At 45.1% G+C, this 72089-nt stretch overlaps 2 protein-coding genes across 2 annotated transcripts; both read right to left on the reverse strand.

The window, feature by feature from the left end:
* Nucleotides 1-13660: 13660 nt before the first annotated feature.
* Nucleotides 13661-47688, reverse strand: LOC108922612 (5-hydroxytryptamine receptor 7). Its single transcript, XM_018732836.1, has 2 exons — nt 47225-47688; nt 13661-14390 (listed from the first exon to the last, which is right to left on the reverse strand). Exons 1-2 carry the CDS (start codon nt 47686-47688, stop codon nt 13661-13663), a joined length of 1194 nt encoding a protein of 397 aa, XP_018588352.1.
* Nucleotides 47689-51423: 3735 nt separating this feature from the next.
* Nucleotides 51424-57539, reverse strand: LOC108922689 (tubulin beta chain-like). Its single transcript, XM_029252864.1, has 4 exons — nt 57422-57539; nt 53804-53912; nt 53582-53692; nt 51424-53447 (listed from the first exon to the last, which is right to left on the reverse strand). Exons 1-4 carry the CDS (start codon nt 57476-57478, stop codon nt 52387-52389), a joined length of 1338 nt encoding a protein of 445 aa, XP_029108697.1. The 5' UTR covers nt 57479-57539; the 3' UTR covers nt 51424-52386.
* Nucleotides 57540-72089: the final 14550 nt, after the last annotated feature.

Below are 72089 nucleotides of genomic sequence, written 5' to 3' on the forward strand. Positions count from 1 at the left end.
AAAAGCAACAGTGCTAAATTATCCACTGTCCCTAGCTTGTTAATCCTTGTCATACTGCAAAGTGAACAGTAGACGGTAGTGTTGTGTTGCAATAGTATGTAATAGCATGTCAATAAACCTCAAAGTGTCCCATAATTGTGCACATTCCAGGGACACACTCAATGTCACCAGTATTTGGGTATCTTTCCAACTCTGCAAAAGGCCTTTTCCTTCTGATGACATGAAGAAGGCGAGTATGTGTCTGACCCGATTTCCCCATATTTACATAAGCTGATGGGAGAGGTAGACACGTCTCACCAACTTCCCCACCCTTTCCCCATCTTCTCATTATTATCATTAGTAGTTTCAGTGAGGACCTGCACCACAGCAAGTGTCAGCACCACAACGGCCCAAGGTGATGGGTGTGGCCACAAATGTAAGAGGGTGTGGTCACAAAGACAGTTGAGTGTGGTCACAGAGGCAGTTGGACATGGTCATAAAGGCAAGAGATAAGTGTGAGTTGGATGTTGCTGCAGCTGCACTATGACCAATGTTATGGTGAGGTTCAGATGTGAACCTGTGGTTAGTATGTGCATGCATGCACACAGACATACACAGAGGAAAAGGATGATTGGATAATGGAAACTAAATAGCCTTGAAGAGCGGTATGCTAATCGAATTGCTCTGCTGTCTCTGGGAGACAGGAGAATGACTCACCCAGCACACTCGTCTCCAGGGCACCACCGAATCATTCTCATCCTTTTACCACACAGGTGTTAGTCCCTCTCTCGGCCAATGTTCAGATTCCCACTGAGGCCAGCGCTGCTTTTGGCGTGCCCAGTATTCATTCATACATTTATGCCTCTTTTTAATTTAATAAGCACTATTAAATGTGAAGGGGCAGCACGATGGCACAGCAAGTAGCGGTGCTGTCTCACAGCCCCTGGGTGGTGTAAGAGGACGTGGGTTCCATCCCCGCCGAGTCACACAGTGGAGTTTGCACGTTCACCTTGTGTCTGCATGGATTTCTTCTAGGTGCTCTGGTTTCTTCCCACAGTCCAAATACATTCTTTTCAGGTTCACCCATAGTGTGTGAGCGACAGGGAGTGTGTTCTGTTGTATGGATAAGTGACCCTTTGTAAGTAGTGTACAGTACTAGTATTGTAAGTCACCTTGGTGAATAAGGTGTGAGGGCTGATAACATTACATAGTTTGCTGGAAATCGCTTTGGAGAAAAGCATCTACTAAATGAATAAATGTAAATGAATGTAATGTAATGTCCTGCCTTCCTGCTGGAAAAATTGTGACAGATCTATCCATCTATATAACAAGGCTAGTAAGTGGCATAGTGGTTGAAGCTGTTGCCTTGTGAACAAAGGCATGGGGTTCAAATTGCACCTTGGAATGTAGCACCCTTTGATTGAGGTGTTTAATAATTTATAGAGTAAAAAACTAGTTTTGCATAAATTGGTAAATGAGTGTGAACATGTTTGCACGTAAAATAATGTAACTTGCAAGCTGAAAAGCATTAAAAAAATGAATACATGAAAATTAATATTTCTTGATAAGAAAACTTTACTGTAAAACTATACCATCCTCAGAGAGTCAGATTAGAATTTGAACCTATGTAGTCGGCAAAGAGGCCTCTTCCCTCTATCATGGTGACATGTCCTCTGGACCGACGTTATAGACGCATGGACTGTGTCTCTCACAAGGAGTCTTGCAGGACTCTGACCTGCATCACGCTGACAGGTTCCCATGTGACAGCAATTCAGAGTGGCGCGTTACATAACACAGAGCCTTTACTGTGCTGAAGGTGAAAAGTTCAGCATCATGATAGAGCACCTTGTATTCCCTTTTTTTTGGGTTACTGTAATAATCTTAGATTAATTTACCAAAATCAATTGACTTAGATTGACCAAACTAACCGAATGCTTTTGCTAAGCTAATTGGACAGGCGGTGCTGATTCAAGTTTTGATGTGACGGGGCGGTCAAAGTACCCTTGGATGCTGGCATTCTTGTGAATGATGTCATTCAGATCACACAGTGTGTGGAAAGGGTTCGAGGGTGGTGGGGAGTGCTTGGACAATTACCATCTCTCAAATTCCATTTCCAGGTCCTTGCTGTTGTTTGTGACCATAGCCACATAGGGGTCTGAGAAGCAGGTTGAGGCGCCTGTTCAGAGGTTGCTCTTCTCTCTAAATGCACAGTGCCCTTGAGAAGAGCATGACGGGAAAGATATACAATAGCACTCAGGACTGGGAACAAATAAACACACAACTCTTCTTTTAAGACACAAATGCTCACACGGATAAGCTCGTCTTTGTCCTTCAATGTTTTTTGCCCCAGGGGGTGTGGTGGCACAGTGGTGCAGTGGGTTGGACCAGGTCCTGCTCTCCAGTGGGTCTGGGGTTTGAGTCCTGCTTGGGGTGCCTTGCGACGGACTGGTGTCCTGTCCTAGGTGTGTCCCCTCCCCTTCCGGCCTTGCGCCCTCAGTTGCCGGGTTAGGCTCCGGTTCCCTGTGACCCCGTATGGGATGAACGGTTCAGAAAGTGTGTGTGTGTGTGTGTGTGTGTGTGTGTGTGTGTGTGTTTTGCCCCAATTATCTCAGTGAAGAACATAGATGTGCGGTATCCTAGCTGAAAGACAAGCCAAAGCAATAAATTACAGCCTAGGAGAAACAAGGAGCTTTGACTATGGGGAAATTGGGTCCTCAAACCCTCTCCAGAGCCTCCCAAAGCACAGCAGGCTCCCTAATTAATGTATTTAGGAGGGAATGGCCACTGGTTTTACTGTGGCGGGTGGTAGAGGTAGGGGTCGTCATGGGGATCAGCATTGGTATGGAAACATTAGATCCACCAACTGGGAGGTCCTGTTGACAAGTTGCCTGCAGCTCTTCACCTGAGGGGGTCCAGTCTGTGTATAGGAGAAGAGGAGAGCTTTCATCTGTTACCACGATGTCTGCTCTGGTAGGGGCACTGTGAGAAAAGGGCTGTGACGCAGCGGGGTGCGCCTGGACTAGGAGTGATGAGGTACAGAATGTGTAGCTTCTATATTTACCGCAATTAACCACCAAAATAAAAAATGTCCTTCGGGTGCACAAAGCCAACCCAGTTTTCATGTGAAAACAGATTAAGCAATTGTGTGTGTTTCTCTTTTCATCTTCCACATGTCCTTACATGTCAGGTGTTCTCACCTCACCAAGTTCTGGCACAGTCATCAAGGAAACAGGAAAGGCACAGGTGGACATTTTTAATTGTTTTACATTTATTCATTTAGCAACACTTTTCCTTAAAGTGATGTTCAACTCAGAGTAAACAAAAGGACATCAACAACAGACAAAGAGTTACAGATGTAGACATGTTTAACATCTGTCTTGAATGGTGGGAGGGATTCAACAGCTTTGAAGGAGAGCGGAAGTTTGTTTGTTTGTTCTTCCACAAAACCAAGAACCTACAGACTTAAATTTTGCAACCCATGTGGGTGGGATCACCAAGTGGCAGATGTGGAGGATTACAGCAGTCTTGTTGGGGTGTTGAGTCAGAACAGGTCCTGTAGGTATCAGGGTGGGGTCTTCAAGGTATGTCACCTGTGACAGAAGAGAGACTGCTTTGAGGGCTCAGGCTCAAGATGGAAATGGTCTGAGAAGGAGGACACCAAGAAGGAGAACACCTTGAGTCCACCCTCCCCACCCCGATGGAGAATAGCGTGATTCAGGATTAGTACTGTGGCCCAGCAATCAGCAAGCGATCTAGGGCATGAACTAAACACCATAACAACCCTGTCCTCCTTCAAGAGAATGTTTGAATTAATAACAGGTAGAGTAGCCCACTGTGAAAAGATCCCGTCTCGCTGCCGCCATGACAATTTATTTGATGGAGGAGTTCACCGGGGGGCTGCAGTGGTGCTGCCTTCACTAATTCTCTTTGACTGAGCAGGTCCTGGAAGGGGGAGCTTAGATGAACTGACAGAGAGAGAGGGGAGTCTGAAAATTACCAGCTCCTTCTACCGCTACCGCCTCAGGACCTGCGGCCAATCATTACAAACTCCTCTTTAAATTAAGCCGTTGTAAAAATGTTCAAACAAGTTAGGAAAACAAATCAAATCACAATCCCCTGGGCAAGCGAGAAGCGAACGAATATAAACGTATAATTCTGAGGTGTACTGAAATGCGGCGAGGATGAAGCTCGTATGTGCGGTGCTTGTGATGTGGAGCACTCGGCTCACATCAGCCCTCTGACGAGATCCTTGATGAAAAAGTTATCTGCTGCTTCATCGAGACGTGTATGGGCATGATACTTAAATACCAATGAGACAGAAAGACTCTGAGATGGTCTAAGAGGGTTAAGGAACTGACCCAATGACTAGAAGGTTCACAATGCAAATCTGTTAAACATTAGTCCATGCTATCACCCATTTATATTATAGGTGTCCACTGGTATCATATACGGGTAGTACAAATATTTTAGTGCTTCCTCCAGGGTACGATGGATGGTCCCTTTCCAGGCATCCACCCACTGATCATGCTTATAATAAAATAAGGATGTTGAATAGGATGTGGTGCCTTATGAGGCTGCAGTAATGATGTATTCTGTGTTACCTGGGTGGGCAGTCGCCAGAACATCCAGATTGTCTCTAACGTGAGTGGAATGTCCAGATCCTGCAGCATTCAAATGTCACACCATTGTCCAAGTCACATGTGACATTGAGTTCCTGTCCTATTTTTCCTTAGGGAAGTACCCTGTGCTTTTTGAAAAAAAGGGAAGTATAAAAGAACAGTAGGGTGAACCTTCAGAGACTCAACAAAAAATATTTGTGAATGTTTGAATTTCTATGTTTTCCAGGAAGTTGTCCAAACTCCACCCCCTATACATATGATATTGTTTAAAAGTATAGAATGTCCTCTACATGGTGCACTAGAACTCAATATTGTAACATGTATGGTTTGGAAGATACACCTAAAAAACTTGTGTCCCCTAGAGTGGACAAAAATTAATGTGTGGGTCTTGGGAGTCTAAAGACAGGTCTGAGAAAACAGTGAGTTAAAGGGACCACAAAGGTGCTGTTGTAAAGGAAGTGGTAAGTTCCACACAACAAGAGTAATGCCTCCAAGCTATGGGAGAGTCTGTATGATAAGCTGTGAGGGCCTGAGAGGTCAAAAGTAAGGCAGTAACTGCTGTTCTTCTGCACCTGTTGGGGATGGAGAGACCAGAAACAGGGAGACCAGAAAAGGAAAACCCATGCTGAGGGAAGGACCAGGAGGGAAGCCTCCATGGGAAGGCAGTTCAGAAATTGAGAGCCTACAGAAAGGAAGACATGAATCAGAAAGAGGGAGACCAGAGAGGATGGGGTCTCACTGATGGGCACCAGTCAGGAGGGTGCGGATGACAGCAGATGTAAGCCCCTCCAGGGAGCCGAAACCTCCTGAGAGACAATGGCATGATGTTTGAACAGCTCTTTTTTTTTGCTCATGCCATCCTCCAATTCCCAGCAAAAAAAAAAAAAAAATTATTATGGTTTCAGTTAATTGCCTAATTGGAACCAGCTTTGAAGCAGCAGTAAGGATTTGGGGGTTATGCTCGATTCAGATTCACGTATCTGTTTTTTGTCTGAATCCAAAACAGGAATAAACCAAGGGCTTGGTTTAGAGCAGCGCCAGCTGGACCAAACTGGTACAGTCCTGTGATCCATCTCATGCTGAACTCCTGACCACGGAGTATTCCCACTACCACCCTGCCAATTACCCTTCGCTAGGAGTTTATCTGGGCCCTAGACATTCTGAAGCATAACACTTCACTGCTTTAATTATTTTGATCTGCAGCAGTCGGATTTACTAAAAGACCCACAAATTCACTTTGTGTGTATAATTCACTGAAACCGTTGAGGTTAAGTGGTTTACTCCAGGGAACAACGGAGACAGCACCCCTCCTGGGATTGAACCATGTGCTGCGTGTTGCCTCCAAGTTATTTGCATGTCAAATAGCAATCCCAGCTTGTGATCCATTAGTGCATTAAAGCTACGTTTACTGGAGCACGCAACACTGAATACCTTCCCCAGCACTGCTTCATGGGAACTGATTTCACAGCTCTCAGGTCCACACCAGCTAGCAGCAGTTGCACATCACTTCATGAGCTCAAAGGGCAGCAGTCAGCCTGCTGCTCAGACCCACAGAATGGCTTAGGTTACTGCTTTGCGCACGGTAGCATCGCTGAGATTGGTCTCATTTTTCACTTTGGGTTCCTCGAAAGTTAAACTGGGGGAAAGGTACCTTATGAACTCTTCTGAAATTTTTCTCTGAAGCAATCTGGCTTGAAAACACTCCCCTTTTGATTTCAAACTCACATTTTCTCCAAAAGTAACACACAAGTCAGAGTAAACAAAAGTGGGATCATCAAAACAAAGCTTATTTGTCTGATACCACTACTTGTTTGCTGGTTCACATCCCTCAAGTAGCTGTCTATAGAAGTAATGTTAATATAACAAATAGATAATCATTGCAGATTGTGTTTGACTCATTTATGTAGCTGTGAGGAGATTAGAACAGAAATGGCTCTGAAAAAGATGGGTTTGAGACCCTTCTTGAATACAATGAGGGATCCAGCAGCTCTGAGATATAAAGGGAGCCCATTCCACCACATCAGGGACAAAACTGAGAACTGACCAACTTTTGATTTTGAACTTCTTTTGAGTCTTGTGAGTCCTACCAAGGAGCCAGAGGTGGAGACTGTTGAGCTCATGATGGGGTTTAAGGAGTGATCAGGTCCTGCAGGTATCAGGGAGCAAGTCTTTTGAGCATCGAGATACAGACTTGGACTTGTCAAGAGAGTGTGTCACAGAGAGCTACAGGAAGCCAACAGAGATGGACAAGGAGGGGAGACACATAAACTAGTTAAAGATAGCTCATGTCTCAGCATTCTGTAACAGTACACTGTATCTTACAATTAGGAACACATCAGAATAGTGATAGGGACTTCGGTTTGAATCTCTTCTTCTCTTAGCAATGTGTGGAAACAAGGCTCCAGGAGTACAACCTGACCTCTATTCTGTCAGGTAGGTGAGATGGCTGGGCATCTCTCCCAGTCATTGTTCAGAGCGACACCTACAGGGCTGCAAAGATAACTGTGGAAGTAGGGCTTTCCTCCACCCCCTGTGATGATGCCTGCATTCTACAAAGGTTTTTAACTCACAGCACACACATCAGAGGTGCTGTGCATCCATGTTCACCCATCCGGAACTAGTGTGAGTGGCATGCTTTGAAGTGAAGAAATAACTGGTGACTAATTGGCTGGGACTAAACTAGGAAAACAAGTGGAAAAAACAAATCACTGAACATCATCCAGCAAAATTCCACTGTTGCAGAAAAAAGTGCAATTTCTCTCCTCTTACACTTACATTTATTCATTTCGCAGACGCTTTTGTCCAAAGCGACGAACGTCTCAGCAAAAGTACAAGGACTCTTAAGTGCCAACCCCAGATAAGAACAGTTACATAATTATACTCAGAATCTTTTACTCAAAGGACCTTAACTGCTTATTGAGTGATTGGTTGGTTTGTTGATTAACTGATTGACTGATTGGTTAACAATATAGGTGAAGTGCCTATCCAAATAGGCACAATGGCAAACATATAAGGTGCACACCCCCACCCCCACCCCAACACACCCACACTGGCTGAAGCTGCATGTCCTGGCAAGCCGGAGCCTAACCTGGCAGAACAGGGCGTAAGGCCAGAGGGGGAGGGGACACATCCAGGACAGGATGCCAGTCCCTCGCAAGGCATCCCAAATGGGACTCAAACCCCAAACCCACCAGAGAGCAGGACCCAGCCAAATCTGCTGCACCACTGCACCCCCTACACGTATAAGGCCTGCAATTGAATTTGATCCTGTTACTATCTAGCCTGGAGCTCCTTAATCACTGCGTCATCTGTGGTTTCTGACTTGTGCTGATTACTAAGCAGCCTTAGGTTTCAACCCCAGGGAGAGGCCAATTGTTGAATCCTTTAGATATGTTGAATGACCTACAACTGTCCAATTGTACAAATAAAGAAAATTTAAATGTAAATTTGCATTTTGTTTAAAACTTGAGAAACACGGAGTATATATCAGAGTACACACACACACACACACACACATTTTCTGAACCGCTTGTCCCATACGGGGTCGCGGGGAACTGGAGCCCACCCGGCAACACAGGGCGTAAGGCCGGAGGGGGAGGGGACACACCCAAGACGGGACGCCAGTCTGCCGCAAGGCACCCCAAGCGGGACTCGAACCTCAGACCCACTGGAGAGTAGGACCCAGTCCAACCCACTGCGCCACCACACCCCCTATATCAGAGTAATAAATGGCAATAAAAGGAGCATGAGGGGTTGGAATGAGGAGAGAGGGCCACTGCGTCCCAGTTTCTCATTTACCCCTAATCTAGTTTCTGGCCTTTGTTTATCCATGTGCTCAGTCCCAGGTATTTGCTTTCAACACATGACAAAATTACCTTTCCCATTTGTGTAATGCTGTGTGACAATAATTACCTTTAAATGTCATATAGAAACACAGTCGCTATGAGCCCCAGCTGCGTACATGCTCAAACTGACTTTGTGCTTGAATTTATTAATAACTTTTATAACTCTGAATTTTGCACTGAGACCCTGCTGCCTTTTACTGAGCCCAAGGGGATCAAGAGTAATCATCACCATCCTGAAGTCTTTGATCTCTATAACAGAGCCTTGAGATGAACCTTCAAGAGTGATTTTGACATCTAGACACCATGAACCCCATTGCTGCCTCAGTCGAGGTTGAATAAGAGGGACAGTTAGAGGTACTATTTAAGGTACAATGGCTTTCAGTGTGGAGACTGGGAGTCTCTTTGGTCGAATCTCCTTGTTTCACCAATTTCTGAGGCTCCAGACAGACCAGAACTGCATCTTAAAAACAAATTTCCACAGAGCAAATGTTCTGGGAAAAACCTGACGGAATACTGAGAGAGCATTTCCAAGGGATTAAAGACAAGATGCCAGTACACAAAACCACATTTGTTTTCACGTGGCACTTACTGCTGAGGGATTATAGGGAGATCCTTCCCCAGAGAGAACTCAGTGATACTGTCAGTGCACAAACTTGTGGGCCAGCAGGTGGAGAAATGGCTAAGGTATTGCAAATGAGAGTAAAAACATTTCAGTTTTAGTTGCTAATAAAGAAATGTGGCTAGATGCATGTGCTCAATGTACTGACCAGTTGTAATAATAGATGCTGTACATTTATTCATTGACCTGATGCTTTTGTCCAAGGCAACTTACAATTATTTACAGATGTATACAACTGGGTAATTTTACATAAGTACTTTGCTCAAGGGTGCTACAGTTAGTGGTGGATTCAAACCTGTGACCTTTGGCTCTAAAGGCAGAATCTCTAACCAATGTACTAGCAATGGTCCCTGGATATATAGCAAGAGAAAAAACTGTAAGATAAGACATTTTTTTAAAGAAATACATCAATTTATTTTCAGTAACCACTTGTTCTGATCAGGGCCATGGTGATCTGGAGCCTATTCCAGGAACAATGCTGGGGGGTACACCCTTGATGGGATGCCAGTCTATCGCAGGGTACACACACACACACACACACACACACACACACACACACACTAAGGGCAATTTATAATCACCAGTTCACCTGAACTGCATGCCTTTGGACTGTGGGAGAAAACTTTAGGACACAAAGGAATTCCACACAGACATGGAGAGAACATGTAAACTCTGCAAAGACTGAATGGAGATCGAGTCACCCAGGGACTGTGAGGCAACAGCACTACTCAGTGTGCCACCCTCTTTAAAAAAATGTTACTTCTAAAACAATTAATAAACAAACAAGCTTCTTTTCAGCAAATTTCGTCACAGTTTTAAAAAATGCTGTCATATACTGTGCTACAACTGGGCTCATCAAAATCAAGAGCATGTTGGGTATAACTGGCCTTTTCCTCCTGTTTCTTAAGTGTCTGTAATAATTCAGATACATTTCCAAACCTCTGCTGCCACCACGTCACTAATAAGCAAATGTGTGAACCTCTCTGGAAACATGCCCACCTTTCAAGTTGGGTCAGATTAGTCAGACTGGGTTTGGCTGAGTCAGATTTGGCACAGGTCAGGTTTGATGAAGATTGGTTAGGTTGAATTAGGTTTGGCTGAGTCAGATTAAGTCAAGTTGGGTTTGGTCCAGATTGGAAAGATTGATTTCAACTGGATTGGGTTGAGTTAGGCGATGATTGTGTTGTTTCAGGTAGGGTTGGGTTTGTCTGTATTGTATCAGTTTTGGTGGTTAGAATTAGGCTGGACTGAGTCAAGTTTGGTAAAGTTGGTCAGATTGGTTCAACTTGGGTGTAAAAGGGTCTGGGTTGGGTCAGGTCAGGTGTGGTTAGCCTGGTTTGAACTGAGTTAGGTCAGATCAGGTCACCTTTGGTCTGATTGTGTTGGAGGATCTGGTCCACACAGATTGCATACAGGCCATGAGACAACAGTTTAGAGTCAATGTTTTTAGATGGCTGTCCCAACCCTGCTACCAGATGTTGTCTAAACCCACCGCTAACTGATGTGCTGTTTATTCTTCAAAATACTGCTAAAATGAGCAACGATTAGTTTTACTATATTTAGGACAACTGAAATGCTCTTGGTGCTTTAGATTATGAGTGGTGGATATATATCTTGCACATAAATGGACATAAATATCTAGACATTCTTCATTTAAAGCCTCTGTCACTATGTGTTTTCATGGATGCCGGTTTTTACATAAACAGTGCTTGCAAGAAATTTGTATACAGACTAATTTTTTCACCAGTTTTTCCTGGGAAACTCAGAACCTCCAGGACTGCCATGAAAAAAAGAATTGCATTGAGTTTGGCCAAACAAAGCACAGAAAGATGGTGTCTCTTTTGCAGTTATGATCAACTTATTTTTTAAATATTACTTCATATTTATAGAATAATGAAAGAGCTGAGTAATCTTGATTTTTTTAGAACTAATTTGTTGTATTATCTGAAATACACAAAAGAGCAGAATCTTTTTTTGCCCATGTGCATATTCTCTAAGAATATGAAGCTTGCTGTCACGTGCAAAATCTGCGAAGCAGGGAAACATCCGTTTTGAAGAACACTAGTCCTAAATGCATTAGAACACATTTTAATTAGCACCTCTCTTTCAGTTTTAACACCAGGTAAGGAACGTTAATAGGTGAAATAATAGCTTCACAATTTGTTAAAAGCAATACAATGTGGGTCTGGTTGATGTGACCAACAGCAGGTGACACAAAGTATGATGCAAATCTGTATGAGGAGCTGTTTCTGCCCTTGTTTCAGTCCTTCATCTGCACTCAACTGATTAATTAAAGCAATAATTTTTCATAGAAAACATCCTCACTTGGATCTGAATGTGCTGCTTTTGTGCAGTTGTGAATCTCATAAACAAATACACACACACTTGTCCCATACAGGGTTGCAGGGAACCAGAGCCTATCCAGCAACACAGGGCGCAAGGCCAGAGGGGGAGGGGACACACCCAGGACAGGACACCAGTCCATCGCAAGGCACCCCAAGCAGGACTCGAACCCCAGACCCACCGGAGAGCAGGACCCAGTCCAACCCACTGCACCACTGCGCCACTGCACCCCCCTCATAAACAAATATTCATACTAATTTTCTCTAGGGATAAATGATCCTTTGAAAGTATGCAGATGTACATGGAAAAAAGGAATATATTGACTCAATGCACAGGCACACTTTAAAATGCATGAATTCAATGGTTTATTTAAAACAAAGAGGTAAAAATAAGCACACAGCTCAGATGAGAAGTCAACACAGGCCATACAAACTCAACACAAATAAATATTAACAGCGAGCTGAAAATAGCCCACTCTCTGTTAATAATCTAAAACCATAATCCGTTGAATTATAGAATTCAGTACACTGCAAGCTGGTAATGAGTGTTGTATTCAGATATGGAATTATGAATTCATAAATCAGGAAGAATATTCCAGAAAATTATTCCTTTGAATTCAATTGGTTCTTACATTGCCTCCAACTACTTTATTCTACTGGTGACACTGTTTTGCAGCATGAGGTTTGCAGTCTTGCCGAGTATGTCCTCAAAGTGGATGCTGTCAAAAGAGACAGTATGCTAAAAAAGGAAAAAGTTTAATGAAATTTATGAAATGTGGCCATAGAGATAGTTCCTATTTTCTGTGTACAGCTGTGACTACTGGAGTTCCAATGATCAGAGATAGATCTGTAGAATGATATAACATAGAATTTTGGGACAAAAATACTGAGCCACATTATGAGTCTACATTACATTGCATCGACCCATTTATAATTACGTGGAGTGACAATGGATATTATCAACCTATCCATCAGAAATTACATTTTGGTAATCATTCTCTGTGTAAAAACAGGTGAAAAAGGGGAAAAAAGCATACAGCAGTGAAAAATATTCTGAAAATCTGAAATAATTGTTTTGATGGCTCTAGATCTTCACTTTAAAAAACTTTTCTTAAAATAGTTTTTTTTTCCCATTTTTATGGACTTTCCGGGGACATTTTAAATGAAAATTGACCTTTCCTGATAAAAGATATGAGAAATTATTTTTACAGACATAAACTACTTTCATGTTTTATACTGGCTCGCGCTATGTCTGGCCTTTGGTGAATTTTAACTTTCAGAGCTGAAAACTTGCCAGTCAAACATACAGCTGGATGGACCATGCCGGATCAGAGAGCAAATGACTAATCAGCCTAGGTATTTTGGCTGGCCACTGGTATGTCAGGTGCAAGTTGCTGAAAATGGTGCGTTGGGATTCTCCTCCAGTCAGAGCTTGGCTGTAGGACAGTGGCTATGTGATTCGCAGTAGGGAGAGAAAGGGGGACCATAAACACCAAATTTGGAATGTTACATTTCAGAGAAGAATAAAATGCATAACTCTTTTGTAGAGACAGAAATAAAACTGTTTCTGATTTTAGACATCTTGTTTATATACCTTTTAACCAAGAGATGCATGGAAAAGGAAAGGTTTGCTGAAAACCATGTCAAACTCACTCCACAAACATCCCAAATCCCTTAAGCTCAGCATGTGGGAAGCAATAAAATGAGTCTCATGCAAACTTCCGCAGGACCCTTACAAATTCCAGATTTCAGATGACTAAATCATGGGTCAATCAAAGGTTTAGTGAGGCAATATTGATGGATTCTCCAGGGCTTCAGCAAACTGCTCCCTTTTTGGGCTTATCCTGCAATGCTCACTTGTCTCTGATAGCTGTGCTAAATATAGCAGATTCTGCAAAGCCGCGAAGCCACAGATATTCCATTGCATGCTTGGTATGTCCCATTTAAAGTCATTTTATTCTTAATGGGTCATCTTAAAGTGGCCAATAGTCTAGATGTGGCACAGATGGTCTGTCAGTGAGGATTCTGGGTTCTATGAGCTCAGAGTCATAGGGACACCCTGATATAAAGGGGATTCACTCTTGTGATCTTCCTGCTTCATTGTACTCCCCAAAGCTCCAACACAGCATCTTCCACCTCCAGTAGGTTCTCTCTCTCAGCTTGGTTAGTATTTGAGCTGCAGGATTATAGTTCCCATCATTCTCTTTGGTGGACCTGCCATCACCTCACTGCATCTTTCATCCATGCTGTACAGCGTTACACCCGGAGGGCTTCATGTACACCTGCAGCGGACAGGCGCCTGTTGATGTTGCGGTAGCGGCAATGCAGCAGGTCGCGGTACGTGGTCCTCAGGTCACGGTTGAAGAAAGCGTAGATGAAGGGGTTCATGAGCGAGTTGGCGTAGCCGAGCCACAGCAGCGTCCGCTCCAGCCACACAGGCACGCAGCTGCACTCCACTCCACAAATGAAGGGCCGTGCTGTGGTCAGCACAAAGAAGGGTAGCCAGCAGATGGAGAAGACACCCACAATCACGCCCAATGTAGTAGCTGCTTTCTGCTCCCGCCGAAATATGGACACGTTGTGGCGCTCACTTCTCAGGAGGCGGCCCAGTGCAGCACACTCCTCGGCCACAGCTGCTGGCTTCGGACCCTGGAGAGCACCTTCTGCTACTTCGGGAGCCTCCCGGAGGGGGAAAGCAGCGAACTGATGCTTGGCGCCGCTTTTGCGAGCCGCTCGGAAGATCTTGTAGTACATGATGAGCATGACAGCCATGGGGATGTAGAAGGCCACGGCCGTGGAGTAGATAGTGTAGCCAAAGTCCTGGCTGATGAGACAAACCTCGGCTGTGTTGACATTCTTAGCCCAACCACAAAAGGGTGGCAGGGTGATGGAGGCTGATGCCAGCCACACACCCAGGATCATCTTAGCCATCAGCTGTCCATTTTGGCGGGCCGGATATGTCAGGGGTCGTGTGATACCCAGGTATCTGTCCAAGAGAGAGGATGAATTTGGTCATTTTCTGAAACAGACCCTAGAAAAACATAATTCTGACCTATTACAGAGTTCAGAGTCTTTACATAACTGGCTGAACAAAACCCACTGATACCAGCTATCATCTTTATAAACATTCTGATATTTTCTCTTTTAGGTGGCTATTGACAATAAAGAAACATAAATGAAACAATTATACAGCAGAGAATTGTTGGGCTGAGATGCAGAAATCAAGCATTATATTTCATGTCTGTTGTGAAACAGACCAAAACTCTTCCTGCCACTGCTAATGAAGCGGTTAGAAATAGTGCCTTCCACTGAAAGGGCAAATCCTGCAGGAGACTCCTTGATCAACATATTTACCCTGAATTGATACAGTAAGAATTACCCAGCTGTAGAAAGGGATAAATCAATGCAGGTCGTCTAGTGTATAAACCAAATGTTGCAAGTTGCCTTGGAGAAAAGCATCAGCTAAATAAATAAATGCAATGCTACATCATGAGGACACACACCAGGTGAAATGCCTGAAGAAACATGACCTCCAGATGCCTGCTGTGCCCTTGGCAAACATAGACACACACAGACATGCAACTTGTCCTATAGTTAGCTCTGAAAAATATAGGTCATGGTATCCTTTCATACATTTTGTATTTCTCATGGGTTTTGAAGACCTATTGCTACGCATGACTTTCAGCTTGGTGGGTGGAGAGCTGTGATATTTGTTGTCATTTATGAAACTACTGTAAACAATGAGACAGTGCCCAAACTTTGAACCAGTGAAGAACTGAATTTGCACAAAATTCAGAATGCCTTCAACATACCTGTAAATTGGCAGAAAAATATATATATACTGTGTGTGTGTGTGTGTGTGTGGTAGGTTCAGCAGGTGCTCACTGTGTGGTGGGTCTGGGGGTTCGAGTCCTCCTGGAGGGTGCCTTGTGACGGACTAGCGTCTTGTCCTGGGTGTGTCCCTTCCCCCTACGAGGTTACGCCCTGTGTTGCTGAGTAAGGCTCTGGCTCGCCACAACCCCGCTCAGGACAAGCAACTGTTGACAATGGATGGACATATATATATATATACAGCGTATATATACTGTATATATATATATATATATATACATACAGTAACGGGGGGTGCAGTGGTGCAGTGGGTTGGCCCACAGTCCTGTTCTCCGGTGGGTCTGGGGTTCAAGTCCCGCTTGGGGTGCCTTGCGACGGACTGGCGTCCCGTCCTGGGTGTGTCCCCTCCCCCTCCGGCCTTACGCCCTGTGTTACCGGGTAGGCTCCGGTTCCCCGCGACCCTGTATGGGACAAGCGGTTCTGAAAATGTGTGTGTGTGTGTGTATACAGTAACGACTCATGTTACTGTGTGTTTAGGCAGGACGATTTGCTTATTATAAATAGTTGCATTGTGGGTAAATTGTAAATAGAGGGTTCAACCACTAAGGCAATTTATGGGGAAACTAATGGGGTGACTGTTTGCCAGTGGGTGGACAGAGAGCCTGGGGGCACTAAGCGGGCTGGGAAGGCTGACTTGAGTTGTAGCTTCAGGAGAAAAGGAGTTCTTGGACCAAGAGCATTAACTCTCTATTTGCTTCTGTTCAAATGAAAGGTGGGAGATGAATGCCCCCTGTGTGTTCTTCTTTGCTCCATTCAAACCATTGGTGCTGCGTGCCATAATACAGACACACTCACATGCATTACACAGAGGACATGTGACAGATTATGACATCATAGCAACTAAAGCAATTAACCAGTTAGAAACAGAAAACATGGACATATATGGATTATAAACACAATAATACCAGGAACTAAAATAACAGAACAAAGTAGAGGCAATTTCTGGAAAACTGAAGTAAAAAATTACAAACCAAGGATTATTGATGGACTTCTCCCTCTGTCACAAACCTGTTCTGTCACCACTCCTTGCTGATAAAGACACAGTTTCATTGTTTCATTTATGCATTTTTTTTTCGCAAATACATTTGTCCAACATGATGTACAATAATGGGCAACCAATGTTACAATGATTTACCCATTTATACAGAAGGCAATTTTTTTGTATCAGTTCAATGTACGCACCTTGTTCAAGGGCACTAAAATAAAAACTGGATTCAAACCTGAGATCTTCAGATTGCAAGACCACGGCTCTTTAGAACCATTTTACACTGTAAACAAAATGTGTGCGACGTTAATACCCATTTTAGAACAACGCAACTGCATTGTGCAACAGTAGAAATAGTGTCAGTTCTAAAACCATGCGTAGTCCAACTCTCCTGTCTTCTGTCGCTATACTTTTAAATGTTTTGAACCACAGCCACTGTCTTCCTCTCAAAAATCATTCTAATTTCTCCATTTGGTCCACACAACTTCTCTGGCTTCAGTTACATGACACCTTTTTGGTCCTTACTTGTTACTTGCTTACACTTTGACACTTGTGCGCATTAAAAAACTTTAAACGACAGATGCGCTTCCTCAGAAATGTCACAGAGCACAGGAGTGCCTATATTTACACATCATAGCTCTGAAACGCCTCATGCGATGACAGTAATAGGACTCCTCTGTCTCCAGCAGAGACAAAGAGCAGGTCCTGAACCCACAACAGGAAGTCAATAAGCTGAACAGAAACCAGGCCTCCATACTACAGCGGCTGACAGCGCTAAACGTCTGCTATCTAAAAAATCGCACACGGAAAGCTATTAATTCAGACAGCAGGCGTAGGTTCAGTGCCAAATACCAAAGTAAAACAATGAAATGCCAGTGAAACAAGAATGAAGCTCCAGCTGTAAGGAGCAAAGACCTCATTCACAGCTTCTGTCAACCTGGTTAACACTTCTCATTCATACATAATAAAGACTTGCTGTGACCCTGTGCTTTTCATAAAAGCAATAAAAAATTAAATGAAGGCTTTAAATAATCTTTATGTCATGCCGGAACAGCGTAAGCCAGGGTGAAGGTGAGTAGGACCCAATCGCGGATTCTGTTTATTAACAGACAAAGCCAAGGAGCAAGACGAAGAGCAGTAGTCGGGGACAGGTGAGGGTCAGGTGACGAGCGATCAGGGTTTCTTGGAGCAGACAAGGGACGCAAACAACCAGACGAAGCAAAGGTTGGTAGCCAGGAGATTAGGAACTTTGAAAGGACAAGAATCGTTGGACACATGGGAGTAGTGGTCACTCAAGTGACGTTCCACAAGCAGGAATCCCAGTCCATTTATCCTGTGCCGCCTTGGTGAGAGGCAGGTACGGACAAGGTACACGTGACACTTTAATCTTACACATAACTTCACAATACTTACTAGTTAGATATGAAATCATGCGGAGCCACAGTGAGACTCAGCTAGTAGTCAATATGTAATCATAGCTGTGTTAGATGATGACTAAATGGCATCAGTGATAGCCAAAACCCCTCAGGCAAACACTGAGGCTCATTCAGTATAAATCATTTTTCAAATGATACATAATAATAATGGTGGATGCAGTTCAGGTGGACTGGTAATGCTAAATTGCCCTTAATTTGTGAATGGGTGAGTTACTCTAGGTGTGTGTGGCTACCCTGCAAAGGACTTAGCATCCAGTGTGTCCCGCCTCAGCCTTGTGCCGAGTGCTTCTGGGATAGCCTGTGGATAACCGCGATCTTGCTCAGGACAAAGCAATTATTGAAACTGGATTAACCGGATGGAAGGAACAATAATTATAAATGTTGCTGTTTTTATCACGAACAGTTACTATGTAAAGCTTTAGTACACATACTAAGAATATTTCAGTGTGTATTTACAGTGCTGATAAAGTTTTAGCCTGTATCATAATTCTTAGAAATTTCTGAAGATTTTGTCACCATTTTGGAACTGACATTTACTTAAATGGCACATTCCACCAAAGCAACATACGCTGCTTGCAGCTATTTACCCATTTACAAAGCATGGTAATTTTTCCTTTATCAATGTACCTTGATCAAGGATACTACAATTAAAAAGGGATTCAAATTTCGGTCCTTCAAGTACAAAGCAGTAGTTCAAACCACTATGCCACCTGTTGCCTGTCAGATAGTGCTTTATAACTAAATGTTGTAAATATTGCCTTTTTGCTGCATTTACCTGTATCTACATGGACTCTCCTCTTCTTTATGTACTCATTCTGTCTGTTCTGTTGTTGTGACCCTGTTCTAATCTGTCATTTATTATTAAAAAATACACTGAAAAATTACTGCTAAAAATTATTTTCAATCATCAGTCTTCCAGTTTTAAAAGTTTCAGTTATAATAAAACTCACATTTTGTCCCAAACTCTGAATCTCAAAAAAATACATTCACTGTATAATATTTCATTTCTACATTAGATACATGCTCTTACAAGAGAAAACAAAGGAATCATGAGTGAGGAAAGATGAATGTGGTCAAGGAAAGCTAAAATGACTTTTTGTCACCTTCTTTGTCGCCTAGGATCACTGCCTATTCATATGGGACAGACAGCATCAAAATTCTGCAAGGGAGCAGAATCTCCCACAAAATGGGCGCTAAGAAATGGTATTTGACCACTCCTTGGAATTAACCAAAGGGTTAGTCTGTTTCACTGCCATGTTCGGTTGATTTGCACGTCAATGCTGGTCTCTGTTTTGGCAAAACACACCCTCTCTGGCTTCTGCTTTTTCATCTGAGCTGCTGGACGTGATCGGCTTCGCGTGGCTGATTAATGAAGACCTGTGCCACATCCAGCTGTGCTGAAATAAATGTTATGCCTTTGTGTATACATGGCGTAATGAGTGAACATATCATCTGGGGAGATTATAAATGATTCCACATTCATGGTATGAACAAATACAGCAGGTTTCATTTTGTAATTTGACACACATTGGGGTAAATATGTGGGTCTGCTCCTGGTCACGTTGCCTGCACATGTGGGGCAATCGAGGGCTATCCAACCCTGATCCCAAAGGCATGCAGGATGAAGCTGCTTTTTGTTTGGTTTTCTTCCTCAGAGTGGTAGTTAAAGACATTATTTAGACAGAGTGTAAATCAATTATTAACTGAAAGGTGTCGAACTTAGACGCCAGTGTTCCCGGAGGTCATGGCTGCCCTCTCCCGCTTTAAGTATTAAAGTGGAGAACATTTTGTTGCTTATTCATACATATTTGGCAAGAACATGGATTTTATTGTTATGGTACACACCAGAAGCACCCTCTGCAAATGTGTGTTTGACTCGAGAGCCAGCTTTCCTCCAGTAGAAAAGTTAAAATTTGACTTGCGTCATAAATCTAATCAGTCTTGGAAGATTTGGTCACTTTTCTGGAACTTATTAATTCTGCATGCCACACCTAGTAAATACTGTAATCCTTTGCCCTGGTTCTGTGCTTACTTACTTTACTTTAAAGTGTGTGTAGGGCTGTCCCTCACCTAATGGGGTTAATTTATTCCATGAAATCGCTCTGTTAACTGAAGTTCTGTTTCTGAGGGGAAGAATAGGGAAAAAATGTAATCAGTTCCAGGAAGAAAAAATGTCACCAAAAATTGAAATTTAACCAAAATAAATTGTATTTTTATATTTAATAATGGTAAAACCAAAACAATACATCGTAAAAAGACGTTATTATTAAAATAGTTAAATTAGTATTTACATAGTAATCTCTAAAAGGAGATTATCCTACACATGCGATTATCTTACACACTTTATCTCTAAAAGTTGAATCTGTTATTTCAGTTATTAGATTTACCATTATGAATGCTGTGATTGGTTGACACATGTAATGTCACAGGAAATACTGTGCGCTACAAAGCAGGAAGTATACAGTAGTGTTGTTAGGGAAGAAGAATAAATGAATAAATGAATAAATGAGTAAATGTAAATGTAAAATAGAATCAGTATGCCTCACAGACTGAAAAACACAATAGGTAGTGAGTAAAATACCTGCTTTGGATGTAAATTTATCACGTTCTACTGAATAACATGCTTGTTGGAAAAAAAAAAAATTCATTGCACAGGACCATGTAACATGAGGGAGGGTGTATTTGCAGTTTTTTGGTTTACTGATTCTCTTTGCTTTTGTGACCCATTTCTGTTCTTTTTTAAATTAAAATATAAAAAAAAAATGGAGAACACAGTTGATGCACAGGTCAGAGGTCAGAATATACTGTAGGTGGATCATTCACTGCAATCCCAACTACAGCTGAAGGTTCCATCTTTTGCTGAAAAAAGCACTATATGTGTGAATGCCAGCTCTGAAATAGCATGGGATTGTGGGTATCTGTGATTACATGTTCTGGGTGTCCCGTTTTGCCCGCTGAGAGGAAGTATTTACGTGTTCCTTCTGAACAGAACAGGCTGCTGTGACTAATTTCACTGGCAGAGGAGATGGTGTCAGACATGTGTGTCTCCTGCCTTCATCCCACATCTACAGCCGCTATTTCTTCTCACGCTTCTGAGCATCGGGAATTCGAATTCTGCTCTGAAATGGCCCTGCGTGCCAGAAGGCTGCCAGACCTGTGGTATTTTCTGGAGATATGAGTGTCTTAGAAACTAACTCCCAGGACTCCCTTGGTAATCCATGTAGCTGACCAGTTTCCATCTCAATATCTTTCTTTTACCTGCTCCCAGATCAGGGCTTTTACTGTATATGTCTTCTTCCATTGCCGCAGAGACAGAGGTGCTGTACCCGTTATCCTGCTCGAATTACCCTCTTGCTCAGCAGACCCATGGACACTTTAGCTATCCTTCCTACAGCTGGCTGCTTAGTAGCATTCTTCTTCCTGGGATGTGAACCAGCAACTGCCCAAGAGAAATTCGCCTTCTCAGTTCTTTTTCTGAATTCCTAGATTCATTTTCATAAAAAAGTATAAAAAATGTATAGAAAACAAGTTTACGCTGTAGCCCACATTAATCTGAAGATAATTTTATAACTACTTCTTACAGTTTTTTTTTACTGGAGCAATTGAAACTGAGAACAGTAATCCTGGTTGTCCGGAAGTCCCATCCTAGCAATTCAAAGATAATACAGATAATAATTCAATTATATTAACCTATACAGAAGGTGGTGTGGTGGGTTTGGCCAGTGTCTCCTGTGTGGCGGGTCTGGGGTTCAAGCCCTGCTTGGGGTGCCTTGTGATGGACTGGCATCCCATCCTGAGTGTGTTCTTGCATGCTGTGTTGCTGGGTAGGTTCTGGCTTGCTGAGGACAAGCAGTTGTAGACCTTGGCAGGTAGATAATCTATACAAAATGGTTACCCTCAAATTCTAACAATTGTTAGAATCATATTTGCATTCCTTTATTTAATTAAATATTCTATAGACCAGGGTCACTTTAACTATATCAATTCAGGGTTAGTTACTTGATCAAGGGTACAACAGCAGGAAGTGGGATTTAAGACTGGGTCTTTAGAGTTCAAGGTGATGTTTCTTACCATCACGTTACCTGCTGTCCAGATGCAACTTTATACTGTCACTGTTTCTTCAGCCCATGGAGCAGAATGTGACATAGTAACTAGATCTCTCACCTTGCAATTAGAAGGCTTCAAGTTCAAGTCTCTGCTTCTGCTGTAGTACCCATAACTGAAGTACTTACCTGAATTAATACAGTTAAAAATAGCCTCTATATAAATGAGTACATCATCCTAACTAGGTTAACATGAAAAAGTAACATTGTAAGTCATCTTGAACAAAAGCATCAGATTAATAATGGTTAACAATAATATTACAGTGTAGTGTTTACACAGGGGGGTGTGGTGGTGCAGTGGGATGGACCAGGTCCTGCTCTCTGTTGGGTCTGGGGTTCGAGTCCCGCTTGGGGTGCCTTGTGACAGACTGGCATCCCGTCCTGGGTGTGTCCCCTTCAGCCTTGCGCCCTGTGTTGCCAGGCTGGGCTCCACATCCCTGTATGGGACAAGCAGTTCAGACAGTGTGTGTGTGTGTGTGTGTGTGTGTGTGTGTTTGTGTGTGTTTACACAGTCCTTGTGTCCATAGCTGTCTTTCTGAGTTGAATTTATAGTCACTATCTAATATAATACTCTCTTGCATTTCACTATAAATGATCAACACACACTGCAAGCTTGTGTCATTTTAGCAAATTGTGAAGGCCTGTGTGGCTGGAATTTCATCATTGTCATCTGTTTGTTAGGGATTCTTAATATGTAGATGTAGTTCTGATTATCGGCTGCGTGGGTGTATGGAAGAGTTCTAGGTGTTCTATCAAAGAGGTGCTGGTTAGCTGTAGTTATGCTATGTTTGATTTTGGCACTGTGTATTTTTTTTAAAGGTTACATAAACGCTATTTATATTCCTTAGCCATTTTCAGGCTGATTATTATCAAAACATTTGACGTTTCTTTTTTTCAAAAGGCCTCCCATCTCACACACACACACACACGTAATCACTTCCTTCCAGTATAAAAACAGATGAACCAAAATGAACCCAAGTTCTGAGTTTACGATGTTTTTTCAGCTTTTTTACAAAACTTGATTAATTTATAATTGCAATTAAAGCACTTCCCATAATCCTTTACCTTTGGGAGTGATTGAAAAAAGAGAGTATCAGACTGGATATTGTCCTTTTCTAGACCATTTTGTTCTGACCTGCAGACAACATCTTGTGACTGCTGAACTACATTGGCTGATAACATACATTTTCACATATGTCCATAACTTGTGCTACAGTACTGATTAACACAGATATTTTAACCTGTCAGGTCACAGCACACTTTTTGTAGCCATGCCCTTGTCAGACCACACTGGCTCCTCATATTATGAATGGTGAGTTACAAATTTCAATATGATTTCCCTCACTTGTCTGTATGGTACAATTTCTGTAACAGAACAAAAGCGAACTGTGTTTACCTAGTGACAGTAAAGAACACCCAAAGAGAATAGAAAACTGGGACTGCCTGAACTGAATTCACTTCTACAATGTTTACGGCTCGTATGTAGTGTTTGTGCATTTTGACAGTCTACTCATTCCATGAAATCCAGTTACTGTTGTGTCTTATGTCAAATTTGCCTACACCAAACCTCAGTTGTATCTACCATGATCGTTGTCTGTACTGAAGTTGAGCAGCATTTAATCTTATTCCTGTAGGTAACAAGCTTCAGTCCATGGGAACTCAACCTACTGATGGAAGTATTTCATGTATTTTTAGGATTTCCTGTTTATCAAGCAAAAAACAACTACATCTTTGAATTAGTAAACATTTATGTTTATTCAGCTCATTCATTAGAACCATTTGTACAGCTCAGTAATTTCTCCTGGAGCAATTTGGAGTAGGTAAATTGCTCAAGGGTATTACAACAAGAGCCTGGGTTTGAACCTACTAACGCAAGATCCCAAGACTAGGTGCTGTGATCACTACACAACCTGCCGCTCCACAAACAAAGGCCAAGGCAAGGTCAGGAAATCCTAATCACCAAACCCATGCACAACTAATGTAGGGATATACTGAACTTTTAGAGACCCTTAGGCTTTGTGAAAGCTTCCTTTTCTCTTTAAAACTCCCTTTTTCACTGCAGAGAAATAGCTGTTCTACAATTCTGCCATAGTAACAGTAACGCAATATTGGTAAATTGATGTATCATTAACATGATACATAGTAACATGTATTTTGGGTGACTTATAGAAAATGGCAATGGTTCACTGCTTCATTATGAGCAATCTGTGTTATTTCTCTTTCAGCTTCGGGTGTCGAAGATCTCTAGTGAAAAAAAAGATTATTTTGGATTCCTAGAAAACTATTTCCAACAGGTCTTCCTGTTGTAAAGGAGGCAAAGAAGGATTACTCTAACCTTTTCATGTGAAATCATAACCTCTGAAGATATTACAAAACATTTCTTCAAAATAAATGGATACCCACATGCTTTTCTGCAGACACTTACGATTCATTCTACTATTCAGCTTGCTGTTTCTTAAAAATATTGAATCCATATACATGGAGAAGTCTGTATGCGGTCACTTTGAATAACTTTCATTTGTTAGTTTCTTGCTGGAAAAAATTAACTTGATCTGTGATTTGTCCTCTTGTTTACAACTGAGGCTACAAGCCTCTTCTCTCCCACATTTCCAGTGATGACGTAATTCCGCTTTTCAAAACCCCTCATGTCTCCACCCTGGCTGAGCCTACACTCTGGAACAGGTGCTGGCACGTTTACCTGGGGAAAAACAACTCTTATAACATCTCCCACACTGGAGATGATCCATGCAAATGGTAGTAATAAATGCGTCAGGAGTTTAGACCAAGTAACTGAAGATAAAATAAATTCTTCCCATTCCTGTCTCAGATAATACGACATGTTGTTAAGATGGCTAATGGGTGTGTGCCCTTCGGGGTCATACTTAACACCTGTGCTGATTGGTTTTTACATTAGTGATAGTGTCTTGCATTGAATGTACTTTATTTCTGAAACAGACAATATAATTGCAAAAGAAGAATGAGCTCAGCAATAAAATACATAGATAATTGGGCGGCACAGCGAGTAGTGCTGCTGTCTCACAGCACCTAGGTGGTGTAAGAGAATGTGGGCTCTATCCCTGCTCAGTCTGTGTGGAGTTTGCATGTTCTCCCTGTGTCTGCGTGGGTTTCCTCCTGGTACTCCAGTTTCCTCCCACAGTCCAAAGGCATGCTGTTCAGGTTCCCCCATAGTGTGTGAGTGTCATGGAGTGAGTGTGTTTCAGTGATGCATGGATGAGTAACCCTTGTAAGTAGTGTATCTAGCAATGTAGTCACTGTGGTGAATAAGGTGTGTGGGCTAGTAACACTACACAATATCTGCTGTAAGTCACTTTGGACAAAAGCATTTGCTAAGTAAATAATGCCAACATGGAACATATCTCTTTGATAACCTTAGGCCAAGAGAAACAGTTATGCAATGCTGAGTTCTCTAGCTATACATGCATTATTGTTTATGCATTTTTAGATACTTTTACACCAAAGTGAATTACAATTTGACATTTGTACACCAAGCTACATACCATGATCTATAATTTATACAGAAGGGTTAATTTGATTGGATCAATTCTGTCATCGCTCCGAAGGACGGGACGGGAGACCGGACTCAAGTGCAGGTGCAGTTCTTATTGAGGGGCGAGACGAGAAAATGGTCAAGCTACAAGCGAGGATCAGCCGAGGTGCAGACGTTGTCCAGGGAATGTCACAATACTCAAAAACCAGAAAGACAAGAGCAGGAGAACCAGTGGCAACGTACAAGGGAACAGGAGCAAGACTATGGGGAAACAACAATACTAGTGACAGAGCACGGGCAATGGGAGAGCGGTGTCCGAAGGAGGTTCCACAGTCCGTCCTCTAGCGAGTTGCTCCTCTTATTGCCTACTGATGATCGCCAACAGGTGCAGGGGAGGGGCGTACTGCCTGGGGCATGACAGACTCAGGGTAAGTAGGGTGATTAAGGGTACTACAGCAGGCGAAGGGATTTGACCAGTGTCTTTAAATCTCAAAGTGAGTTTATGTTACCTGCTGTCCCCATACATTTATTCTCTTTCACTGGAATTACAACTGCAGTAAATAAAACAAAGCAAAAGGACAGAAAGGACTGAACTCCAGAATTTTCAAGCACACAGGCTTGTGACCACAAGATTGTGGGATCAGATACTGGCATACTTATTTCTTTTGTATATTTTTCAAAACATGCTGTAGTCCCAATAAAAATTGTTTGTTGTTGTCTAGATACTGTATGGGACCACATTACAAGCAAGCATGAGTAATATCCCCTTTACCCATTTATAATTACATGCAGTGACAGCTAAGGGAGTCCAACTTTTGACCAAGTTATGAATGGTTCCTTCATACCAAGCAGCATTGTATCAGATCTACAGTGTAATTAACCCAGTTTCATGGCATTAAAAATTGATACTGGTGTAAATGGGAAAATCATTAGTCTTTCACATTAAAAAACATCAGTGGTAACTATATTTCATATATTTACTAACGTATCTAATCCTTTTAAATCTGTGTTTGTCAGTCAGTTGATATTTGTCTTTGGTTTGACATTGGTTTTAACAGTGACTTGTAAAAGCAATACGAGTCTGACTTCAGGATAGACCGCTATAAAAGAATTTGTTGTATTGTACTGTAACGACCTGCATTACTGGGGAGTGTCATGTTTGAGTGGGAAAAAGGGTTTATTGTAAATACAGTGGTTGAGAACTGTAGGTAAAAATGTGAATTAAGTGTTCCACCGCTGTGGGGGCTCACGGGGAATATAAGAGGGTGAGTGTCTGTTGGCCAATATGAAAGAAAAGGGAAGTCAGCGAGGTGCTAAGCAGGCTGGGAAGCCTGGCTTGAGGTGCAGGTCCTTGAGGAAAAGGGGTCCACGGACTGAGAGCAATATTTCCTTGTGTTCACACCTAGACCTCTCGCTGTGTGCTGGTGTTCCAATAAATGTTTATAATGAATGCTGTCCATGCCTCCTATTTCGACCCATCCGAACCCAGAGCACAGCACTCTACTGTATTGTACTGTATTGTACATTCACAGACCATGTAAATTCAGTGGTTTGAAATCACATTTTCTGCAGAACATAATGATGCACATTCATGCTTTTTCAAATCCTGTCTATCAGGTCTAACAGGACTGTCACAAATAATCACACAAACTCTGTTGGCCATGTTTTCTATCACTTCCATGCTCTTTTTCATTCCATTATCACATCACGCTGACATTCCCAGTCTGCAGTGGCACACTGGCCATCTGTTAGGTGGCACAGAATCCTGATGACCCCAAACATCTGTTCACAACCTACAGTCATCGGTCAAGCGGTGTTTATTTGAAGCGTCTGCAATACAGTATACATCTTGTGCCCGATGGATTTATGCATTACTGAAATCTAAATAGTGGTAATGATCTCATGTTCCCCATGTTTATAATATCTCCTAAACTGATAAGTCCTCAGCTCAGAGCAAATATCTTCATTCACTCTGTTTACATTTCCTTGTCCAGCAATGTTGGAGGGAGGAAGAATACATTTTTTCATACACCGTCAACTCAGACACACAGGTTCCAACTGTACCCACTCTGCCTCTTTTTATCAGTATAAATCCTGTAGGAATAAATATCAAGAGGAAAGAAATCTGTGAAAGTGATCAAACACAGTTATCAAGACTAGATCTAAAAGCATTTTAATTTTAATCAGTGAGCCAGGCTCTTGCTCTAAAATGAAAGAAAAATGCCCTGGCATAAACCACAAATATTGTCAACCTCCTGTCTGTGAGTCACTTTGAAAATATAATATTTATATATTCTATTTAAAATAAGCTATAGTCTAATTTGTTCATGCTGGGTTTAAATGAATGTCGTATATACAGTGGAAGAAGCCAGCAGGTGTTTGGCTTTAAATGGGATGAATACCTTAAAAATATTTGTCTGTGCTTTTCTGAGCAACAATGAAAGGTCCAGAGGTGATAGACCAGCAAAAATGTCCATACAAGGCCAACGTGAATTAAACATGGTAGTAATTCTCGTGGAAATACAAGCTTTTCTTGTCAATCTGATCAAAAATGGCAGCTCTAATCTAATTCAGTGCTTTTGCCTGGATTCCTGCATCTGTTTTTGTAACTATATCATTGGGAGCAAGAACAATGCTGGTGTTTTATGGCCTCTGGTTCTGGCAGGCATTTGTCAGCTTCTGTGATGAAGGAGGAAAAAATTCGCATCAAATTATGAATGCAGATGGGAATAATTTCTTCATAATTCATTGTCTTATATCTCCAAAGTCACAAAGTTATGCTTAACAGAAGATGAATAACACAGACATCCCTCATGTTATTTATGGGTTTGGTTCTGTAAAAATATTAGTATTAAATAATTAATACTTTTGAAGGCTTTCTGATTTAATATTTTTATTAACTTTGAATTAGTTAGGAATTAGTACACCCCTCCACACCTATTTCCATTGTCTCTTTACTGCCATCTATTAGCTTGAAAGACTAACACAGGTCACTTTTGCTCTAATGCAAACTGAAATTTAAGAAAAAAGACAAGTGAAGAAAATTAAATTTAAAAAAATATAAATAGGAGAATGTTTGTACTTTTGAAAATATGTAACTTCCATGTGTAACACCAAACTGTTGCAGTAAGCTAAATGAGTAGTGCTCAGTCAATTCTGGGAGTGACTGAGGGTTTTCAGGTAATCACTCCTTGGAACTGGAACCTCACCTTGGAACCCCATCCATGTCAGCGATGGTTTGATATGGTGTGCCACAAGGCTCTGTGCTGGGTCCATTGCTGTTCTCAATATGTTACCACTGGGTGACATCATTCATAAACACAATGTAAGTTTCCATTCATATGCTGATGACACACAGCTGTATGTTTTGTTCAAGCCTGATGACCCGTCACATGTGGTGTCTTTAGTTAATTGTTTTACTAATATAAAAGTATGGATGAGTAAAAATTTTTTTTATCTCTAAATGCCAACAAAACAGAGGTGCTTGTGGTAGGTGGTGATGCCAAAACTCTTGACACAATCACACCAATCTTTACCACAAATGGTATAAGCTTCAAGCATACAGATTGTGTTAAGGATTTGGGTGTCTTGTTGGATGGAAATCTGTCACTTTTGTCTTATGTAAATGCTTTGACTAAGTCATGCTTCTTTCAGCTGAGAAACATAGCTAAATTAAGGCGATTCGTATGTAGGCAGAATGCTGAGAAACTGGTTCATGCTTTTGTTTCAAAGAGGCTGGACTATTGCAATGCTTTGCTATTGGGTTGTCCATTCCAGACTGTTTCCAGGCTACAGTTGGTACAGAATGCTAGAGCTACGAAGTATGACCATATAGCACTGGTACTGAAATCGCTGCATTGACTCCCGGCTACATTTAGAGCTGATTACAAAATCCTACTTTTGACCTAAAAGGCAGTACATGGCACTGCTTTGGCTTACCTTTGTGAGATTATTGATTCCTACATTCCAAGACAATATCTTTGTTCATTGGATGCAGGTTATCTTAAAGTACCTGTAATCAATAAGACCTCAGTGGGAGGGTGTGCCTTTAGCTGTATAGCACCTAAACTGTGTAATAGTCTATCAGTTACTGTCAGAAATCCTCCATCTCAGTCTCTAAATCCAGACTAAAGACTTACATGTTCACTTGGGCATATCACTGCGAAATTTAATTCCACTTGACTGTGTTTCAGTTAGGGGGGTGCGGTGGCGCAGTGGGTTGGACCAGGTCCTGCTCTCCTGTGGGTCTGGGGTTCGAGTCCTGCTTAGGGTGCCTTGCGATGGACTGGTGTCCTGTCCTGGGTGTATCCCCTCCCCCTCCAGCCTTATGCCCTGAGTTGCCAGGTTAGGCTGTGACCCCTGAATGGGACAAGCGGTTCAGATAATGTATGCGTTTCAGTTTTTCCCACCTCTGTGTCAAAACGTATAAATCTTATTTCTTTAAGTTATAAATTACTAACAATTTCTTCTTTTTGAGCATTGCCTCCCTACAATAAGACCTGAGGAGGCTGGCCAGCTATTACAGAAGCACTCCATGCTGACTAAAAATGATGACCAACTGCCATGATGGATGAGACGTACCTTGCTGAACTGGGAAATTAAGCTACCATACAGCAACAATGTCATTGCTACCTGTAATCTGTTTAGAAGTCTGGCTTCCTATAGCTGCTGGTATAAAATTCAAAACCCTGGTTACTGTGTACAAGTGCATCAATATAACTGCTCCTGGCTATTTACAGGACTTGATCAACCGGTACACCCCAGCCAGGCCCCTTCGCTCATCTACTTCTGCTCGCTTGGTGGTCCCACGCACGAAAGACAAAGCTCGGAGGTTCTCGGTTCTGGGTCAATTGTGGTGGAATGACCTTCCCCTGTCACTCTGTACTGCGAAAACTCTATTTGTTTTCAAGAAGGGTCTGAAAACCCCCCTTTCCAGATCCACTTTGCCCAAGATCTCTTCAGATCGTCTATAGTGTAATTGTTCACACATCGTAACTCCAGAAGCATCCCCAGATGCAACCTTTATTCAGCCATTACTCTGGTATTGTACTGCTCATTTGTGTATCTTATAATATTTAATTAAAAAATAAAAAATAAAAAATTGGTGTCGGTATCGGGATTTGTTTTATGCACCTACTTGAGGGATGAACCTTGGTGTAGCAAGTGGTAGGGAACAAACTAGGTTTGCTTGAGACTTTCATGTCTGCAGCTATGTCTCCTTCTCTCAATGTAATGCATAAATTGTACTTTTGCTGAGATGTACCTTGCTTTGGACAAAAGCATCTGCTAAATGAATAAATGTAAATGTAAGTCTGATTTAATCTAGAATGCCCAGAAGGCACTTGCACTGGCACTTGGACCCCCAGAGGTTTTTGTCTCCCTCAGCTTTCAGCTGGGAGTTTTTGTTCCTTTTCTCCGTGGCCAGTAGACATACTCCTAGCTTTATAAATGCATTTGTATTACACTAGTCTGTAGCAGCAGGGAGCATGGGGGCACAGTGTGTGCGGTTCGGGCTTGCTGTGGGGTGGGTCTGGGGTTCAAGTCCTGCTTGGGGTGCTTTGTGGTGGAGTGGTGTCCCATTCGGGGTGTGTCCTCTCCCTTTGCAGCCTTGAGCTCTGTTCTGACAGGTTAGACACTGGTTTCCTGTGACCCTGCTTGGAACAAGTGATTGTCAACATTGTGTGTGTGTAGTTGGTAGTGTCTTTGTTTCCTTGTCTGATGCACTTGTTTCTTTGTGTCACTGTGTGAGAAGAGCTCTCTATAAAATAAATTGAATTGAACTGAACTGATGTGATTGTGGTTACAGCTGCTGCCTTGTAATTAGAAACCCTGGGTTCAGATTCCACCTCTTGATGTAGTTCCCTTGATTAATGTGCTTACCCTGAAATGATACATTAAAAATTGTCCAGATTTATTAATGCATAGACTATTGTATCAGTATAGGCCTATTGTAAGTCACATTAGAGGAAAAACATCAGGAAATAATGAATAATGATTCTAACTGAGTTCAACTCAGCAGCATTTTTTTAATGGAGTTAGAACATTGCATTCCATTTCTAATTTTCTTTGCTATTGTTTCTTATTAACATATGCTTCTCTCAGTTCAGGGGGCAGGGGGTATCATCCCTTGGCTGTGTCTAAGATGTGGATTGTTATAGTAATGGCTTTGCACAATCACTGCATGCATCAAGATTACAGCCCCGGGAAACATGGGGCTGCTGTAATCCCACTGCACTTGTATGTGGTGAGAGCTGCATCCACCTTCCTGCCAGACACATTTAGGTTCCAGCACTAGCGGAAAAAAGGGGATAAATGGCCACATAATCCTGCCCATTTCCGTTGGCGCATATTTCCACGGCCACGGATGCTCAGTCTGCTCTGTGTATGGATGCTGTGGATGTTCTACATACAGACAGCGCCTGTCTCTTCTCCATCCCACTTGGCAACTCACTGGTCTCTCCTAAGTGACGGTTGGCTGTTAACAGCTGTTTTTCTGTTTACATGCATTTGTCTCTCTTGAGCCACGGCTGGACACATGACTCTGGCTTAGTGCTCTTCCATGCGACATACTGACCCCACCTACAGGAAGATTTCCCACAACATTTTTAACATGTATTCACAGCATATGATGAACTTGAACTCCAAGTGTATACAGAATATATATATTCTGAAGGGGAAATTAAAGCATAAATCCCTTCTGCAATGTGGAATAGGGTAGTACCGCAAAACACAAGCTGAATATAACTGAAACTTATAGTGATCTGAAGCCCCATCTGATGAAATAAACTGTTCATTGCAACTGCGCATTTTGGACTGAGGTCTCCACTCAAGGACCATGACAGTACCTTGTGAGGGAACGCATGAGATGCACACTTTGGAAAGGAAGTGATGTAAAAGGCTTTCTACTCTATGGCCATGGCCAAACACCTCCTAGAACCCTGGGTAGAAGGCCAATGGGGAAGGACGGCAGGGGAAGCTGGACAGGAAAGAAATAATGAGCCTGGAAAACACTGGATACCACTGCCTTTAGCATGTTCCATGTTGTCACCACCTGATGGCTGCACAGGAACATGGGTGGAAGGTTAGAGCCACACTAGGAGAAGGTTAGGGGCTAGGAGTCAGGATTAGAGTCAGGAGTTAGCATTAGCAGTTACAGTTAAGAGTGAGGGGAAGTGTTGAGTTAGGGTTTTAAATGAATTTTGGTTTTGGGTAGCTGTAGGATCCCGGAGGAGGGGTGATGCTGAAGAGTGGGATGTCTTGAGGGTAATCGCACTGGACATTCTTCAGAGCATGTCTTTGTATTACTGATGAAACACACAGTCAGCCCCAGGGTAAAATACAGTGCTCTCCAGACAAATAACATTTTTTACTTCTTTGCAAATGTTTCAATTTCCCTTCCCTTCCTTTCCCTTCCCTGTGCGCGCTGAATTTCACAACACTCACATCTATCCTTGGTTACAAAAAGATGTGTATCTGTTAAGCTGGCTCGACAGCACGGTGATGAATGTGGAGCTGTGTCTGTTTTTCTGTTTATGGGATTAGCTGAGTCCCCCTGCTCTGCGTGACCTTCCCAGTATGGATTCATGAGGGAGGTCATGCTGTGCCACAGTGCATCATGCGATTCTAGGCTGCGTGGGGGTAGTCACAGGGCAAGGGGCAGATTGGTCCTCAAGTTCATGTGTCTGAGGAACTGGAGCAGTGGTTTATAGGCCAAACTCACTGTGAGAAATGCCCCACCCCACATTATTAACCTTTATTCAAGGCAATTTACAGTGTTAGATAATCATCTTTACAGTGATTTACCCATTATATAGCTGGGTAATTTTTACTATGTCAATTCAGGGTAAGTACCTTGATTTAGGGTACTAGAGCAGGAGCCCATAATGTTCTGAATGGAATGGTGACACCTCTAACCACTATGCCCTCTACTGCTCAAGATAAAGCTGCCACCATGATAACATGGGCAGCAGTGTTCCAGGGATTCCATACAGGGCTGTAGTTATTGACTTGCTGACAGTAAGCACACAAATGGGAACGATTAGGAGTGCCTGATGTTAATTTTCTGATTTATTTCTTGTTTTTTTTTTTTTTTAATTTTTCAACACCATCCCACATTATGGTTATGACTTGGTCCATTACATTACTTTACATAGTTATTTGGCACATTCATTAGTCAAAAAGCAACTCGGTACACCCATTTACAGTTGGGTGTCTCAGCAGAGAATTTCATGTTTACTGTTTATAGTAAAGGGTGAAAAGCAGAGTCCTCCCTGGTCTAAACCCAAACCCAGTGAGTTGAAAGTTTACTTCCTTTATCACTACACCACCTAATGCCCATTCCTCCAAACTGGCAAGTGTTTATGGGTATGTAAGTATGTCTAAGGGTCAGTGGAGCAGGAGGTAGTGCAGTAATTAGAATAGATATGTTACCTTATATGTGAAGGACCAGTGTCTGAATTTGCTAAACTGCTCTAGTAGTAGTAGCACCCTGGATACTTACCCTGAAGTTATGCAGTAAGAATTACCCTGCTGTGTAAGTGGTAAATCACCAAAAGTAGCTTTGTGTAAAAAGTTCTAATTGTATATCACTTTGGATGAATGTGTCAGATCAGTGTAGATGAGAGTGTAATTTTGCAGAAGTGACTCTGGTGAAGCTCCTGGGAAAGACTGCGAAACCCAGCACGGCAACATTGGCTTCAGCTAAAGGTGTAAGTCCCTGATCGGTGTGCCTTCAGCTTTCCTCTTTCAGAAGCTTCATTTTCACTTGCAGTTTAAATACTGATATGTTTCTCTCAGTAGATAATTATTCCATATGGCATGCAGAGGGATCTCTAAATTGAATTCTTGTCCTACTCCCAAAATTAATAATTTTTTGTGTTTGAAATATTTAAAGGAGTGCTACAAAGAGGGGGCGTAGGTTTAATGTGGAAGGTAGACACTATTATTCCCACTGTAACTGAGACGGTGAGAAAGGTACCTGCAAGTGATTTTTCAAGGGTTTACAAAGCCATCCATCCATCTTCCTCTGCTTCTATCCGGGGCCGGGTCGCAGGGGCAGCAGTCCGAGCAGAGTCCTCCAGACCTCCCTCTCCCCGCACACCTCCTCCAGTTCCTCTGGGGGAACCCCAAGGCGTTCCCAGGCCAGCTGGGAGACATAGTCTCTCCAACGTGTCCTGGGTCTGCCCCAAGGCCTCCTCCCAGTGGGACAAGCCCGGAACACCTCCCCAGGGAGGCGTCCGGGAGGCATCCGGAACAGATGCCCGAGCCACCTCAACTGGCTCCTCTCGATGCGGAGGAGCAGCGGCTCTACTCCGAGCTCCTCCCGGGTGACTGAGCTCCTCACCCTATCCCTAAGGGTGCACCCAGCCACTCTGCGGAGGAAACTCATTTCTGCCGCTTGTATCCGCGATCTCATTCTTTCGGTCATGATCCAGAGTTCATGACCATAGGTGAGGGCAGGAATGTAGATCGACCGGTAAATTGAGAGCTTTGCCTTACGACTCAGTTCCTTCTTCACCACAACAGACGGTACAATGACCGCATTACTGCGGATGCCGCACCGATCCGTCTGTCAACCTGCCGCTCCATTTTTCCCTCACTTGTGAACAAGACCCCGAGATACTTAAACTCCTCCACTTGAGGGAGCAACTCCCCCCTAACCCGGAGGGGGCAATCCACCTTTTTCCGACTGAGAACCATGGCCTCGGATTTGGAGGTGCTGATTCTCATCCTCGCCGCTTCGCACTCGGCTGCAAACCTCCCCAGTGCACGCTGCAAGTCTTGACTTGATGAAGCCAATAGGACCGCATAGTCCGCAAAAAGCAGAGACGAGATCTCGCGGCCACCAAAACAGACACCCTCCGTTCCCTGGCTGCGCCTAGAAATTCTGTCCATGAAGATAATGAACAGAATCGGTGACAAAGGGCAGCCCTGGCGGAGTCCAACATGCACCGGGAACAGGTCTGACTTACTGCCGGCAATGCGAACCAAGCTCCTGCTCTGGTCATACAGGGAACGAACAGCCCGTAGCAACGAGCCCCGAACCCCATAATCCCGAAGTACCCCCCATAGGATGCCACGAGGGACACGGTCGAATGCCTTCTCCAGGTCCACAAAACACATATGGGCTGGTTGGGCAAACTCCCACGAACCCTCCAGCACCCTAGTGAGGGTATAGAGCTGGTCCAGTGTTCCACGGCCAGGGCAAAAACCGCATTGCTCCTCCTGAATTCGAGGTTCGACTATCGGTCGGATTCTCCTTTCCAGTACCCTGGCATAGACTTTCCCAGGGAGGCTAAGGAGTGTGATCCCCCTGTAGTTGGAACACAATCTCCGGTCCCCCTTCTTAAAAAGAGGGACCACCACCCCGGTCTGCCAGTCCAGAGGCACCGTCCCCGAACTCCACGCGATGCTGCAGAGGCGTGTAAGCCAAGACAGCCCCACAACATCCAGAGACTTGAGAAACTCGGGGCGGATCTCATCCACCCCCGGAGCCTTGCCACCGAGGAGTTTTTTGACTACCTCAGCAACTTCAGCCAGGGTAATGGACGAGTCCCCCTCCGAGTCCCCAGTCTCAGCTTCCTCTACGGAAGGCGTGTCAGAGGGATTGAGGAGATCCTCAAAGTACTCCTTCCACCGCCCGAGGACATCCTCAGCTGAGGTCAGCAGCGCACCACTTCCACTGTAAACAGTGTTCGTGGAACACCGCTTCCCCCCACTGAGTTGCCGGACGGTTTGCCAGAATCTCTTTGAGGCCGACCGAAAGTCTTCCTCCATGGCCTCACCGAACTCCTCCCAAGCCCGAGTTTTTGCCGCGGCGACTGCCAGAGCCGCGCTCCGTTTGGCCCGTCGGTACCCGTCAGCTGCTTCAGGAGTCCCATGAGCCAGCCAGGCCCAATAGAACTCCTTCTTCAGCTTGACGGCATCCCTTACTTCCGGTGTCCACCACCGTGTTCGGGGATTGCCACCGCGACAGGCGCCGGAGACTTTATGGCCGCAGCTCCGAACCGCCGCCCCGACAATGGAGGCGCGGAACATAGTCCATTCAGACTCGATGTCCCCCACCTCCCTCGGGACCTGGTTGAAGCTCTGTCGGAGGTGGGAGTTGAAGACCTCTCTGACAGGGGCCTCCGCCAAACATTCCCAACAGACCCTCACTATGTGTTTGGGCCTGCCAGGTCTGTCCAGCTTTTTCCCCCGCCATCGAATCCAACTCACCACCAGGTGGTGATCAGTTGACAGCTCAGCCCCTCTCTTCACCCGAGTGTCCAAGACATATGGCCGAAGATCAGAAGAAACGACTACAAAGTCGATCATCGACCTCCGACCTAGGGTGTCCTGGTGCCAAGTGCACTAATGTACACCCTTATGTATGAACATGGTGTTCGTTATGGATAAACCGCGACTAGCACAGAAATCCAATAACAAGTCACCGCTCGGGTCCAGATCAGGGAGGCCGTTCCTCCCAATCACGCCCCTCCAGGTATCAGTGTCGCTGCCCACGTGGGCGTTAAAGTCCCCCAGTAGAACGACAGAGTCCCCAGTGGGAGTGCTTTCCAGCACGCCCCCCCAGGGACTCTAAAATGGCCGGGTACTCTACACTGCCGCTAGGCGCATAAGCACAAACGACAGTGAGAGACCGTTCCCTGACTAGAAGGCGTAGGGAGACGACCCTCTCATTCACCGGGGTAGACTCCAACACATGGCGGCTATCCTGGGGGCTATTAATAAGCCCACACCCGCCCGCCGCCTCTCACCTTGGGCAATGCCAGAATAGTGGAGAGTCCACCCTTGATCGAGGAGAGTGGTTCCAGAACCCAAGCTGTGAGTGGAAGTGAGCCCGACTATATCTAGACGGTATCTTTCAACTTCCCGCACCAGCTCAGGCTCCTTCCCCGCCAGTGAGGTGACATTCCAAGTCCCAAAAACCAGAGTTGGCGCCCGAGGTTTGGGTCGGCCGGGCACTCGGCCCCGACCACCGCCCAAATCACAATGCACCGGCCCCTTACGGTTTCTCCGGCAGGTGGTGAGCCCACCGAAGAGCGGCTCCACGTCATGGCTTCGGGCTGAGCCCGGCCAGGCCCCGTGGGCATAGACCTGGCCACCAGGCGCTCGCATGCGAGCCCCCCCCCCCCAGGCCTGGCTCCAGGGTGGGGCCCCGGTGACCCCATACCGGGCGGGGTAAACGAAAGCCTTGATTTTTTCTTCATAAGGGGTTTTTGAAGGTTTACAAAGCCTTGGTGTTGAAATAAAACAAACAAATGAACAAACAAACAAACAAACACTGTCTGAACCACTTGTCCCATTCAGGGGTCACAGGGAGCCAGAGCCTAACCTGGCAACACAAGGCAGAAGGCTGGAGGGGGAGGGGACAAACCCAGGACAGGATGCCAGTCTGCCACAAGGCACCCCAAGCAGGACTCAAACCCCAGACCCACTGTAGAGCAGGACCCAGTCCAACCTGCTGCGCTACCACGGCCCCCTTTGAAATAAAACATGATCAGAGTATTGCTAGGATAGAAGGTGTAATACCACATAGTAAACAGCTGTGGACACACACACACACACTCAAAAATCATAGGACTGATGGCCTGCAAGCGCAACGCTCAGCATGGCAACTGCCTCTTTGTCCTAGAGCAGGATGGAGCAGGATGCTAAACTAAAATGTGTCCAGCATACAATGGTTAAATACCTTGTTATACTAACAACTATATAAATACTTCACCCTGGGAGAGTGTGTATGCTGGAAGAAAATACAGCAGTGAAATGACACTGCAGTGATTGGTACACTTCCAGATGGCTACAGTAGATTAGAAGAGAACTGCCCGCAACCTGTGTGGTCCTTGCAGTCCATAACACAAACTAGATATGCTCCCTCCAGAATAGGGGCTATAAATTCTCCTGGGGGTAATTACAGCTGAGTCCAGTGACGGAAAAAGAAGGTAACTTGTACACATTGCTGCTTCTGTGCAAACATCTATATATTCTTCTGTACGTCTGCATCATGTGTCTATGTATGGAAACAAAGTGGGGGGAGGTGTATATCTCTCTCTCACACACACACTGCTTCTGATATACTGTGCATGAATGTATGCTAACTCTCTAGGGACAGTCGTTATTCTTGTATAGAATATTAAAATAGTTATAAAGTCTAAGCCTTAAGTCTTAATATAAATTTATTAAATGAATAAATTATTGATTTGCACACCTGATTCTACTTACCCACTTAGTTCAACTAATTCAACCTGGGGTTCACTTATTTTTGCACATGCAGCACTTCCATTTTTCTACTACACACATGAATTCCTCTATGACAACATATGGAACTGGTCATTACACACCTATTATGTCAGATGAGAAAAACTGCTTCTCCTTCAATAACCATTTTTTTTTGGTAAAATTAAGGGACAAAAGGGGTTCACATACTGTCAAGCAGGACTGTCGACTTAGAACTAACTTCCCACTGTAAAGAAACTGGTTAGGTTTGTTTGTAATCAGTATGATGGAAATTTGAGCCTTAAGAAATGTTTGTTTTTCTCAGATGACTCAGTGTCTAAATTGCAGTAAATCTAGAACTTTGTTTTTCAGAATGGATTTCTGTTCTGATCACAGGGTAATATGGAGACTCTGTACATAGGCTCAGTTATCAATTCTGAATATATAGGCTCTGACGCCCATTTAATTTATAGATACACTGAGTTCTCTGTTTCATGTATATAGGCTTTGTTGTCCATTGGCGGGGGGGGGGGCATAGTGGTGCAGCGGGTTTGGCTGAGCACTGCTCTCTGGCAGGCCTGGGGTTCACATCCTGCTTAGGGTGCTTTGTGATAGACTGGCGTCCCATCCTGGTATGTCCCCGCCCCCTCCAGCCTCACTCCCCGTGTTACCGGGCTAGGTTCCGGCTCACCACAACTCTGCTTGGGACAAGCAACTTCAGCCAGTATGTGTCCATTGTGTATATAGCACTTATGATCATTATTTATTCAAGCTATATTGGCCAGTTCTATGTTGTCTAGTTTGTATATACAGGCCCCATTGTCAGTTCTGTTGTGATCCCTGTTATTTCTGTCAAGTACAGAGAATCTGTTGCCCATTCTGTGTAAATAGGCACTGTTGACCATTTTTATGTACTGTATATAGGCCCTCTTGACTGTTCTATGTCTATTGGCCATGATGGAATTTCTCTGTTTATAATCCCTGTTGGCTATTCTGTGTATGTAGTTTGTTATCCATTGTCAGTAGGTTAGTTCTGCAAGGATGTGTGGGTAGTGTAGTGCTTAGAACTACTGCTTTCAGACCCAAAATTTGCAGGTTTAATCTCCATCTTTGGTTGTACTTCACTTGAGCAAGGTACTTACCCTAAATTGCTCCAGTAAAATTAACCAGTTGTATAAATGGGTAAATAATTGTAAGTTGCTTTGAAAAAAGCCTCAGATGAATGTATGCAGGCTCTGTTGTCCATTCTGTGTGTATAAGTCTATGCTTTCAACACCAGTACCACTGCCAGAAAGCACTAGAGTCACCTTGAGGACTGAAAACCAGGCCCACGGATTCACATGAACATGTCCCAGGTACTGTATTCCGTTGTTGCTCCTAACTGATGAGTTCCTGTCACTGTTGGTGACAGAGACAGGTGTGCTTTTAGAGTTACTCTGTTTGAACCTTTAAAATAAAACCCAAAATTCTGGTCTGAGATACATTTGCTTATTTTTGAGCAACACACAGTGCCATGAAAAGCATTTCCATTTTTCTTTTTGCACCTTTTTGATATTAAATTTAATCAAATCTTTTTTTCAGTTCTAGTAGTATATGAATGAAACCAAAATTGTTTGTCAGTTGTTTCCTTGCTGAGGAAAATACAACTTCAAAAAAAACAGACAACTGGAAAAGGGCCAATTACTTCTTCACGCCAGTTTAACATATACTGGATGAAGTGTTTAATACAAAGTTCAGCTACAGTACAACCACAGGCAAAATAAAGTCATTGCATTATGCTATTGCAAAAGAATCAAGATACACAGGAAAAGATGATACCCCATGCGTATTTTTTCAACGGCTGCACACAAGGACCCAGTCCACCCACCATCCTAAAATCACAGAGAACAACACCTAGCATAGCCAACATACATCTTCATGCCCTGAAACTAAGACACTTAACTGACCTAACCCACCCACCAAACCAAAATTAATCCCACCAACCAAAATCCAACCCAATAAACCAGATTTAACACAACAAATAATCAAACCAAGCCTAACTGACTAATACAAAACCCAAGCCACCACCAACAAAACACCCAAAGCAAGCCTAACCCAACAAACCAGCCAACCCACTAATAACCAACCACCAAACCATACCCAACAAATCCAAACCTACAAACCACCAACAGAAACCAAGCCTAATAACCAACCAAGCCAACAAACCTAGCCTAATAGCCAATCATCAAATATCAAACCAACAAAGTCTAACCCACCCACACAAAAACCAACAAACCACATCTGATCCACCACTAAACCAAGGCTAACCACCAACACAACAAACACCATCAACCCACCCCAACAAAGCCAACTCACCAGACCAAGCCTAACTCACAAGCCAAACCAACAAACCACACCAGCTGGGCACCAACATGAGTATTTCATTGAGGTTATCAAGTGGGCACCTCCCTTCATCTGTGTCTCATTGAATTAGGCCCACGACACCTCTGGAAGGCTCAACAGTACAATCCGGCATCCCCGACACACCACACACCACACACCACACACCACACACCACACACCACACACCACACACCACACACCACACACCACACACCACACACCACACACCACACACCCTCAACAACTACCGCAACCCTGCTACCTCAACCAGCTAAACCACAGTTCTATACATACCTACCACCAAACCAACTGCAAATGTAGCACTCCACAAATTTAAAACTATCCTACTTAAGGCCACACCTCCTTAATCATCACCAGCTGCCTCCCATTACTCATCACCTGCCACTAAATTTTCCACCATCACACACCTCCCTCCAGCCTGTAACCTCAACTACCCTGCTCTCTTTTCAACCACAACCACTGACTTGCCTTCTCAGCTGCCTCAGACAGCTCCTTCACCGCCATCATTAACAAGTGGCCAACAATACTGAAGCTGATTTAGCCACAGACCCTCAACACCAACCTCTACTGGCCTCACATGAGCCTGCCGCCAACCATAGTTCCTTGCCTCTGCCACCAGATCAGCATACTTTAACAGCTTCCGCTTGTGTGCCTCCCAGATAGCATCCTCGAACAGCACTGTTAACTCTACAAAGTACACAGTCCGCTCACCCTTCAAATATAACACCATGTCCGGCCGCAGTGAAGTAACAGCAATGACCTGCGGAACCTGGAGCTGCTTGCCCACATCAGCCAACAGCTTCCAGTCTCATGCGTTACCCCACCTACCAGGGCACGTCTGCCCTTGCATAGTGCTACTCTCTCCTGCCCGCACAAAACCAATTGATCTAGCTGGCCTGCCAAGAGAATTAACAACTTGCCGCTTACTCTCAAACACACCTGCTAAACATCTAAGAACTTGATTATGGTGCCAAGTATAGCGCCCCTGCCACAACCTAACCCTACACCCTGACAAAATGTGTCTCAGCATTGCCACACCACCACACAACTTACAAGAACCATTGCCACTTGCCCATTGCTTAACATTCTGTGGCGTTGGTAACACATAAGTTGCTCCAACAATAAACTTAAGGCGACTCGCCTCCATCGCCCACACATCTTGCCAGTGCAACTTCCTCCTCTCCACACCTTCCCAGTTCACCCACTGACCCTGCTTCACCAACGCGACCGCCTTTGCACGCCTCACCTCCTCTTCCCGCCCTCGGACCTGCTCAACAACCAACCGGCATCTGTGTCTCCGGGGCGGCACTCCACAACTGCCGCAAATGGCCAGAGCCAACCCTGCCTTCCCTCTCTGCACGTGCCCAACCACATCCAACATCAGCACACCTTTTGTGCTCTGAGCAGCATCTCTAGGGTTCCACCCCCTACCTGTCCTCACTGAAGGCACCACCTTTCTCACAAACTCATCTTTTGACTCCGCTAGAGTCAGCTCCATGCCCACCTTTGCACACTTATACTCCTTCACCAAACTTGATACTGGCAGCTCCAACATGCCCTTACCATATAACGCTACACTGCCCAAACAGCATGGCACTCCCAGCCATCCCCTTATCGATGCACTAATAATCTGCTCAAGGTTCTCCACTTCCCGAACAGAAAACTCATACACCGTAAGTGGCCTCCTAACACATGGCAAGAGCCCAAACTGCAGACACCACAACTTTGGCTTCCCAGGGAGGAGGGACGCATCAATGCTTTTAATCCTTCCACAATCACCTCCCTGAGTGCAACAACCTGCTCCTTATGCTTAACACCATCTACCCAAACTCTTAACTGGCTTCTCCAAAATAGAAGGAATCACTTCCTCATCGATACAAAAGTTCTCCTTTACCACCTTCCCACCAACAATTGAGAGACTCCTTAATTTACTTGGCTTAACCTTAAGCTTAGCCCACTTCAAGTTCTCATTGAGCTTAGAGAACAAATGACGCGTACAAAGAGCCGTAGCCGTAACGATCATCATGTCATCCATAAATGCTCTAATAGGGGGTAGGCACGTCCCATCCTGCAGCCTCTCATCACCAACAACCCATTTGGAAGCCCTTATAATAACTTCCATTGCCATTGTGAAAGCCAATGGCGAAATTGTACAACCAGCCATTATCCCAGCCTGCAACCGATGCCAAGATGTTGTATAGCTTTCTGTACTAAAACAAAACTGAATATCTGCAATGTAGGCTTTCACCATCCTCGTAACATGTCCAGGAATCTTAAAAAACCTGAATGCCTCCCACAGCAAACTGTGCGGAACCGACCCATAAACATTCGCTAAATCCAAGAACAACACCCAGAGATCTCTTTTCTCCTTCTTGGCAGACTGAATCTGATGCCAAATCATACTGGTGTGCTCCAAGCATCCTGAGCATCCTGGAAGCCCCGCTTTCTGCACGGAGGTATCAATCAGCCTGTTGGCTTTCAAGTACGCTACCAACCTCCTTGCCACAACACTAAAGAAAATCTTCCCTTCAACATTCAGAAGGCTGATAGGCCAAAACTGGCCTACCCCAACAGCCTCCTTTTCCTTAGGAATAAAAATTCCACCTGCTCTCCGCCACCACTTGGGAATTACCCCCTTCTTCCACACAACAGCCATCAGTTTCTACAGAAATTTTAGCACACCCAGAGCACATTTAAACACCCAGTGTGGTACCCTGTTTGGGCCAGGAGCCGAAGAGGCCCTTTCCCGCCGCACAACATCTTCCACCTCTCCCCACCTCGGAGGGTACACATCCATTTCCCACTTTTTCCTCCCCTACAGGGGGGATTTCCACCGGCAACTCTAGACCACCACCAAGCTCTTCACAAGAGTACACCTCATGCAGATAACCATCCAGCTCCTGCTTCTCTACCCTTAACGTCCCAGACTTCTCCTTACCAAACAGAGCCTTCACAAACTTGAACGGATCTCTGAAAAATGCCACCCTGGCCCGCTCTTTCTTCTTCCTCATCCTCCTAAGAGCCTCTGCCCTTCTTAATACAGCCAGTCTACTCTTTATACCCACCTGCAAGACACAAATACCCTCCCTTTCCCCCTCCTCAGCTTGCCTCCATCGCCTTTTAAGCTGCCTTCTCTCCAGAACAAGCCTCTTTATTTCTACTTGCTGCCTTGACTTCACAACACCCATCTGCTCCTTCCTCCTCGCCTGCATTATCCCAAATTGCTCTACCCCATAGCTGTAAATAACTTCCCTCAATCTATCCAACTTACTCTCTGCTGACCCCTTCAACTTACTTAAAATACCAACCAAATCATTATCTACATTATCCCACACCCCAGCTTCTCTACCTGCTGGCCACTTAACCCTTGGTTGGCCCGTGACTTTTCCTTTCCCTGTTTAACACCTCCTGTCTGCACAAGCTCACCTGCCTGCCTTTCACCAACCTGCAACCCAGTGTCCAGTACTGCTTCCTCAGTGGCAAAGGTATTGATATCCTGCGGACTTCAACTGACTGACTTGAGCTACTTCTCAAGAAGTAGTGATCAATGCAGGGCCACTGCCCTCCCACATCCAGGCACCTCCTCCTTCCCTGGTGAATCCTCAAGTACCTCATCGATGTTACCTTCCTCCACCCACAGACACAAATCTGCAGCTGTCTTCCATCACCATCCAAACTGGTTCCACCCATGCACAACTCGCTGCTCATAGCCATAACCATTCCGAGATCAACAGCCATAAAATCCACCTATGATTGAAGATGGCATAAGACATGAAGCTACTCACGATCATTTTCCCTTTTATACAGCTGGGTAATTTTACTGGAGCAATTTAATGTAAGTACCTTGCACAAGAGTATGGAGGTTTGACTCAAACAAAAAAACCTTTGGGGGCAAAGGCAGCAACTCCAATCACTACGTTACTCAGTGCCCCCTGCTAGTTGTTTTTATATAACTGGCACCTTCTTTGAAGATGACTTACCCTGTTAGATAAGCACATTGACAGTAATTTACCCATTTTTACAGCAGAGTAATTTTTACTGTATCAGTATAGGGTAAGTACCTTGTTCAAGGGTACCACAGCAGGAGGTGGCAATTCAAACCCAGAACTTTCAAATGATGCCATTACACTACCCAATGTCAACATTTCAGTTTTATTTACTTATTTATTTATAATTAGGTAAATCATTTTGGATTTATGTGAAGCCCCCAGACCTTTCAATTACATGCAACATGTCTGCTGTGGACATTTTATTGTTTTACATCCCATCTATGGGTTGAAAAATTTGAACTTATCCTTCCATCACATGAAACTTGATCTCCTCATTGTACTCTCTTCCGTAAGAAGGGAAAAGCAGCTTTTCAACGCAATCTTTTTGGGAATAAATTGAACTAAACAAAATACACTAAGAAACTGCAGCATGCAGGGTCATGGAGCAATGCTTAATCCACTGCCTAATTGCCACAAAGTTTCATAATTTAATTAACAGATGGCTAAGCAGTTTGATCTGGAGCATGTTGAGAGAAGCTGTTGACTTAGCTAATCAGAGAAATTGTTTTCTTTCACCATGAGTTCTGTTTTGAGAAAATGAATGAATGAAGACAGTCTAATTGTGTTTAGCAGCCACCAGTCAGCCAACATTCAAAGGTACAAAACATTACTGAAGCACAAATTTAAATACATTAATACTCCCAAAGGGGCAAGCCTACTTTTCTGAATGTTTTTTTTATATTCCCAAAATAAAGTGTAGTGCAGTGTAAAAGGCTGACCTGTCAAATAACACTTTCAGCAGACAGATAAATAGGCCACTGACACCCATGTGCTCATCTAAAGAAAATAACAGCATAACCTCTCTTTTTTTATTCAACTCTATTCATTGTCTATAATGACTGCCTTCACGGCCGGTCACTTGTGAGTTCTCCGCTCAGCTCCTGGTCCAAGCCATGCAGATATTCTACCTGAGCTACTGCAGCTCCATCCTGTCTAAGTTTTCCAGCCTTGGCCATCAAACCTTTACAAGTGATTCAGAACACTGCTGTATGAGTTGGGTGCCACCTACCAGAGTGGCCCCATGTGTCTCGCCTCATCGCTTATATCAAGTTCAAGAGTCTGGTTATGACCTACAGGACGGTCAAACAATCAGAATGCCAATATTTTGTAGTCATCAACATCTGGCCACTTGGTGGTCCCACTCAAAAGGGATCCAAAATGGATAACCCTTTGGTCCTTGGTTTTGGCTCCAGTGTGGTGGACTGAGCCCCTTCTGACCTTCAGAGCTGCCGAATCCCTCCCAGCATTCAAGAACGGTCTCAAATCCATCTCTTTCAGAGCCACTTTTCTCCTGATATGTAAATGAGTCCAACACCACCTGCTATGATTATTTATACATTTATTATTTGAATGTGACTTCTACAGGCAGCTGCTTAAGGGATGTGAACCAGCAACATGGTGGTACCAGACAGACAGGCTGTGATTTGATAATCCTGCATCTGTGTCCCCTTCCTGGGTGTGTCCCCTCCCCCTCCAGCCTTGCACCCTGTGTTGCTGGGTTAGGCTCTGGTCTGCTGCAACCCTGCTTGGAACAAGCGGTTTCAGCCAGTGTGTGTGTGTGTGCGTCTGCGTCTGAATCTCTTCATCTGTTGGTGATGCACCTCTGTTTACTCTGAGTTTTATGTCAGTTTGAAAAAAAAAAAAAGCCTGCCACATGCATGACTGTAAATGTAAAAATCTGTTTGGCAAATTTCAGTTGCACAGAACGTGTAGCATAATGGCCCTGTTTAATCCTTCATATTTTTCCAGTTCAATTATTATTGCATATTAGCCTACTGGTCCATTGTGTTTAAACAAAAAATGGCTAATATGATTTTTAAAGCCTTTCAGATTTTATGCAAAATCAGACAGTTACTGTGAGGCACAGTTTCAGGTGTTGGATTTACAACAGAACCACAAATTAAATAATGCATTTATAATTCAGAATTAATTATATGGCACTTAATGAAAAGTGACTGGAAACTACCAATTTTGTATATGTGAAGCTCACAGTCCTGCAGTTTACACTTCTGTGGCTGGAATGAGAAACTGTGGTGAGTTGGAGATTTAGGTCCCCAAAGAAATGAGTCTCGTTTCTAATTTCTCACATACACAGCTTGGGGAGACAGAAACCAATGTGCAGTTCTTCATTACATTAAGTGTGGCTGTGCTCACCTGAAAGGTCTAACTGCTGACCCATTAATCTCCCCATCCACCTATTGTTATATCTGCCCCCTACCGTCCTGCTCACCTGTCCACGCTGATCACGCACAGGGTCATGATGGATGCCGTGCAGCACATTACATCCATGCCGATGAAGATGTTACAGAAGACCTCCCCAAAAAGCCACTTCCCGCCTGTGAGGTCCGTCACGATCACGAAGGGCATGACCACGAGTGCCACTGACAGGTCAGCCACGGCCAGCGACACCAGCAAGTAGTTAGACGGCTGGCGGAGCTTCTTCACCACGCACACGGCAATGACCACCAGCAAGTTGCCCATCACCGTGATTGCAGTGATGACTGTCAGTGTCACCCCAATCATCACCATCCCTGTTGCACTCAGCTCTAGCAGCTGCTCCCCGCATGATCCGTTGTGCACTGGGTCTGCGGCCGCACGCTCCTGCAGGGAGTACGGTGCCGTGAAATTGGCGACCTCGTAGCTGTCCTTTCCGTGCTCCGACACAAGCTCCACACCTGGCAGGGTAAACATCATGATGTGGAGACCGCCGTGTCACAGCAGATGACACGTGGCCAATAAAGAGATCCCCTTGAGCACATAGTGGTGGTGAATAGAGAGTGTCGTCACATTGTGGAGATGGTCCTCATACAGTAAAGATAACCCACACACTGTGGATATTGCCCTCATACAGGGAAGATGATTCACACATAGAGAAGATGGTCTACATCAAGTGGAGATGTCTTCAGACAGGTTTAATGATCCAGGGTAGATGATCCACGCTTGGTAGAGATGACCCACACAAAGGGTATAATCCACACTGAATGGACTTGGTCCTCCTATAGTTGATATGGTCCTCAGATAGGCAAGATGACCCAGGGTAAATGAACAACACAGATTCTTAGATGACCCACAAGGGCAGACGACCCACTCTCAGAGGAGATGGTGCTCTCACAGTGGAGATGGTCCTCAGACAGGTTAGATGATCCACACACTGAAGATGGTCACGCAATTCACTGTAAGGCAGAAACTCCGGGGCATTAAAACATCGGAAATGCGGTGCCGTTTGAGTCCTGTGCGTGCATCGCTCGTGCCTTCGAACGCCTGCCCTACGGTTCCGTAGCGCGCTCCACCTGTCACACTGTTTCAACGGGGGCGCGCTCAGCCTCAAGGAGCACCAAAGATTCCACCGGCGAGTTCGAAACTCAGAGACGCAAGGTGAGGTCGAACCTACTCGATCGGCTGAGAAATATGATCAGTCGAGTGTTATTCTGTGTTTCTCCTTCGGCTGTGCGCGATCCCTTCGCGCCTTCATCCCAGCAATCTCCGAAAGTCCCCGATGCGCTGCGTAAATAAATAGCAATGAAGGTGTGGAGCTCACTCGGTCGACCAGAACACCCCCCCTCAACCTCCGGGTCGGCCAATGCGCACCTCGCGTCAGGAGGCGCGCAGTTTGAAGCTGCACTTCCGCGCTTCACATGATTCCTGACATGTCTCGTTGAGCACCTCAGGAATATACACACGTGACGAGTTCACCCGTGAAACCCTCAGTGTGCAGTTTAAAAGATGAAAAAGTCATAAATAATACGTAGATATATTTACATATGAATCGCACGATGCGATATTGAACATGATGATCAGGGAAATGGACATGTGTCGTGGGTACTGAGAAACGCAAGCACAGGTAGACACGTGTGGCGCCTTCCACGTGGAACAAGCATTGAGGGAACGAAAGTAATACTCAAATATTAGTGTACAAAAACTGCTGGAAAGACAATAAGTGTCGCGAGCCCTTTCGCCGGGTACAAATCTGAGATATTAGAAACCAGAGCTAGCTGGTAGTGTAGTAGTTAAAGTGACTTGACTTTAGACCCAAAGGACGCAGGTTCGAGTCTCTTTTCCAGCTGTAGTATCTTGAGCAAGGTATTTACCCTGAATTGCTCCAGTAATTTTAATAATTGTAACTTTAACATTGTAAGTCGCTTTGGAGAAAAGCGTCAGCTAAATGAATAAATGCAAATGAGGGTCAATAATTTACACAAACGCCTATTTTGTTGGCCCGGAATAAAACAGCGCAATCGATTTTGAGAAAGAAAAGGGTCGGTGTGTGTCAAAATGGACTTCTGAGAGATTAAGTAATTTCAGTAAAAGGGGAAAAGGTAAGGGGTCCAGCTCATCAGTATCAACAGCGCATTTATCACGGCAATATCGCTAACTGAACCTCCTTTAAATGAAGTTAAGCAGAAACGTTTCAAACGAGTATGGGATCCGGCACGGCACGGCACTCTGCGTGTCTTAAACTGGTCCCCATTGATGAAAGGTTAAAAATCGTGTCTGAAGATCTGTTTCCTGTGTGGGAATAAGGCAAAGGTTGTAGGTTTGAATCCTGCCTCCTGCTGTTGGCTAGAATTAATTACCATTGATTAGGTTCCGGAGGAGTGAAAATATACACGATTCCCCTCTCCTTGAAGAACTATGATCCACAATCCATGTCCTTTACAAACCTGGGACCATAAATCTGCTACATCTGGAGTGTCGGCGGTCATGTGTCTGCACTAAAACAGTCAGACCCACGTGATGCAAATATGGAAACTTTTTCCTATATGCAATAGAACAAAAATAATGGATATGGGGTACAGTAGACACCAGACTGGGGGAGAGGATGGCAGTGCATTTGCATCTGAATATTGCACGTGACCCAGTAAGAGTTTCGTTTCAGACCCCAAAATGGAGATGGAGAGGATTAAATATTAATTAGTAAACAGCATAGGTAAACAGAAGTATCATCTCATATTTTGGAAGAAAAAAAATCAGGAAATAAAGGTTTCAGGGGCTGTTCAATATGTGCAGCCCGTGCGTTTGGCCCGTGACACGCACGGCGTGCAGGAACGTGAGAGGAAACCTTTGTGACCATCGCTGACACAGATTACACAAGGAAGAGGTAAAACACCTGAAAGCAAACACTAGGCAAGTGGGACGGCATGCCATCTACAGTTTTTCCTTATTTGTTGTAGAGCTTTCTGGAAACTGGTTTGGGTTCACTGGGGCCTATCTCCCACAGGCATTTGTTTTCATTGCACACATCAGAAACTGGCTTCCTTCACTGCCGAGTGAGGACGATGAATAACACCATCATCATCCCCAATCGTCCGGCTTATATTTGTCATCACATAGCGCCTCATCAGCAGAAAGAACCATCACCTTTGTCTATTTCTGTGGTTTAAATGCACAGGAAGTGAGAGCAGGTTCACTTAAGCAACCTGGTCTCTTCCCATCGTATGTTCCCTGGTGATATCTCCCATGTCCTCACATCCAGGCTGGGACATTTCTACAGGCCTTGCTCTCTGCCAGTACCAGACATCTGGCCTCCCACACTCACACTAAATCCTTCTTGGGTTGTGCTCAACCATAGTGCGGACACCTGAAGGTCTGACATGAACCCTTACAATTGGTTCCCCCACAGCACAGTGTTCTTGTTGTCACTTGACATATGTCCATGCTTCCAATGCTCTCTATGCCTCTGGTGCCCCCTGCTGGATGGGACTTTGCTTTACAGATGTCGCTCTAAATTTGTGATGAACGGCATTTATGATGAACGGCAGGTGGGGTGTACAAGGTTTGGGGAGAGGGGCTCAAGAGAATTTTTGTAAGCAAATCTGAATGCCTTCATACAACAATATAAAATACAAACAAGCTCTGGGAGTTTCCCTTCCCTTTCCAAAAAAATCAGCATTTAATTAATAAAAAAAACACCCACCACCTCTTGCACAAGTGATTCCCTATATTAAATTGTTTAATTATACACATGTGACTTTGGTCTTTTTGTCCCTGTCCCCCCCACAAAAAAAAAAAAAAAAAAAAAAATTACAGCTTGAATCCGCCAACTGAAAACTGTGGAAAACTGAAAGACTGAACAAAATGAATAGACATTCTACTGAGATCATGGTGAAATCACTGAGCGGTATCAAATAAAAGCTGAAAGCAGTGAATAAGACTTGCTGCAAAAACCTGGAAACTGTAGCTTCATTCAAGAAGACCGAGGGATGCGGAATATCCCACTCAGATGATTCCTGAAGATCATAATCTCATCCTGGGTGGGTCACCCTGCCAATTCTTCAGTCACCAAATATTTAGCTGTAGATACTATGTTGGTTCACTTTGCCCAAATGGCGCAACCAAAAATGCACTGGTCCAGTGTTTGTGCTTCTCTGATAAAGAGATAGAACTCACATTCACTTTTGTAAGCTTCAGTTTTTTATCCCATATTGCCTGCCAAAATCTTGCAACATGATACAAACTTAGTAAGGCTTTAGCCCAGCCATGCATGTACTGTGCATTCATTTACTGAACCAGACTAGATATCTGCATAAAGAATGCACCCATTTGACTGCCCAGGATCAATGTGTACTTTTCTGGACCTCTTGGGGAACTGAGAAAGGCTCTCAATAAATCTTGTAAGAAGTTCAGTTTTTTCTTTTTTAACCACTTTTTAAAGGCTGTGAATCACAGATTTTTGATGTTGAGCCCTTCATAGATAAAAGAGATAAGGGGTAGAGGAGCTATAGCTGGGGTGTAGGAGTTGATCCATCAGTCCTGGAGATCATGTGATAGGGGTGGCTTCAGGAAGTCAGTGGAGAGAGAAGGCGAGATACATGGGAACATTGGCAGGCCAAGAAGAACCACCACTGCACTTGAAAGTAGCCCAAAATGATAATTATTGTTCAGCTTCCGCATTTCTCTTTGTATAAAACTGATCATTTACAGCTCAGATTTAAAAAAAAAAAAAAAAAATGGAACATTTCATCATTATTCTCATGAATTTGGTCAAACTTTTAAATGCCAGAAGGCAGCTCCCTCTACAAATATGAATACTTAAGTGATTCAAGACTTCCACTTAAAACATTAACATCTGCATTATAATATTATTGCAATGAATTCAAGAGGATTTGGTCCTTTCAGATCTGTCAACATACTGCTATGCGACTCTCTGTGCTAAATGCTTTAACCTTGTTCCCTCCTGTTGTATTTAATGTATATTCCTGGTGTACTGATTGCTTATTTCATTACCATGCTGAAAAATCTGAAGAAAACTTAAGTCATGTCAACAAGTGCGGCAGCAATGGAAACATTTACAGATTTTTGGATAGACGATGAACAAACAGAACAAACAAACACTATGAACAGTGATCTCATCAAGAAAACACTGGTCAAAAAACCACACAGAGAAAGAAAGATTCAGCCCATCTCCTCTTCACCCTCCCCCTCAAATTCTTCCTCATCCTCAGTGGTACCATTCTGGAACTCCTGGTACTCAGACACCAGATCGTTCATGTTGCTTGCGGCCTCAGTGAACTCCGTCTCATCCATGCCCTCACTTGTATACCAGTGTAGGAAGGCCTTACGCCGGAACATGGCTGCAAACTTTTTGGAGACGTGCAGCCATAGCTCCTGAATGGCCGTGCTGTTGCCGATGAAGGTGGAGGACATCTTGAGACCATGATGGGGGATGTCACAGATGGTTGTCTTGACATTGTTGGGGATGCACTCCACGAAGTAGCTGCTGTTCTTGTTCTGCACATTCACCATTTGCTCTTCCACCTCCTTCATGGACATGTGACCACGGAAGATGGTGGCCACAGACAGGTAGCGACCATGTCGTGGGTCACAGACCGCCATCATGTTTCCTGCATCAAACATCTTCTGAGAAAGTTCAGATACTGTCAGGACGTCACGCTGTTGGCTCGACCTGTGGGTGAGGGGTGCAAATCCAGGCATGAAGAAATGCAAACGAGGAAAGGGAACCATGTTGACTACCATTTTGCGCAGATCTCCATTCAGCTGGCCAGGAAACCTAAGGCAAGTGGTGATCCCACTCATGGTGATAGATATCAAGTTGTTAAGGTCACCAAGGGTGGGTGTGATGAAACTGAATGAGCGGAAGCAGATGTCATATAGGGCTTCGTTGTTAATACAGTAGGTCCCATCTGTGTTCTCCACCAGCTGGTGCACGGACAACATGGCATTGTAGGGTTCGACTACCACATCTGACAGTTTGGGAGAAGGTATCACACTGAAAGTGTTCATGATGCGGTCAGGATACTCTTCGCGTATCTTGCTAATGAGCAGAGTGCCCATGCCGGAACCAGTGCCTCCAACCAGGGAGTGTGTGAGCTGGAAGCCCTGCAAGCAGTCACAGCTCTCTGCTTCCTTCCTCACCACATCCAACACGGAGTCCACCAGCTCGGCACCATTTGTGTAGTGGCCTTTTGCCCAGTTATTGCATGCTCCGCTCTGACCTGTGGTGGAAAGCAAATGCAGTTGTTACCATTAGATGGACCACAAAAATGCAGAATCTCTATCTTCTCTTGTCAGACTGAAAGCAGCATTTGGTGAATAAAACTAAGTAACATGCAAAATTAGCGAATCTCACCAAAGATGAAGTTGTCTGGCCGGAAGACCTGGCCATAGGGGCTGTATCGTACATAGCACATGGAGTCTGGATCCAGGTCCACAAGAACAGCTCTTGGGACATATTTGCCCCCTGTACAGAAATGCAGACTTTTATTTCCCAGCAGTACATCACACTCAGAAAAACCCCCAGTGTCAACAGTGTGCATTTGTGTCATGGATAAGTGATGAATCTTGAGCTCACTTGTGACTTCATTGTAATAGACATTGATCCTCTCCAGTTGCTGGTCACTGTCTCCATAGTAGGTCCCAGTTGGATCAATTCTGTGCTCATTACTGATCACCTCCCAGAACTGAAATGGCACAGTGATCATAAGGGAAGTGCATCAAATAGGAGATTGTGGCACAAAAAAAAACCCAACCACGAAAATCCACAAAATGCATACACAGGGCACCATTCTGTCAGTATTCTCCTCATTTGTGATTTTTAATAAAGAAACAATTTTATGAGTCAGCCATGCAGGTAAAGCTATAAAAAGTGGATCATTGCTCAGAGAAAATAATGCACAATTCATGTCATCTGTGATACTCTGCGGTCTTGAGTTTAATACAATTTTAGCTTGAAGTCTCTCACAACGTAGAAATCAATAAAATCTGAATAATGTGTCCGTTCAGTTTCTAACATGTTAGGTTCTTTAAAAATACCCTGGACCAATCACTTGCCCATATATGTATTATCAAAACCCAAGTGTCCAGTGCAGGAATAATTCTTATTTTCCAGAAGAACAAGGCAGGACATGACTTGTCTGTATTGCAGTTCAGCATTTATTAATTTCAGATATTAAAGCTTATTTAAAACAGAAAAAAAGTCATTTTTATTTTTTGTTTAATCCCTGCAACCACCCTTTCAGATAAACATGGCTTATGTTTGTAAGCTTCTGAACGGTTTAAAAAATTATCCAGACAATCAATGAAGGCTTAATAAAACAAGGGCATCTCTTGATTTCTTTACTGGTTGGGGCATTTCACTGCCAACTAATGTTGGAAGGTAGAAATGCAGCTGTATTTTCCCTCCACAACAAATATTTAAACTTAGAATAGCAAATACAATTTAAAATGAATACAATGGGAGATTTCCACATTTTCTTTGGAAACTTGTAAACTGAATATTTGTACAATGAGGAAGTAGTTCATTTTGGGGAAAATTGCAACCTGAACATTTGTAACATGAGCAAAGTTATTTTGGCTAATTTCACAAAATGGCTAATTTACTGTATCCACCATTCCATGCTGGAAAGCGCTCCCACTGGGGACTCTGTCGTTCTACTGGGGGACTTTAACGCCCACGTGGGCAGCGACAGTGATACCTGGAGGGGCGTGATTGGGAGGAACGGCCTCCCTGATCTGAACCCGAGCGGTGAGTTGTTATTGGATTTCTGTGCTAGTCGCGGTTTATCCATAACGAACACCATGTTCATGCATAAGGGTGTCCACCAGTGCACTTGGCACCAGGACACCCTAGGTCGGAGGTCGATGATCGACTTTGTAGTCGTTTCTTCTGACCTTCGGCCATATGTCTTGGACACTCGGGTGAAGAGAGGGGCTGAGCTGTCAACTGATCACCACCTGGTGGTGAGTTGGATTCGATGGCGGGGGAAAAAGCTGGACAGACCTGGCAGGCCCAAACGCATAGTGAGGGTCTGTTGGGAACGTTTGGCGGAGGCCCCTGTCAGAGAGGTCTTCAACTCCCACCTCCGACAGAGCTTCAACCAGGTCCCGAGGGAGGTGGGGGACATCGAGTCTGAATGGACTATGTTCCGCTCCTCCATTGTCGGTGCGGCTGTTCGGAGCTGCGGCCATAAGGTCTCCGGTGCCTGTCGCGGCGGCAATCCCCGAACACGGTGGTGGACACCGGAAGTAAGGGATGCCGTCAAGCTGAAGAAGGAGTTCTATCGGGCCTGGCTGGCTCATGGGACTCCTGAAGCAGCTGACGGGTACCGACGGGCCAAACGGAGCGCGGCTCTGGCAGTCGCCGCGGCAAAAACTCGGGCTTGGGAGGAGTTCGGTGAGGCCATGGAGGAAGACTTTCGGTCGGCCTCAAAGAGATTCTGGCAAACCGTCCGGCGACTCAGAGGGGGGAAGCGGTGTTCCACGAACACTGTTTACAGTGGAAGTGGTGCGCTGCTGACCTCAGCTGAGGATGTTCTCGGGCGGTGGAAGGAGTACTTTGAGGATCTCCTCAATCCCTCCGACACGCCTTCCGTAGAGGAAGCTGAGGCTGGGGACTCGGAGGGGGACTCGTCCATTACCCTGGCTGAAGTTGCTGAGGTAGTCAAAAAACTCCTCGGTGGCAAGGCTCCGGGGGTGGATGAGATCCGCCCCGAGTTTCTCAAGTCTCTGGATGTTGTGGGGCTGTCTTGGCTGACACGCCTCTGCAGCATCGCGTGGAGTTCGGGAACGGTGCCTCTGGACTGGCAGACCGGGGTGGTGGTCCCTCTTTTTAAGAAGGGGGACCGGAGATTGTGTTCCAACTACAGGGGGATCACACTCCTTAGCCTCCCTGGGAAAGTCTATGCCAGGGTACTGGAAAGGAGAATCCGACCGATAGTCGAACCTCGGATTCAGGAGGAGCAATGCGGTTTTCGCCCTGGCCGTGGAACACTGGACCAGCTCTATACCCTCACTAGGGTGTTGGAGGGTTCGTGGGAGTTTGCCCAACCAGTCCATATGTGTTTTGTGGACCTGGAGAAGGCATTCGACCGTGTCCCTCGTGGCATCCTGTGGGGGGTGCTTCGGGATTATGGGGTTCGGGGCTCGTTGCTACGGGCTGTTCGTTCCCTGTATGACCGGAGCAGGAGCTTGGTTCGCATTGCCGGCAGTAAGTCAGACCTGTTCCCGGTGCATGTTGGACTCCGCCAGGGCTGCCCTTTGTCACCGATTCTGTTCATTATTTTTATGGACAGAATTTCTAGGCGCAGTCAGGGAACGGAGGGTGTCTGTTTTGGTGGCCGCGAGATCTCGTCTCTGCTTTTTGCGGACGATGTGGTCCTGTTGGCTTCATCAAGTCAAGACTTGCAGCGTGCACTGGGGAGGTTTGCAGCCGAGTGCGAAGCGGCGGGGATGAGAATCAGCACCTCCAAATCCGAGGCCATGGTTCTCAGTCGGAAAAAGGTGGATTGCTCCCTCCGGGTTAGGGGGGAGTTGCTCCCTCAAGTGGAGGAGTTTAAGTATCTTGGGGTCTTGTTCACGAGTGAGGGAAAAATGGAGCGGCAGGTCGACAGACGGATCGGTGCGGCGTCTGCAGTAATGCGGTCATTGTACCGGTCTGTTGTGGTGAAGAGGGAGCTGAGTCGTAAGGCGAAGCTCTCAATTTACCGGTCGATCTACGTTCCTACCCTCACCTATGGTCATGAACTCTGGATCATGACCGAAAGAATGAGATCGCGGATACAAGCGGCAGAAATGAGTTTCCTCCGCAGAGTGGCTGGGCGCACCCTTAGGGATAGGGTGAGGAGCTCAGTCACCCGGGAGGAGCTTGGAGTAGAGCCGCTGCTCCTCCGCATCGAGAGGAGCCAGTTGAGGTGGCTCGGGCATCTGTTCCGGATGCCTCCTGGACGCCTCCCTGGGGAGGTGCTCCGGGCTTGTCCCACTGGGAGGAGGCCTCGGGGCAGACCAAGGACACGTTGGAGAGACTATGTCTCCCGGCTGGCCTGGGAACGCCTTGGGGTTCCCCCAGAGGAACTGGAGGAGGTGTGCGGGGAGAGGGAGGTCTGGAGTACTCTGCTCGGACTGCTGCCCCCGCGACCCGGCCCCGGATAAAAGCGGAGGAAGATGGATGGATGGATGGACTGTATCCACCAACCTTAGCTCCAATATTGTTCCCACAATCTCCTGCTTGTAAATGAACAATTTCCCCCATTTCCAAATGGGAGGAGGGGGAAAGGAAAAAAAAAAAGGGCAAAATTTCCAAGCAAAAATAAAATCTGACACTCACTTATTGTCTGCAACAACCACTGGAGAACACTTTTATACAGCTCTCATAACTTGAAGTCACCAAAGAGAAAAAACCCAATTGGCCACAGTCAGTCAATCTTAAACCCTTAAATTTCATTGGCTAAATCTAACACCTGTTTCATCAAGTGTCATGTGACTGTTCGGTATTGCCATAGCTGTTCACCTAGTTAAATTACTTTATACCAGACACCGTTATTGTTTTTCGCAATGACATAAGATAATGAGCACAGCTGTAGCCTAGCAGCTAATGTTACTCTAATTGGGTTTTGTTAGGGTTTGCAAGGCAATAGAATGTTTAGCATAGCAGCAGAATACATCATGAACATTACTTTTGTTACATTTGTTTGAGTACACTGTTGCTTGGATACTTGGTGCTAAGGGTTGCCAAAACTAATTACAAACAAGCTGTCAGAAAAGTGGTTGTTAAGCGAAATATCTGCTTTCCCAGTAAGCAGATGTTGTTCAATCAATCTGAGTTGATGTTGCATTGTTGATCATGAGTGAGTCCGTTGATCCGGTTGATTGACATCTTTTCCCTTCAACCTTTCCCAGAATTGATTTTTTTTTCAAGATAATCCAATCTTCCCATGAGGGGCTGTATCGTACATAGCACATGGTGTCTGGATCCAGGTCCACAAGAACAGCTCTTGGGACATATTTGCCCCCTGTACAGAAATGCAGACTTTTATTTCCCAGCAGTACATCACACTCAGAAAAACCCCCAGTGTAAAATCAACGGAAAATCAGAGCACCAGAAGGAGACAGATGCAAACATTGTTTCTTTATCTGATGTATTTGTTGCATTTGTTTTTCTTGCCTTATGCGTATGTTAAACTGCTGTGTCACTTTGTGAACACTCTATAAAAATAAACTGAATTTAATTGAACAGTGAAGTTGGGTGATTTTGCACATACTGACCTGAGTGAATTCACAGCCAGTTGAGAAGTACCCATGATACACAGTACACCAGTGTACTGAAAATGCTATTGCTGTAACAATTTTAATCTGCATTCTTGTGGATGCATTGGCACAGTTAAAATTATTTCCAGATACTTGTTGCAGCTATACCAGGCGTCAGTTTCCGGCATACCTCTTGCCTGCTAAACCTCCTTGCGTTTGTTGATCAAGAGTTAACCAATTCTTAACACCAACCAAGTTTTCTGAACCCAACTATATGACAACAGTCTGTATACCAAGAAAATGCAAATTCATAGTGGTACAAGTAGAAAGGAAGGCACCAGGACAAAAGGTTAAAATTTTTATCTAGCATGGTCATGTAGCGGTAAGAAAAACTTTGACTAAATTTTTCAAAAAACTCAGAGCAGTATCAGTGTAATCAACATCAGCATCCAAATCATAACCCGGTCCTGCAGATACATCCGACATAACTTTCATGGGATCTGGCCTTATCTCACAACAAACTGCACGACTTCTGGTCCAGGCCATGACGATATCCTGCAATGACCAATGCAACTTTCTCCTGTATGGCCTTCCGGTTTTGGCTATCAAACCTTTCCAGTTGGTACACAATGATGCTGCTCAAGTTGTGTTTGAGTTACCAAAGCATCCCCATTTATCTCCCCTCCTTGTGCCTCTCCATTGGTTTTCTGTATCTGACCAGATCAAATTCAAACACCTGATCACTCACTATGCTCCACCCAGACTGCTACACTTCACCTGTGCCCATTTAATGGTTAGTGGTCTCACGAACAAGAGATTCAAAATCAAAGCATAAAAGTTTTTGGTTCTGGCTTTAATGTGGTGGAATGACCTCCCTCTCTCAGAATTGCTGAATCTCTCAGCATTTAAGGGTGGCAATACTTCATAAATGTGTACATGATTTTTTTTCAGTTCAGTAATTAAAAGGAAAAACCCTATATGCAACTACTTGTGTAATGTACACTGGTTTACATGGTGGTACATAACAAATTGACTGTACAAAAAAATATCATGTGTCTGCATCTGTATCTCACTACTTGTTGGTGTAGTGAACTGTTGTATTATTTTCTGAGCTGTACATCTCTTCGGAGATAAGTGTCCGCTAAATAAATAAATGTAAATGCAACATACATTACATACAGGGCTGGCACTAGAGTCTTTGGCAGTCCTAGGCAACTCTTCAAATTCCAGTTAATAAAGGTTAACAATCTCCAAATTAATAAAGGTTCACATATACATGTGAAAAAATGTTTTATGTACACTTATAGCACATAAAAAAATGAAAATGAATAAATTAGAATTCATTGAATTTGAACAAGGAAATGTTCTTGAACAGCTCCTGGATGCCCACGCTGTTACTAAGAAAGGTGGCTGCCATCCTGAGGCTATGAGGGGTAGGGAGATTATAGGTGGTTATCGTGACTGTTTTTGGGGATCCACTTCATGCAGTATGCCACAGTGAGGTCACCAAAACCAGCAACAAATCAAAAAAGAAGGCACAGTTCAAATGGTAAAACCTGTACTACTCACATTCATTTTTAAATGAAACATTATCAAACACTTCACTTACTTATATTGTTAATCATAATTTATGAATGAACTAGGCAGGTAAAGATTTTAATGTTAAAAAGTATCTTTTATCTCTGTCATTAGGTTATTCATAATTCACTATGATTCACTGATATTCACTCAACTAACTTAATAATTCCCTCATTTGCTTTCCAGACTGATCACCTGCAGATGGGCAATCTCTAAAAGTACAAAAATCCATTTTTAAAAAGCTTTATGTGCAAAAAAAAATACCTCAACTCCTTCCAGTTCCAGAACAGTAGCCCCACAATTCTGTCACTGATGGAAGGAAGACACTTTTATACTGCTATTGCCTGAATACACCATAAACGAGAAAAACCTAATTGGTTGTCCAATTTGTCTGTTCGAAATCTCTAAATCTCATAGGTTAAACCTGCTGCCCATTCCATCATTTAAGGTGTGTACTGGTGTCACATGGCTATTTGCTATTGTCATAGCAGCACACAAAGATGTTACATTACTATATCCAGACACCGTATGTTGTTTTTTTTCTACATGTTAATGTGCAGTGCTGTAGCTTAGCAGCCGGTGTCACTCACAGCGATGTTGGGATTTGTAAGGCAACAGAATGTTAAACATGGAAACAGAGTGCATCAAGAACATTGCTTTTGTTACTCAGTTGGGAATAGTATTGAATACAAGTTACTAAGGATTCCTCCAACTAGTTACCTACAACAAGCTATTATGAAAGCAGTTACAATGCATGATAGCTATGCAAGCCAAAAACTTCTCGTTAACTGCAATTGTATTCACGTTGAGGCTGGGCAATCACACAGGACATCTATAGAGTGATCTTTGCTTCAGTTTGTTTCACATGTTTTGACAGACGATGTTGTGAAAGTTTAATGAGCAGATAGGAGTGTCATGTTCGCGTCAGAGGGAGGCGGCGGACCCAAGTGCAGAGCGATGATCGTGGTGTCTTCGGGGAAATCCAGGAGATGAGGTCAGGGGACGGGCAAAGGGTCTTCGAGGTGCGAACGTCGTAACAGGGAGGATCCAAAAGGCGAGGTCAGTGTTCAGGCAAGAGGTCGATAATCCAAAGGAGGCAGTAGATCGGGGGAACGAGGTACGGGTTCGGGGAAGGCGTTCAGGAACAGGTAAAGGGCTGGAGAAGGTCGCTAACTAGGAGGCAGATCAAGGTTCCGCATCAGCTGGCTGTCCGACGCAGCCTTTTATGCTGCGGTCTGCGTTGAGTCACAGGTGTTCCGTGTTGGTCCGAAGGTGTGGGCGTGGCAAGGAGAATGTGAGAACTCATCTCATTATCCATCTGCAGGGCAAAAATTAAAATAACCTTCCCGTATTCTGTGCTCTATGTGGAAGGCTAAAACAAGTGAATCTTATGTCCTTTGAAATGGTTCTTCAACCCATCATACCATTTTGGGGCTGCCGATCAGGGTCACCAGCAGTAGTTCTGCTGAATAGAAAGGCAGTCTGCTGATGCTGGCCCAGAAGATGTGACAGCTGGAGTGATGGCTCCCACCTAAACAACCTGCAGCATTTCCTTGGGTGAATGTAAGGTTCTTCAAGTGTGTGTCAGTTTCAGGATTACATCCGTACTGGTGCCTGGTTATGTCCTTAACTCTTACTTTGACAGTTTCAGGGGCAAAGCCTGTGTCTTCTTTAAGAGGCTTGGATGGAGTGCAGATGAATCCAAGTGCAGAATTTATTTAGTTAGCAAGTGCAATCTTTAAACAAAACAAGTCTTTAGACAAAAGGGTTTTGAAAAAACAAAAATAAGCACAAGGGAATCAAGCAACAGAAGGTGAGTCACACCAAGAGTGAATTGTCAGAACTCTGTTAGCACAGAGAACACACAAAAAAGACAACCCCACTCCACTTTAAAGGCAGTCCTGATTAGCAAATAGGACACTAAGCAGCTAGCACCTAGATCCAGTCCATGACATGGAGCAAAGTCCATGTAACTACTTCAGCAGTAAACTCACAAAACAACTCAGTGGGGGCCACTATTGTTAGCGCTGTAATGAGATAATCATGACCTTAGATTTCCAGTCAGCATCATAGAGACACACACTGTCCAGCTGTCTGAAACTTCAATACAAGTCATCTTTGAGTTTACAGTCCCTTGGGAAGAATGCATGGAGGATGATGATGAAAGATGTCAAAATGATATGAATGGTGGCACGCAAAAATGCAGCAGCCTCTCCCAGGCCTGAAACAATAGTGTTTTCTCTGTTCCATTTTGCAGATGTGTCTTTATTAGCCTTGGAAACTATGTCTAAATATATATGCACAGTTGTCAACTCCTGCCAGACATCGGCAGAACAAGCAATGCAAATCTCACTAACATCCAAACTGAAGAAACACTGCAGGCTAAGCGCTGTGAAAGGAGACACAAATGAGGCAAACGCGGAGGCTTGAGGCTAGGCTAAAGGCTAGCCCTAACAGACTAGTTATCCCGACCATCCTGCTTGCCAAAGTATGCTCTCTTGATGACAAACTAGCATGAGGGACTGCTGTTTTTGTTTTTACCAAAACATAGCTGAATGAAACCGTCCCAGAGTCCGCCATTCAGCTGGACTGGCTAACCTCCTACAGAGCAAACAGACACAGCGCTGTCCGGTAAGACTTATAAACATGGTTAATAACTGGTGGAGTTTATTATTATTAAGTACCAACCTTACTATCTGCCAAGGGAATTCACGGCCATCATGCTAGTGACTGTGTATATACCTCCAAGCGTTAACACCAGAGAGTCACTCAGTGAAGTCATCTGCATTCTGCTTGAATGCCTATCATCCCGTGACACTGACCCCCATCATCATGAAATGCTTCAAAAGGTTGGTCGTGCAACAGATAAAATCCATCCTCCTTCCCACTCTTGACCCACTCCAATTTACATATTGGGCCAAGTGGTCCACGGATGATGTTCTATCCTCTGCCTGTCACCTATCCCTGACACACTTGGACAACAAGAACACCTACTTCCGAATGCGTTCATTGATTTCAGCTCAGCATTCAGTACTATCATCCCTCAGCAACTCATGGGCAAACTAGACCGGCTGGGCCTGAATACCTCCCTCTGTAACTGGATCTTGGATTTCCTCACAGGAAGACCTCAGTCAGTTTGGATTGGCAGTTGGACCTCAAGCACCACCCTACTGAGCACAGAGCGCCTCCAGAGTATGGGCTCAGTCCTCTGCTCTTCACACTTCTGACTCATGACTGTACAGAAAGATCCAGCTCCAACCACATCATTAAGTTTGCTGATGACACAACTGTAGTGGGTGTCATCAGCAACAATGATGAAACATTATACAGAGGAACGGTCGACCAACTGGCTGTGTGGTGGAGAAACAACAATCTCCTTCTCAATGTGGGAAAAATAAAAGAGATTGTCATTGACTTCAGAAGAACCCATACCCATCATCATCCACAGACCATTGATGGTTCTGCCGTAGATGGAGTCAGCAGCATGAAATTTCTGGAGGTGCACATCACTGATGACTTCTCTTGGACCACCAACACTGTGTCACTGGCCAAGAAAGCCCAGCAGCACCTCTACTTCCTGTGGATGCTGAGGAAGGCACATGTCCCACCACACATCATGCACACCTTCTACGAGGGCACTAACGAGAGCTGTATCACTGCATGGTAAGGAACTGCAATGTCTCCGACCCCAAAACCATACAATACATAGTGACTTCAACTGGGGAAATTATTGGCACCCCACTCCCCTCCCAAGAGGACATCTACCATGCCCACTGCACCTGCAGAGCCTCAAAAATTGTGAGTAACCCCTCACACCCTTCCCAGCCTCTTCAGCCTCCTACCATCTGGGAAGATACAGAAGCATACGAGCCCACTAAACCAGACTGTGCAACAGCATTTTCCACCCAAGCTGTCAGGATCCTGAATTCTCTCTGACATTTTCAACATACCTGATTTTGAACTCTGACCCCCACAACTCCCATCCAGAATGATAGCAGGCAGACATCAGTACAGAATGTCTTTTTTATGCAACTGACTGTTATGCTGAAACCTTGCTTAATACATTCCATAAACATATTCTTATAAAAAAACATATTGTGGCATGCAGCACCATGGGTTTGGATAGGGCGAAGAAGGACGCACGGGCAGCGTTCCTCTCGAACGTTTATTTGAACACTAGCACACATGGAAACAATGCTCTTGGTCCGAGGACCCCATTTCCTCCACAACCTACATATCAAGCCAACCTTCGCAGCTTGCTTAGTACCTGCAGGATCTCTCTCTTCCAACAGCCAAACATGGTCACCACCATCATTTTCCCCAGAAGTGACCCCAGTGATTGCACCCTTACTTTACTCATTTTTCCCATAATGCAACTATTTACATTAAACACATTTCCCACTAAAACACAGTAACGCGGGTCGTTACATTGCCCCCATCATAAAGAAATGTAGCGTCCCCACTGCTGCCTGCCCCACAAACGTCCCAATGTCTGGTGCTGTCTCTCTTGTGCCTCCAGTCGGGAGTGCAGGTTCCGGATGCTCAGCGCCAGCTGTTGGGGCAGGGACAACTGAAAGAGCCTGTCCCAAGGCCACCATCCTCGTCCCTTGTCTGCCTGGCCTTGGTCCCAGCACAGCTCTTTTCCTTGCCTGTGGCACATACCAGGCTTGCTGGCACCCATGTGTTTTTTGGTGACTGCCCTGTGCTCCCCACAGCTGACCGGCTCTCGCAGTACCATAGGGCCTACTCTCCGCAGCCTCTCCGTGCTGCCCCAACTCTGCCGTCGATTGCGAACACCTCTCTTGCCAGCCTGGCTGTCTTGCTGCACCTCTTGTCGCTTGGTGACTTTTTGGCGGAGGACCCGGTTTCGCCAAATGCCGAGTCTGCTGTGATGTTTATAAAACCAGCTGCTTTTCGTTGCACAGCACTCCTGGTTTTGCAGTGTTTACTCCGCCGCATTGCTCTTTTTCTACAAACCTCGTTGGGGCTTCAGGCAGGCTGGGTGCTTTCTTCACGAAAGCAGCGAAATCTTGTTCCGTGGGTGAATTTGCGTTAGCAGGTTCACTTTCATCTGCCACAAAGCCCCGCCTGTCCACAGATGAGGCATGCTGCTCCATGATGTCTAGCACGTCGTCCAACCTCCTCGGGAAAGCATCACTCTCTGCAGGGCAACTTTCCTCAGCACCCGCGTTCGGCAGTGGTTCGCTGCCTCCTCCTGCCGCATTTTCCCACTGCACAGGGAGACCCCGCTTGACCTGCTTGTCCCTCTCCAGGGGCACCTCAGAGCTCTTCTCCCCATCTTTGCCACAGCGTGTGCTTCCTCAGGGTCCCCTTGGACACCTATGTTCTCCAACAGCTCCTTTGCCAGAAGCTCCTCCAACAGAGGCTAGTTGACGGACTTCCACTGTCGCAGGCTCTTCTTACACCATTCCGTCATCCCGCTTTTTTCTGTTCTGGTGCCAATTTCCCCTTCTCTATCTTTGGTGTTTAACTGCTCCTGAATCCAACCTGTCATCATCCTGCCTCATCCCACTTCTCACACCAACATGGCATGCAGCACCGGGGGTTTGGATGGGGCGAAGAAAGACAAACAGGCAGCATTCATCTCAAGCATTCATTTGAACACTGGGAAATGATGCTTTTGATTTAAGGACCCAATTTCCTGCAGAATCTACACACCAAGCCAGCCCTCCCAGCTTGCTTAGCACTCCTAGGCTCTCTCTTCCCACTTGCAAACAGTCACCCCCATCATTTTCTCCAAAAGTGCCCCAGTGGTTCCATCCTTACTTTACTCATTTTTTCCATAATTTACATTAAACACATTTCCCGCTGAAACACAGAAACACAGGTGGTTACAATATTAATTAAACTGAACATGTCACTGCACTTGATAGTATGTATATGTTGTCCTCTATGTATATGTCGTTCTCTTATGTTCACACCGTGGTCCAGGAGAAACACTATTTCATGCCTATGTATATCTTAGACATATTAGGAATGACAATAAAGTTGACTTTGACTTTGAAAAAGACTGGTGAAGCAGGGCCACTCAAAAAGCTGGAGGACAATGTGTCTTCCCGCTGAACTGCACCAAAGTCCCTGTACAAGGCCTACACCATGCTAGGCACCACAGGTAGTCGTTAAGGGAGTAAGGCCATCAAAACTATAAGTGGGGTTGCAAAAGTGTCCAGAGAGCTGAGCTGAGCTGGGTTCAGGGAAAACTGACAGTTAACAAGAAAAATACACAATACAGAAATAATTTTCAAAAAAGAACAACCACAGACCTACTGGAAGCTAGATAAGACCTATTTTGTAGTAGGGGTAATATGACTTTGTGAAAATAGGCATATATTGTTTTTAAATTAACCAAATAACTAATCATCCAAGAGCAGGAATAAAATCTCCCACAAGTGATTTTATATGGGATATGCAATGATCCTTTGGTCCTACCATTACTAGAGATGACTTTTTCAATTCTAATAGCCTCAGCCAAATATTTAATAATTCATGCAAATAATGGAGATAGGAAACAATCTTGCCAAAAGCCTTTTCCTACAGAAAAAATTGGATAATGATCTATTGTCTAGAACATAACACAGAACTGTATAGGAAAACCATTGAGCCCTGGGGTTTTTCCAGGTGACATTAAATGAATGCAGTCCCAAATCTTAGGAGCAAATGGGGCATTTAAATGCTATAGTCCTCATCATAGACAATGGGCACTGTGTGAGACCTTGCCCCTGAGAAGTACAGTAAGTACAAAGTAAAGTAAAAGCATATACACTGCCACACCCATGCCATCGCAATAATCAGATACACCTGGACCTGGCAAGATAAAAGGCAAAAACAAACCGAGAAGAACGCGGAACCTTGATTCGCCGACCCAGCCAGCGCCCTTGCTTGAGTAAACCTGCTCCTCGCTTTCATCCTCGTCCCCAGTCCACCGCCCGACTCCCTCTCCCGTGACCCCTACCTTCCTGTGTTTTGATCCGTGTTTTCCTGTTTTGACCTATCGCCTGTATTCACCGACAACGATTCTGGATTGCCCAATAAACGACGTTTGCAGTACGAAGACCCACGCCTGTCCCCGACCACGGTTCCTGTCCTATCCTGCAAACTCCTGTGTGCTCCGCGATTGAGTCCGCCTCCTACTTCCGGACGAGATCATGGCAGAAGGTTCCGCCAACGGAACGGACTCAGCGGAGATCCACCGCGTCAAGAAGGTGCTCGCCGCACAAGGCCACCGTTTGGGGTCGATGGAGCAAACCCTGAATAGCCTCGCGGAAGCTTTCCAGTCCCTAGTCGGGATGATGCAGGAGCAAGGTATGCTCGTTGCGGCGAATACCGCCCCCGCGACCACATCCAGACCAGAGACGCCGTCAGCAAGACCTCCGTCTCCTCTGTCCCAGCCCCACCGCCCCAAGATCCGCGTCTCCTGCCGCCTGCCCGCTTCTAAGGTGACTCCACGCGCTGCGCAGGGTTTTTGATGCAATGCAAACTTGTTTTTTCTAGCCTGCCTCAAGTGTATGGCACTAACCTCAGCCGTATCACTTATATCATGTCTCTCCTTGCTGGCCGCGCGTTAGACTGGGGCACGGCCACTTGGGGGGTGTAATTCCCAGTCGATGTACGAAGACTTTAAGACCCGGTTTCAAGTGGTGTTCGGACTGCCCCCGTCAGATGACAGCCTAAGTGAAAGTCTGTTCGAGATCAGACAGGGGGAACGAACGGTAGCCGACTACACCATTGAGTTCCGCACCTTAGCCGCTCGCAGTGACTGGGGCAGGTCAGCACTCCTGGCCAGTTTTCACTGAGGTTTAGACCCTCGCATATGGAAAGAGATGGCATTCCGAGGAGACAAATGGAACCTGGATCAATTCATTGAAACTGCGGTGGCCGTCGACAATGCCGTGCGCACCAAAGAACCACGGCGCCGTGCCACTCCAGAACGAACTGGCAACGAGTACAGCACTGCGGAGCCCATGCAGCTGGGACGAGGACGCCTGTCTCCCATGGAACGAAGGCGAAGGTTCCAAGAAGCCCTGTGCCTGTATTGCGGGGAACCCGGACACCGTCGTCTCCAGTGTCCCGTCCGTCCCAGAGCCCAGGTGAATGGGATCCTCCATTGTGACCGTATGACTGTTCCCATCACCTTGTCGTGGGGAGAGGGTACCCTGTCCATCCATGCTTTGGTGAACTCTAGGGCAGCAGGCAGTTTTCTAGACTTTAATTTCGCCCAGTACCACAAGATTCTGGTAGAAAAATGTCCCCACCGCCTCAAGATTAATGCGTTAGATGGACAACCCCTTGGCAAGGGGTATGTAGACTTCCGGACAGCCCCCCTTCGGCTGGGGATCGGGGCTTGTCATCATGAAACAATACAGTTTTATCTGATGGCCACCCCTGAGGTTCCGGTGATATTGGGATTTCCCTGGTTAGCATCTCATAACCCCGTTTTCGACTGGAGCACCGGAGACCTCACTTCGTGGGGAACGCAATGTGAAGGGAAATGCCTGAGGTTGCCCTGCAGGGCTACCTCCATTGAGGGAAATGAGTCGGCACAACCTGCACAGATCCCCCCTGAATACCGAGAACTGGCTGCAGTTTTCAGCCGCAGTCGTGCTGCCGAGCTACCTCCGCACCGCCCGTGGGACTGTGCGATTGACCTTTTACCGGGTACAACACCACCACGTAGTCGTGTTTATCCCCTGTCACGGCCTGAGCAGCAGGCGCTTCAGCAATATATCACAGAGGCGTTCGCGTCCGGCATCATCCGACCTTCCACTTCTCCTGCCTCTGCCGGTTTCTTTTTTATAGAGAAAAAGGACAGGGGATTGCGACCATGCATAGACTATCGGGGCCTGAATCACATCACGGTCAGGTACCCTCACCCAATGCCATTGATCACAGCGGCCCTAGAACAAGTCCGAGATGCAAAGTGGTTCACTAAATTAGACTTAAGGAGTGCATACAACCTGATACGTATCCGAGAAGGAGATGAGTGGAAGACCGCATTTAGTACAACCATGGGGCATTATGAGTACCGGGTTATGCCTTTTGGGCTCTCCAATGCACCAAGTGTATTCCAGGCCTTTGTCAATCATGTGCTGGGGGACCTGGTGCTTTGTGGGGTGCTTGTATACCTGGATGACATTTTGATTTTTTCCAAGGATTTTACCTCTCACGTTCAGTTGGTTAGACGGGTTTTGCAGCAATTGCTACAGAACCGATTGTACGTCAAGCTGGAAAAGTGTGAGTTCCACCAGCAAAAGATCTCTTTCCTTGGTTTCATACTGACCCCGGATGGAGTCGCCATGGATCCGGGTAAGGTACATGCATTGTTAGACTGGCCGTGTCCGACCACTACAAAGGCCTTACAACGCTTCCTAGGGTTTGCCAACTTCTACCGCCGGTTTATAAGGAATTTCAGCTTGATTGCTGCCCTGCTCACTGCATTAACAGCCACCAGATCTTACGGACTCCCCTGGAACCCAGAGGCTCAACAGGCATTCGATGAGCTCAAACGCCGCTTCACCTCAGCGCCCATCTTACACCAACCGGATCCAGAACTCCCATTCCTCGTGGAAGTCGACGCATCGGAAACTGGGGTGGGCGCCGTGCTCTCCCAACGCCAGGGTAAGCCAGAAAAACTGTACCCTTGTGCCTTCTTCTCCAGGAAATTGTCACCTACCGAACGCAACTATGACATCGGGAACCGGGAGCTGTTAGCCATGAAACTGGCATTAGACGAATGGCGACACTGGTTGGAAGGTGCAAAACATCCTTTTCTGATACTAACCGATCACAAGAACCTCGAGTATCTGCAGAGTGCCAGAGGCTTAAACTCCCGGCAAGCCAGGTGGGCGCTCTTTTTTGCTCGGTTTAATTTCACAGTGACCTACCGGCCTGGGACGAAAAACACCAAAGCGGATGCTCTCTCTCGCCTACATGAGGAGACACCACCCACTGGTGAACCTGGGTATATCCTGCCCAGGACCTGTGTGGTGGGGCCCGTGCTATGGGATGTCTGCCAGAGATTCTGGCAAACCGTCCGGCGACTCAGAAGGGGGAAGTAGTGTTCCGCCAACACTGTTTACAGTGAAAGTGGTGTGCTGCTGACCTCAACTGAGGATGTCCTCGGGCGGTGGAAGGAGGACTTTGAGGATCTCCTCAATCCCTCCGACATGCCTTCTGTAGAGGACGCTGAGGCTGGGGACTCGGAGGGGGACTCGTCCATTACCCTGGCTGAAGTTGCTGAGGTAGTCAAAAAACTCCTCGGCAGCCAGGCTCCGGGGGTGGATGAGATCCGCCCCGAGTTTCTCAAGTCTCTGGATGTTGTGGGGCTGTCTTGGCTGACACGCCTCTGCAGCATTGCGTGGAGCTCGGGAACGGTGATTCTGGACTGGCAGACCGGGGTGATGATCCCTCTTTTTACAAAGGGGGACCGGAGATTGTGTTCCAACTACAGGGGGATCACACTCCTTAGCCTCCCTGGGAAAGTCTATGCCAGGGTACTGGAAAGGAGAATCCGACCGATAATCGAACCTCGGATTCAGGAGGAGCAATGCGGTTTTCGCCCTGGCCGTGGAACACTGGACCAGCTCTATACCCTCACTAGGGTGTTGGAGGGTTCATGGGAGTTTGCCCAACCAGTCCATATGTGTTTTGTGGACCTGGAGAAGGCATTCGACCGTGTCCCTCATGGCATCCTATGGGGGGTACTTCGGGATTATGGGGTTCGGGGCTCGTTGCTACGGGCTGTTCGTTCCCTGTATGACCGGAGCAGGAGCTTGGTTTGCATTGCCGGCAGTAAGTCAGACCTGTTCCCGGTGCATGTTGGACTCCGCCAGGGCTGCCCTTTGTCACCGATTCTGTTCATTATCTTGATAGACAGAATTTCTAGGCACAGCCAGGGAAGGGAGGGTATCTGTTTTGGTGGCTGCGAGATCTCGTCTCTGCTTTTTGCGGACGATGTGATCCTGTTGGCTTCATCGAATCAAGACTTACAGCGTGCACTGGGGAGGTTTGCAGCCGAGTGCGAAGCGGCGAGGATGAGAATCAGCACCTCCAAATCCGAGGCCATGGTTCTCAGTCGGAAAAAGGTGGATTGCCCCCTCCGGGTTAGGGGGGAGTTGCTCCCTCAAGTGGAGGAGTTTAAGTATCTCGGGGTCTTGTTCACGAGTGAGGGAAAAATGGAGCAGCAGGTTGACGGACGGATCGGTGCGGCATCTGCTGTAATGCGGTCATTGTACCAGTCTGTTGTGATGAAGAAGCAGCTGAGTCGTAAGGCGAAGCTCTCAATTTACCGGTCGATCTACGTTCCTACCCTCACCTATGGTCATGAACTCTGGATCATGACCGAAAGAATGAGATCGTGGATACAAGCGGCAGAAATGAGTTTCCTTCGCAGAGTGGCTGGGCGCACCCTTAGGGATAGGGTGAGGAGCTCAGTCACCAGAGAGGAGCTTGGAGTAGAGCCGCTGCTCCTCCGCATCGAGAGGAGCCAGTTGAGGTGGCTCGGGCATCTGTTCCGGATGCCTCCTGGATGCCTCCCTGGTGAGGTGTTCCGGGCATGTCCCACTGGGAGGAGGCCTCGGGGCAGACCCAGGACACGTTGGAGAGACTGTGTCTCCCGGCTGGCCTGGGAACGCCTTGGGGTTTCCCCAGAGGAACTGGAGGAGATGTACGGGGAGAGGGAAGTCTGGAGGACTCTGCTTGGACTGCTGCCCCTGCGACCCGGCCCCGGATAATGTGAGGAAGATGGATGGATGGATGGATGAACTGTTTGCTTTGTGCAGTTTGGGAATGTACGCATTAAAAGGTCTTCCATGTGGAAGACGATCTGTTTCCCCAAGCACAGATAACTTTTGGGAAGGAACCAACACCTCATTACATCACCTTTACTGAGATGCATTTTCTTCTTTCCCCTTCAGAACCCTTAAATGATAATACATGAAGAAAAGATTTAATTGAACTGTGTAGTGTTCAACAGGAATGAGTAAGGCCTTAAACACTAACTGGAATTCCTCAGTGTAATC

The sequence above is a fragment of the Scleropages formosus genome, chromosome 6 (assembly GCF_900964775.1).
Source record: "Scleropages formosus chromosome 6, fSclFor1.1, whole genome shotgun sequence".
Lineage (NCBI taxonomy): Eukaryota > Metazoa > Chordata > Actinopteri > Osteoglossiformes > Osteoglossidae > Scleropages > Scleropages formosus.

What these genes read in the sequence shown, in the direction of transcription:
- LOC108922612 (XM_018732836.1), bottom strand. Translation starts at nt 47,688, where the DNA reads ATGATGTTTACCCTGCCAGGTGTGGAGCTTGTGTCGGAGCACGGAAAG. An exon ending in TGCGTGATCAGCGTGGACAG is followed by an intron (nt 14,391 to 47,224) that starts GTGAGCAGGACG and finishes TCTCTTGGACAG; the next exon opens with ATACCTGGGTATCACACGAC.
- LOC108922689 (XM_029252864.1), bottom strand. Translation starts at nt 57,478, where the DNA reads ATGGGGGAAATTGTTCATTTACAAGCAGGAGATTGTGGGAACAATATT. An exon ending in GGAACAATATTGGAGCTAAG is followed by an intron (nt 53,913 to 57,421) that starts GTTGGTGGATAC and finishes GTGCCATTTCAG; the next exon opens with TTCTGGGAGGTGATCAGTAA. An exon ending in GCCAGACAACTTCATCTTTG is followed by an intron (nt 53,448 to 53,581) that starts GTGAGATTCGCT and finishes TTTCCACCACAG; the next exon opens with GTCAGAGCGGAGCATGCAAT.